Here is a 60,948-nt window from a genome sequence, read left to right on the forward strand (position 1 = left end):
GCACTGTCTGTAGCACTGTCATCAAGTTGCTCATCGATTTCCTCGAGCGGGCACCAGTAACGTCTCCATTGTGAGACTTGTTGTTACTGTTTTTGGCATATTGAATACGCCACGGGTAGCTTGCCAGGCTCTGACGTGTGGGCGGGATACTCTCGGTAGCTTGCCGGGCTCTTCGAGAGGGGCGGAGGAATCGAACCTGGGTAGGCCTCATGCAAGGCAAATGCCCTACCCACTGTGCTATCTCTTTTTTCTTGTAATCTCTTTCTTAAGTAAAGCTGTGAACATGATTCACTTTTATTATTATTACCATTCTGTGTTTACACCCTGAAAACTACCATCTTCACTTTACAAGCCGATCATTAAGTGGATATATCTGATTTATGTGTGTAAATGGTCACATAATCCGCTATTGTTAGGCATTCTTCCAAATCCTTCTAAAACTATGGCAATAATTCTTATGCATTAATTTGTGTATTTGGATTAGCATTCCCTAGAATATGTGTTTACCTTTTTCTTTATGTTTGTATTATATGTATTATGTTTGAGATTCCTTGAAGCAGAGTTACTGAGCCAAAGGAGATAAATATTTTGAAAATTCATTGCCAAATTTCCCTTGTGAAGGAAGGTCTTCCAGATCCTCATGTAATCTTACTAGGGAGAGTATAAGAATTTACCTGCTTGCCCCCCACCCTCACCCTCGCCACACACACCGCCATCCATGACACATTCTAGGTTTAGTTTGTTGTTGTTTATTTTGTTGCTTGAGGGGAGGGTTGGTTTTGATTTGGGGTTCCTTATCCAGAAGTGTTCAGGGACTACTCCAAACTTGGTACTAAGAGGACCATGTAGCATCACATAACAAACCTAGGCTTCTGCAGTCAAAGCATACGCTTGCTTAGCCTATTGAGCTCGTTCAGGCCCAATCCAGTTATTTTCAATTTTTACATTTTTGACAGTCTGTAGGTGGCAATGGGACTCATTTAGAAAGATTTGTATTCTCTCAGTATTTGGTAAGACTGACCAAGTTATTTTAATTTAATGTTAATCACTTTCATTTCTTCTGCAGTGAGTTCCCTTTTCACACTTTTGTCTGGTTTTTTTTTTATTATTATTATTATTTATTGATCTTTTTAACATGGATTCGGAGAAATATCCATAAAATTAAAACTTGATTAATATTTTATCTCATTTTCCTCCAGGTTTGTTATTTGTTTTTTAACTGCTTCTCTTTGTCCTTTTTTTCTTGACTGACTCAGGCTTTTCCACTGACTGCTAAAGACCTTCGATCTTGATATCTATCATAGATCTTACAGATATTTATCTGTTTACCTTTTTGTTTTGGACCTTGTCAATTTAGGAGCAATTTCATGCTCAGACAGATACATGTGCCTTTGTAGATCCGAAGCCTTCAGAAAGATTACTCTCAGCCTTCCATGAGCTATTCCCCAATAGCTCCTTCATGTTTTCTAGCTGTGATTCTTTAATGCATCTGGAGTTTATTTTGTTGGGTGGTATGCCGTAGGAATGTTGTTTTTTTTTTTCCAAAAAAAAGAAAAAGTTGTTGGCTAAATTTCCCAATATCTTTCATCAAATTAGTCATCCTTTCCTCTCTGGTTTGTAATCCCAACTTACTCAAATACTTTTTATTTGGACTTAAAAGAGGTAGAAATGATTATTATCAACAATCTTGACTTCGTTTACAAAGGAGAGATGAATCGCTGTTTGTTTTGGATGGGAAAGGAGAGTGGTGTGGGTAAAATCAGGAGAAGGCCGTCAAGATAGTCATGGAATTTGTGGCAAAAAAGGAAAGTTTGAGAAAGAAATGGCAAAAGAGAAAACTACTGAGTCATAAAAGGAGCATGTTATCACCAAAAATGACGGCCACTGGGAAACAATACTTGGGAGTCTTAAAAAGAAGATGACGCAAACGGAATTGAGTGGGTTATTCTGGGCACCCAGCTGAAGGAAAGGGGTACCCAGTCAATGCCCCTTGCCACAGTGGGCGGCACAGAGCCTGGTAGTGCAGGTTAAACTAAGGCTTGAGAATTCATCAACAAATGCAAAGAACTGGACCCTTGCTCATTTAAAACCTTTGACATGCACCCATTGTTTAAAAGAAAGAAACTGGAGAAGACTAGAATAACATACATTACCTTTTACTGAGCGCCTACTATGGTCCAGAACTGTACTGTTTTACATGTTTTACATCTATTTTATTTTACAAAGACAATAAATGCACCTTTAATCCTACCCCTGACACGAGCTCCATTCTCACTCCCTGTATTTCCTTTCAGTCTTGTTCTGCTGATACATGTTTCATGACAGAAGACAACATTTTTGAGTTTTTACTCCCATATATACAACTTCATTTAAAAAAACAATTAGATACCTCCAGCCATCCTGATACAGGCACCATTATTTTTCATCTTCAGTTAAGAAAATTGAGACTTGAGAGTTTAGGTAGTATGTTTTATCTATACCTGCCTTTTATTTTGGTTTGGGGGCGACATTCTGCAGTGCTCAGGAGCTGTATCTGGTGGCTCTGGGATGTAAATCAGTGTTGTGGCCATGCCATAGGCTAGGTAAGTACCTTAGCATTTGTGCTATCTCACATTCAAAAGAACAAGAGCAACCAGTGCTGGCATGGATGTGGGGAAAAAGGGACACTCTTTCACTGTTGGTGGGAATGCCGACTGGTCCAGCCTTTCTGGAAAACAATATGGACAGTCCTTCAAAAATTAGAAATTGAGCTTCCATATGACCCCACAATACCACTTCTGGGAATATATCCCGAGGATGCAAAAAAGCACAGTAGAAATGACATCTGTACCTACGTATTCATTGCAGCACTGTTCACAATAGCCAAAATCTGGAAACAACCCAAGTGCCCTAAAACAGATGACTGGTTAAAGAAACTTTGGTACATCTACACAATGGAATACTATGCAGCTGTTAGGAGAGATGAAATCATGAAATTTGCTTATAAATGGATAGACATCAAGAGTACCATGCTAAGTGAAATGAGTCAGAAAGAGAGGGACAGACATAGAAGGACTGCACTCATTTGTGGAGTATAGAATAACATCACATGAGGCTGACACCCAAGGACAATAGATACAAGGGTCAGGAGGATTGCCCCATACCTGGAAGACTGCTTCACGAGCAAAGGGGCAGATGGAATAGAGAAGGGATCACTAAGAAAATGATGGATGGAGGAACCAGTTGGGATGGGAGATGTGTGCCGGAAGTAGATAATGGACCAAACATGATGACCTCTCAGTGTCTGTGTTGTAAGCCATAATGCCCAAAAGTAGAGAAAGAGTATGGGGAATATTGTCTGCCATGGAGGCAGGGGGAGGGTGGGAAAGGGGGGGTAAACCTGGGATATAGGTGGTGGGGAATGTGCACTGGTGGAGGGATGGGTGTTTGATCATTGTGAGATTGCAACCCAAACATGAAAGCTTGTAACTATCTCACTGTGATTCAATAAAATTAAAAAAAGAAAAAACATTTGTGCTATCTCTTACTCCCTATATCCAGATTTGTAGATTATTTTTGATCACTTAAAAGTTTATCAGCAATGCTTCACACTTCATTAACTATGCCTCAGAAGAAAGTACCATGGTTGTATGATATTTTATTACACGGATATGTCATTTATTTAACTATTTCAATATCAAATTCATGCATTGATTTTTATTGAATATATGAGTAATGTTCTAATGACCCTCATACTTAAAGCTTTGTGTATAATTTAGTACTCTTTTTCAAAAATAATCATGAAATTAACTGAGTCAGCTATTTCTTCATAATACTGTCAAATTATCTTCCACAAAAGCTTTCCATTTTATACTTTATGTGTTACAAACAAAAGCTCCCATTTATATTTCCCCAAACCAACACTAAATACTGGCCAATTTATTTGAGGGTGAGGATGATGTTCCTCAGTTGTACTCATGTGGAGGATAATATGGGTTTGTCCTTTCCACCTTGCCACAGGAAGTTTAGGATTATTGGGTTACTCCCATCACAGTGCTCCCATTCCTCTGTGTTTATTTGTTAACTTCTTTCTTTATGCTCTGTTAACTTATAAATATTGTCTTTCTCTTCTCCTTAAGTCCTTTGCAGTGTTAATTCAGAGCAATGTCCTTTTTGTATGGGCACAAGAAGATAGTTAATGCTATGCTTTTGTAACTTGGGAGTTAGTGGACTCTCAGTGATATTTATCTTCTGGACATCTGTTCTCTCGACTTAAGTCTCAGTTGCCCTAACTTCCTAGCACTCCCAAAATCAGGGTCCAGTCAAGGGACTGGATGGACCCAGGGCAAGCGGTGAGCTATGTGCTACCCTGGCATCGAGATGGGCCTGGCCAAAGTGCCATAATGCTTAAGTATAAGTTAAGAGCATGGTCATGGACAAATTCTATCATGATCCAAAAAGTAATAACTAGATTCGGACCCTGCTAGGGTTAGGAATGATTAATCTGGCCTGAGCACTGTAGTCTGAGTCTGTGGCAAGATGTTCCCAGAAGAGCTGCCCTACAAACCTCAATGTATCTCTTACTGTGTCCATACAAAAATAACTGATATCAGGTGGCACCGGCCCCTCCCGCCGCCAAGATGTGATCTCTCTGCAGCTGCACGAGCGTGACTCCAGATGCCAGCTAAATTTTTCGGCATGGGCAGCTCCTCGAAGAATGTCTCCAGACTGAGAACTAAGCCGAGGCCCCATGCCCGCCCAGGAGGGGAAAGGTATTTCTCTCTCTCGCCTCTTCCTTGCCGGAGGTGAAGGGCGTGGTGACTGCCATATTATGACGACCACAGATGGGGTTTACAAGCTTGCAATGATCCAATATCTGGGAGAAATGTCCCTGGACTTAGTTGCTAAAGTACAGAAATCCAAAACCGCGTGGCCGTGGTATCTCTTCACAACAGGTCTGACAATAATAGTGAGGTTTGTGTTGAAATATTGAATGTAAACCATAGTATATAGACAGTAAAGTGAAATGTATCAGTTACATGGCGGGGGGAGGTGCTTGGGGGCGGGATGGGAGGTGTGCTTTTTTTTTTTTCGGTGATGGTATATGGGCACTGGTGAAGGGATGGTTTTTTTCAGCATTGTATAACTGAGACTTAAGCCTGAAAGCATTGTAATTTTCCCCACGGTGATTCAATAAAATAAAATTCTAAAAAAAAACTGATATTAAGATGTTAATTAAAGTATTGGGCTGAGGAGCAGAGGAACACCCCTAGGTGGTGGTTCTGCCCTTGAGCCTGATGGGCTGTCAGGAAGGGCTTCCTTATGTTGATTTTGCTGCCAACTGGGTGTAGCATCCACCCAGAGTGAGAGAGTAGGAGGAGAGGAGAGAGAGAGCAGGGAGCAAGATGGAGTTCGAGAGATGGGCAGGAAAGACAAGAGATGAGAATGAGGGGCAGTGTGAGACTAGAATGGGGGGCTCAGAGAGACTGGAACAGGCACATGGGGAGAATGGAATAAATGGCAACTGATCAATCAACAGCCTTGGCCCTCGTTTCCTCCTCTGTCTGCCCCATGGCCTGGGCTGTCCAGGCTGGGGGAGTGGCCTGAGACCACTCCAACCCGGGCAATAAGGGGGAAAACCGTCAGGGCCTCCCCTGGCAGTCCTAGGAGATTATGCACTCATGTACGCCTGATAGTTCAGTGCTCAAGCCCAGTGACATCATAATCTCGAAGGCCGCATTCTGGGGGGTCACCTAGGTCATGTGATGCTAGGGATCGAACTCTGGGCCTGTAAGACCTGGACTCCAATCTTTTGAACTACCTCCCTACTCCTAATCCTAACTCATTTTAGAGAAGTAAACAATTATATAATTTCAGCTCATTTCTACCATGAAGAAGAAAGAAAACAGATTTTGATCCTTCCAAAATTTTTAATTAAGCCTGTCTCATCTGCCATGTGCTCTTGGAGGGAAAGGGGACATCTGAGGATGTGGCCGTGAACAGTCACACCCAACCCCAGTCTTGGGTCTTACTCTAGCAGAAGTGGTTTGTCTAATACATGGCAATAAATTCCAGTTTAGGTCTTTAGTAAGCAATTCATCAGTATTGGCCCCTTTTAAAGTAAAGCACTAAGCAAACCATAATGCCCCCAAATAGAGAGAGAGTAGAGGGGAAGTTGTCTGCCATAGAGGCAGGGGGAGGATTGGGATAGGGGGTGGGGGAACTGGGGACATTGGTGATAGATAATGTGCACTGGTGGAGGGATGGGTGTTTGATCACTGAATGACTGAAACTCAAACATGAAAGCTTTGTAACTATCTCACAGTGATTCAATAAGAAAATTAATAAATAAATAAAGTACTAAGAACTCATTTAAACCTTACTATCCTTTGGTACTATGTCATGCCTATTTAGAAATAAGGAAACTGAGTCACCAAAAAGACAATTTTCCCATGGTGTAACTACAAGTAAATGGCAAAGGTCAAATTTAGACATACATTCTCTCCAGTTCTAGTCCTCTGACCCCTTCACCCAGGGCCTTCCCTCTGCAGGACAGTGGGGAGGCCCATGAGCTGAGATACTGATGCATTGAGAGAAGATCTAGAAAATGAGAGAAATGAAAACAATGAAAGAAAAGGGACAAGAAAGGTGTTCATTTAGGATGGAACTACTCCCACGAAAGGTCAGCTGGCTTCTCTTTCTCTTCATAGGAATCTTGGCGTGTGGCATGTGGCAAAACCAACAGGTCCTACCTAGGTTGGTCAAGAAACCTGAGATGGCCAAAGTCAGGGGATCTAAATTCTCCACCTATGAGGCTGCAGAAGTGTGCAGAAGGGAGAAAGCTCCAGAAACGAGAGCCGAGAAGATCCTCCTTAGCAACATTCCACATGGAACAGATGAGGAGGACATGGAAATGGGGACTAGTTCTGGACTTCTGACCAGCTGGTCTCTCACCTTGGCCTGTGGCTGCCCAGCCCCTCTCTCCTGGTTCCTGGCTGGCTGTTTCTGCAGCCCTAGGGCGACCTTGTTCTGGGCTACAGCGCCATCTAGCAGATGTATCTGGAAAATGGCACCCAAACAGTCTTGTCCTCTCTGGAATCTAGAAGACCAGCCAGCTCAGGCTGCCCTGGGGAATAAACGCGTCTTCATTGTGGAGAAGTTCCAAGAGAAACAATTTCTGCTTCTAGAGCAGAAACTTGAATCGTGGTCAGAAAACAGGCAGGAGGGGCTGGAGCGATAGCACAGCGGGTAGGGCGTTTGCCTTGCACATGGCAGACCCGGGTTCAATTCCCAGCATCCCAGATGGTCCCCTGAGCACCACCAGGGGTAATTCCTGAGTGCAGAGCGAGGAGTAACCCCTGTGCATTGCTGGGTCTGACCCAAAATGAAAAAAAAAAGAGAAAGAAAAAAGAAAACAATGAAAAACAAGAGAAAGAGAAAAGAAAACAGGCAGGAGAGAGGCCAACCTTCCCTGGTGTTCAAAAAAGACTATGGAGACCAAAAAAAATCTATACCAGATCTCAGAAGATAAGTAATAATCTGTCAGGCTGTAGAAGGTGATAACAACAACAACGTCTTGGGGCTGGAGTGACAGTAAAGCAGGTAGGGCGTTTGCCTTGCACATGGGGCCGACCTGGGTTCAATCCCCGGCATCCCATATGGTCCCTCAAGCACTGCCAGAAGTAATTCCTGAGTGCATGAGCCAGGAGTAACCCCTGAGCCCCTAAGTATCACTGGGTGTGACCCAAAAAGCAAAAAAAAAAAAAAATAAGAGACAGTTTGGGAGTTTAAATACTGGACTAATCCTGGCTCAATGCCCAGCACGTAGGGAATGAAGTAGGGAGCTTAGAGTGAACCCAAAGTACAGCCAGGTGTGGCCCCAAACAAAAACAAACAAAAGACCCAAAAGTGTGAAAAAGTTGAATGCTAAGAAGAGCAAGAGACAGAATGACTCCAAAGCCTAATTGCCACCTGGTCTTTACAGACAAACTTCACTGCCCTGTGTGGGATGCTGGAACTCTGAGGATGAGCACAGTAGACATGGATGCCCGATGCTTACAGACCAATACCCCCCACCTCCCACCAGGCCCTCCTCCTTTGCCCTTCCTCACATCCCCTTCCCCCCGGGGATCCTCTGGGAGAATTCTGGTCCCTGTTTTAAAAATGAAGATATTTTTAATACTAGAAGATTGGCAAATAATGGCTAGATGGGTGCATGTTTTAAGCCAAACTATCATCTATGTCACAATCCTTTCACAAAGAGAACACACTTTAACATTTGAAAGTAACAAGAGTTTCTCTATTTAAAAAAAGGACAAAGAACAGACCCTCCTGTGACCTTCATTTCTATTTTGGTCCCTTCTACTGGCTTTATTTTTCCCATTTTGCTGCAAATGATGAGCACTCGTTGGCCGTCATCACAGGGCTGTGGTCGCACGCACAGGAAACTTTGATCTAATCTAGGCAAGCTGGTTTACGTTGCATCACCCACACTCCCGCTGATTCCACCCAGGCAATTTTGCCTACAGAAAGCGCTTCCTCCTCCTCTCACTGCCCCCCCACCAACAACGCCCAGCTCAGAAGCAACAGAAGTGCAGGGTTCCCGCCAGCAGCCGCTCTAACCAGCATCCAGGCTGTGGGCAGCACCCACGAGGGCTCTGGCTGCGGCATCTGTCAGCCACACAGCAGGCAGGGGGACAGCACGGTCCCAAGAGCTGACTGGAGTGTGGCCTTCCCTCTGGCAGCTCGGGTGAATGCATGTGACCAGACATGCTGACAGCCCCTGGCAGAGACTCGCAGCCCGAGGTGGGGGGCAGATTCTGGACAGGTCCTCAGGCCAGCGGGAGGGCCGGGCAGCCAGGACACTCCTGCTCAGTGGGTGACGCAGCAGACACTGAGAGGTGGCCTTGCTGGCAGCTGTCCGGGGATACCAGGCACTCACGGCTCACATGAAGCTCCTGGAATCCCCTGGTACAATCCTGAGGTCTGTGGAAAAAAAAAACCTGATTATGGCTCTACCAAGAAGATGATCACAGCAAGGCCTGGAGCCAATGGCACTTTTCTGCCTGACTTTCTCTCAGGGACATACTTTCTCTCAGGGACATTCTCTTTGGAGTCCATGTTTACTCAGCACCTCCTTCCTCCCTCCATGGTGTGTGTGTGTGTGTGTGTGTGTGTGTGTGTGTGTGTGTGTGTGTGTGTGTCCCTAGTGTATGTGTTTGTGTCGGGGGATAGAGAGGGTACATAAGTGTATGTATCAGTATGTGTGCATTTATGCATGTGTGAATGTGTTTATGTGTATGTGTGCATGTACTTGTGTTGAGTGCGTGTATGTGTGGGAATATAAACATGTGAGTGTGTACAGGTGTGAGTGTGTCTGTGGTTGTGTGTGAAGGCATAGCGCATGTTTATATGTGAGTGTTTTGGGGGCGGTGAGCATGTGTATACATGTATTTATGTGTGGGGGTTATGTAAGTGTGTATGTGTGAGTATATGTGTGTAAATATGTGAGTGTATGCATGTGTATATATGTTCATATGTGATTATATGAGAAAGTGTATGCATGAGTGTATGTGTAGTGTGTGATAGTGTGTAATATGTGTGTTTGTGGAGGGGGTATGTACATATGCATGTGTGTGTGTGTCTGTGTATGTGCATATGCACATGGCCACACATGAAACTCCTCTGCCTGGGCAGTATGAACATTTGGCATTAGATTTTATTTTTAAGAGTATTTTTCTCTTTTTCTCTTGGAGGCTAGAGGCCTGGTCCCTGAACTGGGTGTGTGGTTCACAGTTTGTTTTTGCTTCCCAGTTACTCCCACTGAGTCCATTTGGGAGACACAGGGAGCCGGGGAGGCCACCTCCCCTGGGGAGGCGAGAGCTCCTGAGGTGAAACCAGAAGTTTTAGCTCCCCTGCCACAATCATTTCACTCCATAAAGAGAAAAACTGAGGCCGGGAAGAGAAAGAGACTTGCTTTGAGGCTGTTTGGAAGGAAGACTTAGAATAAACCATCCCGGGTCAGGGCAAAGCTCTATGAGTTAGCTGCTGAAATATGTACATTACCGTTCCCTATAACCAGGAAGGAAGGTTGAATTCCTCCCAGAAAACAGGGTCTCCTGGATTCCCGCTCAGACAAAGGACATGGTGAGGAAAAGGGAGGCCAAAGGTACGGGAGAGCGGCGGATGGCACCACAGAGTGCCATCGTCCACTCACCCCTTCTAGAAACATCTCCAGGAAACACCAAAGGAATAGCACCCTCTTTTTCTGCCTTTACGTTCAGTGCTAAGGATGACACCCAGGGTCTCACCTGTTCAAGATAACGACTCTTCCTCTAAGCCCCACTCCCTGGCACCCTAACTCATGAGCAACACAAAACTGATTTCTTGAGCCCCAACAGGACAGTTGGAGGGTTGGAAACAGAGGCAAGAAAGCCCTGAAGGTGACCTGCCATCAGGCAGAGAGTGAGACTAGGGACCTGGCTCAGGGGGTCTGCTCTGGCACTCTCCCTGGCACCAGACCAGACCCTCAGGCAGCCGTGACCCGAGGCGACCAGCCAGTTTTGAACTTGGGACTCCGGCTCAGCTTTCTCTGTGGACAGTCAGCTGTCTGTCACCAAGTCAGCCCGGAGCCAGGGACACGCTTCCCCTGGATGGCATGCCCCATGGCATGGTTTTGGCAGAATGGCCCCGGGAACAGATGGTCCAGGGACCGGCCGGCCGTGGCTCTGAGTCAGGCCTGGCGAGCAGAGAGGGGATCACCTGCCCGCTGGATGGTCTGGATTTATTGCCTCTGTCATGTGTCACTGCAGGACACCCGGGGTTCTCTTTGTGACATGAGGCTGCCCCGGAAAGGTGCAAGAGGACCCTGAAAGTGATCCTGGCAGCTCCTTTTCTCAAGGGCATCTTCAGAGCACGGAGTGGGGCAGCGAAGGCCTCCCTACTCCCACCCTCACCCTCAGGGAACAGACAGGCGAGACCTCCAAGGGCCTGGCTCTCACCCTTGGACAACTCCCAGGAGAAAAGAGGCCAGATAAGTCCCTCTCAGCCTCCCTGCCCCCCCTGAGCCTGCGGGTCCAGCCAGGTAGCCACAGAGAAGGGGGTCTTCTGGGGCTGGGAACAAAAAGAGTCACCGTCGTCAGGAAGGAGACAGGCCTGTGTGCCCGCACGACCCTACTTCTCCCAGTCTTAGGTCCCTCGCCTGTGAGGGGAGTTATAAGCCCTGCCCTTCCCGCAGGAAGGAGTAAATGTGGTCGGATCAAAGGGCCTGTGGCCAGAGTACCTCAGAGGCTGTCAGGCTAGATGTATGTGTACAAAAAGCAACACTGTGTTGAAAATTCTGGGCATAACTCTTTTAATCCCAGGTAAAGAACACGGGTGATACATTCAACCACAAACAGGCTTCACTTAGTCACCAAGAGCCAGAAACCTATGCCGTGGGCAGGGAGTGGGGGTGCTGGAGAAATAGTATAACGGGTAAGGTAGTTGTTTGCTATTCCAGGAGTGATCCCTGAGTGCAGAGCCAGGAGTAAGCCCTGAGCATCTCTGGGTATGATCCAAAAGAACAAAAACCAGAAAAGGTAAGATTTATTTTTTTAAAAGGAAACTGGCAGATTCTAGAAGGAAAACATCAATAGGACACTTTTCTATGTCCTCCAAGACAGATTTATGGGGAAGACAGATGAGTAAAGCATTTGCTAACATAGCCCTCAGAGATGCTACTATATAAGGGGAGTAACTTTGGGGATAGGAAAGGCAAGGGTGAGAGAATGGAGAAGCAATCTTTGCAAATGAGGAAGACATGTACGTACCTAATAACTGTCACTGTATCACTGTCATCCCATTGTTCATCGATTTGCTTGAGCGGGCACCAGTAACATCTCCATTGTGAGACTTGTTACTGGTTTTGGCATATCAAATACTCCACGGGTAGCTTACCAGGCTCTGCCTCGCCGGCGGGATACTCTCCATAGCTTGCCAGGCTCTCCAAGAGGGACGGAGGAATCAAACCGGGTCGGCCACGTGCAAGGCAAATGCCCTATCCGCTGTGCTATTGCTCCAGACCTAATAACAGACCGCCAAAATTGTCATTGTCATTGTCATCCCATTGCTCGTTGATTTGCTCGAGCGGGCACCAGTAGCATCTCCATTGTGAGACTTGTTTGTTACTGTTTTTGGCATGTCAAATACACCACAGGGAGCTGCCAGGCTCTGCTGTGCAGGCGAGATACTTTTGGTAGCTGCTGGGCTCTCCGAGAGGGGCAGAGGAATCGAACCCCAGTCAGCCACGTGCAAGGCAAACGCCCTACTGCTGTGCTATCGCTCCAGCCCCCACCAAAATATATAAAATAATTTTATAAAGAAAAGAGAAAGGGGGAAATTTTACAGTAACAGATTTACATACTCCACTTTCAATAAGGACATCCAGATGAAAGGCAACAGATAAGGAACTAGAGGACTTGAACAACGGAATAAGCCCACAAGATCTAAGGGACAAAACTGAACACTCTCCAACAACACCCACCCTGCCTTGTCACAGGCATGCAGACTATTCTCTGAGACAATAGTACAACAGTCAAAAGGTGGCCAAGTGCCCATCACTGATGAATTGCTCCCAACACAATGTGATGCTTCCATACCTTGGAATAATATTGAACCTTATAAGGGAAGGAACTTCTGACTCAGGCAACAACTGGATGGCACCTGAAGATGTTATCTCAGTGCCATGCTGTCTGGTTCCACCCCTACGAGGTGCCTCAACTAGTCAAAGTCTCACAGACAGGAAGAACAAGGGTGGATGGGGCCTGAGGGGTTATTGAAGGGATGAACAGTTTTCATTTTAGTGGTGCAGAGTTTCAGTTTTGCTAAATTAAGAATTCTGGAGGTGGAGGGGAATGAGGGTGTGCCCAACAATGCGAATCGCCTTCAAATCACAATCTGTACCCTAAAAAGTGGTGGGAATGTTCCCGTTTATGTTACATACATTTTAGTACTTAAAAAAAAAAAGTAAATCAGGGAATGAGGAGATGTGTGCTTGAAGCCATCCAGTGGAGAAGAGACTAGACACAAGAAACAGCTTGTGTAAGAGCACGGAGTCACTAAGGCAGGAATCGTGGTTCCCTGGAAATGGCAAAGGTCTGTGAGACACCGGGAGCGAACGAGTTCCAGAAAGCTGGAGAGATCCCCTGAATGCCAGTCGCAGCCCGGCTTGGAACCAACATCCTGGGGGATGTGAGGCACACAGCATTACCGGGAGACGTGTGGGAGCAGTACTATCTCAAGACAGACCTTAGAAGGGAAAGTCCATTCCAGAAAGCCCCAGCTCTGCAGCCCGTGGTCACCCTCTGTGGTCACCTCTGATGAGGGTACCTCGAGCCATTAGCCCCCGGGAGCCACCTACCGAGGGCACACAGTCTGCCCCTGCACAGGAAACCAGAAGCAGACATGTGGGTGGGGACCTGGCCAGAGTCTTTCTGTAACAAGCAGGTTACTGGGGGGACACCCCAACAACGAGCAGGATACGTCTTTGTGCAGCTCCAGCCTATGGTTTTCATCAACTAACACAGAGGCGAGTGGAGCTTTGAGGCCCTCGGACATGTCTGAGTGTGAAGATTGGGAGGGGAACGGGAAATCTGTGAATTAAATGCATGTGAGAAATCCCAACTCTGTAACCTATCAACGGGTGCCAGCAGTCAGCCCCACATCTCTGTGCCTGTCTTAAAATAAAGGCATGAGATCCAAATATCCTGGCCCCTATGCGAAGGCCAGACGCTACAGGAATACAGGACGTGGTTTGGTAACAGCCAGTGTGGTTCACACACATGTGAATGCATCACGCACATACCCATGGCACAGAGAAAGGGGCAAGTATCCTTTACATCTGGAAATGTAAAATTTCCCATTGGTCTAAATTTAGTCTGCCTTTAGTCTTGAAAGGATGTGTCTCTTCTCCTGCTTTCTCTTGCTCTATCTATTACTTGGTGTCTTCTTGCAAATAGGACGAGCCTTAAGGGGGACTTAGCATCCTAATGAAGGGAAGAAAAGCATGAAGGCAAGTGTTTTGCCTTTGCATGCAGGAGGCCCCAGAACTAATCCACAGCAAAGCATGGCCTGTGGAGATGAGACCCAAGAGCATTAATCTGGGAGTAGCCCAAGAACACTGCCCCACACCAAACAAGCACTGTAGCACTGTTGTCCCATTGTTCATCTATTTGCTTGAGTGGGCACCAGTAATGTCTCCATTGTGAGACTTGTTGTTACTGGTTTTGGCATATCGAATATGCCACGGGTACCTTACCAGGCTCTGCCATGTGGGCGGGATACTCTCGGTAGCTTGCCGGGCTCTCCAAGAGGGACGGAGGAATCAACCCGTGTCGGCCACATGCAAGGTAAATGCCCTACCCGCTGTGCTATCGCTCCAGTCCAAACAAAATTGTACTAAATAAATCTGGAAATGAAATCTGCCATCATCTTTAGTTAAAACTGATATGCCCTAAGTGATCAAGTAGCCAATTACTGAGCATGTTCTGAACATGGTTGCCGTCTCACCAGTAAGATAATAAAATTATTCCTTCCCTAATTAGAGTCAGGATAAGATCATGTGAACTCCACCCTCATCACACATTAACTTCAAGAACTGCCAGAGGTTGAGAGGTCACCTTCATTCCGTTCAAGCAAAAGGGAAAGGCATTGGAAGGAGGCAGGCATCCTTCCTTCCACTCACGTGCCTGATTGCGTCAAAGGGGTGTTGTCCCTGGGCAGATGTCCCAGTGACACTCAGGGATTGGGAGTCCCACAGAGGAAACTCTTATCTTCAGGGGGAAGCCAGGCAGGTCTACCTCGTATGTGATTCTAACACCAAGTGCTTCCCATGCTCATCCTCCCACATGCACCTGCATGGGCCTTCCGCACACAGCTCTCGCCTGTTTGGGCATGCTTACCTGCGCCTCCCTTTTGGTGAGCCTGCTTCACCTCTGTTCAGGCACGCTTACCTCCTCTGCCTGCCCTGCCCCAGAGGAGGACTCCAAGTGGGCTTTCCCTTAAACATGGCTCTTCTGCAGTCGTATGTGTGGATTCAGTTTTGGCTTCTTCATCTTCCTAACCTCGGCCACTGCCTCCAGCCCCAACTCTCTGGTTTAGCATCTCCCTCACCCCTGCTAGTTGTCCATGAACGGGGCTCCCTTTAAATGCAGTCTACCTGTATTCCCTGGAAGAAAAGGCCAATGGAGCACTGGAAATCATGATTGGCAGAAAACTTAGCTCAGAGAAGCAGAGAGCAGGTCACCCCTGGAGTGCAGTAACAAAGGGAGAGAAAGCTCTGAAATTCTGAAACTGGGAAAGTTGTCTTCCTCCATCTTTGCCTCCCTACAGATCTGGAAAAAAGCTCAAGCTTTATAAAAATATAAAATAATCAACAACTGCATGGTATAAAATTCACAGCATCTAATACTAAGCAAAGATGACCACATATGCAAAAATCTGTAAATATGACCCCTAATTGAGGCAAATTCATCATTCCATCAAAGACAACTCACAGTCAGGGAAAGAGATCAAAGAGCTGGAGCACAAGATTAGGATAGGTACTCCCAGTTAAATCTCTGGCATCAGGAATAGCCCCTTGGCACTACCAAATATGATCCCATCCCTCACCACCCCCCTAACGCCACACACACACACACACACACACACACACACACACACACACACACAGCAGACTTAGCAGAGAAGGCCCTTACACAGTTCTTAAATTGAATTTGGTGGTTAAAAAATTAAGCAGACATAAGGTGTTGGATTATAGTTCTAAGCATTTTAAGAAGTGGCATTGGTTTGTCCTTCCTCCCCAAGCCAAACCCCCACCATAACATCCCCTCTCCCCATGCAGGGTATTTAGGTTTATTGATTTACACTCATCACAGTTCTCTGGAGGCATATCCAACTCCATCAGGCATTCCCAATCTTCTATGCTTATTTTTAACCTCTCCTTTGTTTTCTTCTTCCCCTATCTGTTAATCGTTAATATCCCCAGACTCTGTAACCTACAGGTTACAGAAGACTCTGGGTTTTGTACATGTAAGTGAAATATTGCTTTTCTCTTTCCTTTATGTATTTTGCATAGTTTATTTTAGTTCAATGTCCTTTTTATATAGACACAGAAGACAGTTAATGCTGTTTGTAACATGGGAGTTAGTTGACTCCAAATAATACATACTCCTGGGCATATGTCATATTTACTTGACTTAAGCTTCAGTTACCCTTAGTTCCTAACTCTCTAATAAAAGGGGGTCTTGGTGAGGTACAATAATGGACCCAGGGCAAGTCCAAGCTACTCTGGCATGAAAAGGGACTAAGTAAGTGTCATAAGAAGTATAATAAGTAAGGAGCACGGTTATGGAACAAATTGACATGACCCAAAAATGAAGTGACTAAATAAGGATTTTGCTGGGGTTAGGAAAGACTAACCTGGCCTGAGGACTATGGTCTGGGACATATAGCAAGATGTCCCAAACGAGAGCTACTCTTTATATTAATATAGCTCTTATTATGTTCATACAAAATGACTAGAAATATTATTAAAAAGTAAATTTAATATGAATGTTTAAATGGATTACTAAATTTCACCCTTGGGCAGATCTCCTAGTAGGGATCTAGAGTGCTGAGCCCCTAGAGATTTTGTCCTTGGGTTCATCTCCTAGAACTTCCTCTGAAGGAACGGCTTTACATCTGTTCATTATTTATGATAATTTTCAACCACGACTATATGTATTTGCTACCCCCAACCCTTCATGATTTCTGTATAACTAACACTGTGAGACTTGAATTAACAGCCACTGATTACCAACCAGTCTGTGTCCGGTTGATAATGCCCGGTTGTGGCCATTCCTTCATTCACCCACCTACGTGGGGGACAGTGATTGGCCACAAATGCACCAGGAGACCCTTGGGTCACCAGAGGTGGGCCAGTGACTTCAAAGAACAGCAACAATAAGGAAAACACAAAATATATACAAACGAGACTTCCAGTGATAAAGATTACAACTGAGTTTTTTTAATATGTAGATTGGATTACAAATAGGTCGGATCATGGAGAACAAAAGATAAATGAACTTTAAGATACAGCAATAAAACCTATGGAAATGAAATACCAGGAAATACCAGGAAACCAAAACAAAACAAAAAAGCCTTTGGAAATGAAGAAGAGTATCAGTGATGCATGTGTGTGGCAATTTCAAGTAACGCTGAATCATCTTCCCCTGGTTCACTTTCCAACCCTCACAGAATGTGGGCTACGGAGGAGGGACTACAAATGTGGAAGCTCCAACTTAAAGGGCTTTGCGATAGAGATCATTTTACATTATTAAAATGACTCAAACGAGCAAAATAAAACTTAATATAAAATATCCAATGGAAAGCAAGAAAAAAGAGCAAAAGTAAAGGAAGTAAAAATTTTAAGTGAAAGAAGGTATACAGTTAGAAAAATATTTTTAAAGTTGTTGGCCAATTAAGATCAAGTATGAAATAACTACAAACAGGATTGTGTTTAATACACTTTTTTTCTTATTTGTCTATTGTCTGAGTTTCTACCCTTAAATGTAAACCTCATGAGGGCATGGACTCATTTGTTCATTACTGTACCTAGAAGGACATCTTATAGCATAGTTCTCCCTCTGGGAGAATCTGGCAAACTACTGAGAGTTTCCTGCCCACATGGGAGAGCCTTGCAAACTCCCCACGGTGTATTTATATGTCAAAACCAGTAACAATGCTGGGTCTCATTCCCCTGACCCTGAAAGAGCCTCCAATGCCGCATCGTTGGAAAGGACGAGTAGAGAGGCTTCTAAAATCTCAGGGCTGGGATGAATGGAGACATTACTAAGACCACTCGAGAAATTTGACAATCAACGGGACATCATCATGATGATGATGTACCTAGAAGATAATTGGAGGGGGCTGGAGCAATAGCACAGCGGGTAGGGCATTTACCTTGCACGTGGCCAACCCGGGTTTGATTCCCAGCATCCCATATGGTCCCCTGAGCACCACTAGGAGTAATTCCTGAGTTCAGAGCCAGGAGTAACCCCTGTGCATTGCCGGGTATGACCCAAAAAGCAAAAAAAAATAGATTGAACTTGAGCAAAATTTTAAAAAAAGAAAAGAAGGAGAAGAAGGAGGAGGAAGAGGAGGAGGAAGAGGAAGATGAGGAGAAAGAGGAATATGAGGAGGAGGAGGAGGAAGAAGAAGAAGAAGAAGAAGAAGAAGAAGAAGAAGAAGAAGAAGAAGAAGAAGAAGAAGAAGAAGAAGAAGAAGAAGAAGAAGAAGAAGAAGAAGAAGAAGAAGAAGGAGAAGGAGAAGGAGAAGGAGAAGGAGAAGAAGAAGAAGAAGAAGAAGAAGAAGAAGAAGAAGAAGAAGAAGAAGAAGAAGAAGAAGAAGAAGAAGAAGAAGGAGAAGGAGAAGGAGAAGGAGAAGGAGAAGAAGAAGAAGAAGAAGAAGAAGAAGAAGAAGAAGAAGAAGAAGAAGAAGAAGAAGAAGAAGAAGAAGAAGAAGAAGAAGAAGAAGAAGGAGGAGGAGGAGGAGGAGGAGAAGAAGAAGAAGAAGAAGGAGGAGGAGGAGAAGGAGAAGAAGGAGAAGAAGAAGAAGAAGAAGAAGAAGAAGAAGAAGAAGAAGAAGAAGAAGAAGAAGAAGAAGAAGAAGAAGAAGAAGAAGAAGAAGAAGAAGAAGAAGAAGAAGAAGGAAGAGGAGGAGGAGGAGGAGGAGGAGGAGGAGGAGGAGGAGGAGGAGGAGGAGGAGAAGAAGGAGAAAGAGAAGGATATGAAAAGTGTTTATTTGAGAGTAAATATGAACCATGCATGAGATAGAAGTCACATAGATTTATCCTGTATCATGTCAAGAGGTATTACCTGGAGTAGTGAAGGAACTACAGAAGAAGAAATGAAAAGAAAAGAGTCATAATACTTCTGGAGATCAGGACCAGAGATATAAAAAAGCAGGCAGGGCACTTGCCTTGCACCTGACCAACTCAGGTTGTACTCGGGTTGTACTCAGGGCCAGAGTACAGAACCAGGAGTAATCCCTGAACACCCCCAGGTGTAGCCCCCAGACAAGCAAACTAACAAAGTATTTCCAGAGATCTAGAAACTGAAGAAGCTGATACCCACCCACCAATAGCAATCTAATCAGACATAAGACTTGACCATTTCAAAAGAAAAACAAGTAAAAATCTCATTGAGAGGTGGAAAACCACAGTATTCGGAGACAGTCGAAACATCCACCAAGCCTAAGAAACACCAACACAGGATTGCCACAATACTATCAGACAATAGTCTCCTGCCCCCTCACCTCTTCCTTTCCACGTCAATACTATCACCAAAATTCAATCAGGCTGCCACATAATCAGGAAAGAGTTTGTTCCTGGAAAGGAATCATAATTCAGGCCCACAACCAAGGGGTAGTCCTAACGTATGTTCCCCCTGAGTCAGGACAGAGGAAGTGGTCCAAATTATGCATCATTTGTTAGAAACTTTTGGATTGGTTGGCAGTCTTCAGATAGAAAGCTAGAGTGGGGACTCTTTTGTAACAATCAGCAGATGGCCTCTCTGGTCTTTGTGCAATAATTTGTAAGGAGAGACTCAGAGGGTGGTAATTTTTTATAGTCACTGATAAGGAGAAATCAATGGATGAGTGTTGTAGTCACTGAGAAGGGGTTGAGTAAGGTTGCTGAGTCACACTGCACACTTTTTACTAAAAGCTTTAACATGGCAGTTAAGAGAAAATGGGGCCTGTCTGAATCAGAATAGGTTCCATGATACGAACACTGAAAGAATGAAAAATTAAAGTTTGTATGATGGGGAAGGAGTGAATAACCTACAAAAGAAAAGAGAGAAAGACCTATCACTTCCCTTTCCAGCTATGAGTTTTCAATGCATTCAAGGAAAACAAGCTTCCATTTTAAGATAGAAGTTCTGTACATTATGTGGGCAAGGATATTGTAACTATTAAAGAGTTTTGGAGTTCTATGTCACTGAAGTCACTGGGAATTTTCTTATATTTTACAGAGTAACCAAGGCAATTCTGGGCCTGTCTAAATTTTCAAAGATAAAAGATAACCTACCCCACAAAGTGAATGAGAGGGGCAACAGGAGATGTCTTTCAAATTAAACCCTTTGAGTCTTGTCAGGTCAACATAACTTTCATATGGTCTACTACATTGGTTGAAATAGTCTAGTTCAGCATTTCTCAGCTGGGGTTTGTATGTTCCCTATGAGTCCCTAGAATATTCCAAAGGGACCACTAGTAAAAATTTCATAAATAAAGGTCCTGGCAAGAGACAAAGGGGCCAACCTTTGTGAGACAGGGAGCTACAGAAAAAGAAACAAGTTGGACGGGGACCACATTTGGATAAAGGTTGAGAAATACTCATCTACATAATGTGGCCAAAATAAATAACAGCAAATTCTTTGTGACCTTTATTAACAAATATATATTTCTCATTATCATGACATATCCATCAAAAATTTGCTGCAAATCCATTTTCGTCCAAACCCAAGCTAATGGAATAGCTTGTATCTAAAGCATTGTCAGTCCTCCAGTAAGAGATCTGTAGCACTGTTGTCTCATTGTTCATTAATTTGCTCTAGCAGGCACCAGTAACGTCTCCATTGTGAAACTTGTTGTTACTGTTTTTGGCATATCAAATATGCCATGGGTAGCTTGCCAGGCTCTGCTGTGTGGGCAGGATACTCTCAGTAGCTTGCCAGGCTCTCTGAGATGGACAAAGGAATTGAACCCGGGTTGGCCGCGTGCAAGGCAAACGCCCTACTCACTGTGCTATCGCTCCAGTCCTGCAGTAAGAGATCAAAAATTAAAAATACGACAAATTAAATGCTGGCTCTTAAAAGATTACCCCTGGAGTTGATATCTGTCACTTTCATTAATTACCAAAAGAAAGTCCCATGACCAGTTCTCAAGTCAGTGGTGAGGTGGGGAGTGTAACCTTTCTCCATGGAGTGGCAGGTAGTATTACGGAATAGTTTAGGATTAGTAAACTTGTTTTATAAAGGGTCAGAAAGTGGGCCAGAGCAATAGGACAGTGGAGAGCCCTGAACACTGCCAGGTATGGCCCCCAAAATAAATAATCAGAAAGTAACTATTTTAAGTTTTTAGACCACAGGGACACAAGTACTGAACTCTGTAGGAAAGCAGTAATAGACAAAATAGAAATTAATAATGAGCCTGAGTTTTAATAAAACTTTATTTACAAGAACTGGTAATGTTTGCATTTTGCTGACAAGTAATACCAATGATTGTTTACCAATGTCTGATCTAATTAAAGTAACAATCATATAACATGGTCATGTAACAGAATAAACTCCATATTCTGTTATGGAATTTGGAGCTTATTCTGTTACATGACTAAATGACTAAAATATAATTCAAAATCAATAACATTATGAGTTCAAGATATTTCTCGCATTGCTCTCCCAGTTGCCATTCTTAGTTAAGAAAGGGTCACAGTAGAATATGCTCCAGACCATGCTTTCCATTATTAACTCAAGAAGAAATGGAAAACCCAACAAACAAAATTAAAACTTGAAATAATAGTGTTTTTTTTCATTTCCCACAAAGAAATTAGAGGCTCCAGATGGTTTTCCAGGTGGATCCTCTAAACTTTCATGGAACAGATAATTCTAATTATATATAAATTCTTCCAGATAGTGAATAAAGACTTCAAACTTGTTTTGTGAAGCTAATATAGTCTCTAGAAGAAAACCAGACAAGCGTAATATTAAGCAAAGATGTACAGAACCCCCACTTCAAAGATCCGCATGAAAAGGCTTTCCAAAATAGAAAAATGAACAGAAAGTAGGCAGACATGTATCAAACTCAGTTGAGCAATAGATAAAACAAATGAGACATATCATACCTTAATAGAGGGTGGTCCCCTATGTTGTTTGCTTTTACAGCGTGGGAGATCAAACCCAAGTCCTCATACATTTAGGGCAAAGTTTTACCACTAAGCTACAGCCCAGCGGTCTCCTATCTCATCTTATCATAAAAAGATAGAATACATTTTAATACTTATCATAAAAAGATAGAATATGAAGAAATATGTTGATGTAGCTAAAGGACTTGAAGAAGAGAATCGTATAATCATATCAACAGATGCATGAAGATAATTTTAGTTATGAAATCAATCATTGGGGGTATTGGGAAAAACAACTTTTAGCAGAGTGGTAGGTTATAAGTCCCTTAAATTGATAAAAAGCCAACTTATCATAAATATATCTATCACTTGTATCACTTGTCATCCCATTGATCTTCAATTTGCTCGAGCGGGCACCAGTATTGTCTCCATTTGTCCCTGTCATGTGCTAGTGCAGTCCAATGATATCTGCTTGCTCCAGGCACACGAAGAGCCTCAAATCGTTCATTCAGGGATTTGACAAAGAAATCTGACCATCTAGTTGGTGGGCGGCCACAAGGTCTTCTGACGTCCTGTGGAATCCAGTCGGTAACAGCTCTAGTCCAGCGGTGGTCTCTGAATCACATTACATGACCGACCCATCTGATTTTTTAATGCCTTGGCAAACGAGACAGCGTCCCTGATTCTTGACCATCGACGGAGGTCCTAACTCCGGATTCCTTCTCTCACTTGAGTGAGACGTGATACTCCAAGCATAGCTATTTCGATTCCTCTTTGGGATACCCTAATAGCATTCTCATCCTGTTTGCGTAGGGCCCAGGTCTCTGAGGCATACGTTAGTGCAGGAAGAATGGTGGAATCGAAAAGATGTGCCCAGAGTCGGAGTTTCTTCATTCTCTTAACCACATCTTCGACGCTCTTGAATGCATTCCACGCTGCTCTCTTCCTCCTGTGCAGTTCTGGCACCAAGTAATTCTCATGTTGATTTCTCGACCCAGGTACACATAGCTGCTGCATTCGGAGATGTTCATTCCACTGAGAGCAAATGGAGCTTCAGGGACCAGTTCATTTTTCATGAACATCGTCTTGTTGAGATTCAGCTGCAATCCGACCTTTCCACACTTGTGGTCGAAGTCGGCCAGCATTTGTGCCACTTGGCTAATGTTTGGTGCTATGAGAACGATGATCAGCGAAGCGGAGGTGTTGTAATTGCCGACCGTCTATCTTCACTCCCATTCCTTCCCATTCCAGTCTTCGCATGATGTTCTCGAGGGTAGCACTGAAGAGTTTCGATGAAATAGTATCACCTTGCCGCACCCCTCTCTTTACATCAATGATCACTTCCTTGTAGAATGGTGAGATCCTGGTGGTGAATCCACAATACAGTAGGATTTTGATATACAGAGTTTGAACGCCCTATTTGGCCAGGGCTTCGATGACCACCTCAGTCTCAACAGAATCGAAGGCCTTCTTTAAGTCGATGAACGTTAGACAGAGCGGCATCTTGAACTCTCGCAAAACTTCAATAAATTTGGTCACTGTGTGGATATGGTCTATCATGCTGACTCCCCTTCGGGACCCAGCTTGCTCGCATGGTTGTCCTTCATCTAGTGTTCTGCCTATTCTATTCAGGATGACACAAGTGAACAACTTGTAGACGACAGACAGCAGGCAGATTGGGCGATAGTTGCCGATGTCATGGATGTCTCCCTTCTTGTACAACAGAACAGTCTTACTGGTTTTTCACTGAGACAGAACCTTGCATTCAGACAGGTAGCCTGTGAAGAGTCGAGCCAGTGTATTGACGAGTACTGGCGGCAGATTTTTCAGGTGTTCGGGTCTGACCTTGTCCAGACCAGGTGCTGTATGCGTCTTTACCAATGAAATGGCGTGTCAGATTTCAGAAGGGAGAACGTTGGGAACGACATATCCATCCTGTGGAATTTGGTACGTGGGCAGGTGGATATGACTGTCAAAGAGATCCGAGTAGAAGTCGTGAATAATCCTCTCCAGTGCCTTTCTGGAAGATATGATAGATCCATCAGGATGTCGGAGGGCAGTCATCTTGGTCTTGTAGTTGGTGAAGGACAGGCCAGCATTGCGAATACTTTTCCTGGCATCTGCTGCACTGGCCAATACTGCTGCTCTTCTCTCTTTGAGGTAAATTGATAAATACCTCACTGGCCGAACCCCACTACATCCACTACCCAGCCACCGCCACGCTCCAGGCTGCTCTCCAGACCGCATGGCCACTTTGTGGCCACGTGACACACCATAAGATACTTAATACCCATTATTCCCGCACTGTATTTGTTAGGTTCAAATTTGGTGTGAACCATGGTAATAACTCTAAGGGCGATTGGAGGCTGCCCTAAAAGCCTTCATCCCTCTCCGAGAGCCCGGCAAGCTACCGAGAGTATCCCACCCACACGGCAGAGCCTACCAAGCTACCCATGGCGTATTCAATATGCCAACAGCAGTAACAACAATTGGCCTCATTCACCTGTCACCAAAAGAGCCCCCAATATGGCAGTGTTAAGAAAGATGAACAAGAAGAGGCTGAAAAAAATCTCAGGGATGAACTAGACTGCCAAAATGAAGAAAGACTAAAATGATTGTCTGCACGTACGTTGGCATCAGAAGCATCCATCGAGGACCTGATGGTGCAAGCGCAGAAGATCAAGTACGACATCATTGGCCTGACCGGAACGAAGAGACATCAATCACATCACACCATTTTTGACATTGGAGAAGAATTGTTCCTTGAAACATGTGACAACAGAGGCGTTGGTGGCATTGGTGTCCTTATCAACACAAACTTGGCCATGAGCATCGATTCATTCTAGAGCCTAACAACCCAAATTGGACGATTACGCTTGAATAGATGTGGCTCACTGCCTGCAGTTTCTATCTTTGTCATCTACGCACCAACTTCCAACTATGATGAAGAAGAAATTGAGAGGTTCTACATGGAACTGGAGACGTTCTATAAAGAAGACCACACCTTCTACAAGATCATTGTTGGTGATTTTAATGCCAAGATAGATCCGAGAAGGTCGCCCAAAGAATTCCACATTGGGACCCATGGCCTAGAATGGAATGATCAGGTTGAGAGACTGTTTGAATTCATCATATCGACCAAGACCATCCATGGTAACTCACAGTTCCAGAAGGTTGAATCTAAATGCTGGACATGGGAGTCTCCTGGTGGACAGTTCCACAATGAAATTGACCACATCATATTCAATCGAAGGTTTTGCCTGACCGATGTCGCTGTTGTCCCAAAGTTCCAAACAGGATCGGACCACCGTCTCCTTCATGCAAAATTCTACTTCACAGAGCGGGGAGAAAAGTCTGCAAAATTTAAGTCTAAGAAGGCAACTCCCAGAATGACCACCAACTGGGAGCTCTTTGGCACTATTGCAGCAACATGGGAAGATGCCATCCTTGACAACATCGACGAGGAATACGATCGACTGGTTCAGCACCTCCATGACTGTGCGAAGAATGCTGAAAGTGAGAAAGCCACAAACAGACGCCTGTCTTCGGAAACTCTCGAGCTCATTTGTCAACGTGGTTTGGCGCGAGCCTCAGGCAACCACAAGCTAACATCCGAGCTCACAAAGCTGTGCAGAGATGCAATAAGTATATCTAATAACTAAATATTAAAATCCCTAAAATCATAAAAAGAGCAAGAAAATGATTTTCACTTTACTCCCATCCAACTTTATACTACAAATGCTTGGATATTAGTAATTCCGGAAACAGACATAAGAGGTAAATGAGAGATTAAGAAGTAAATGATAAAAAAAAAAGTTAACGTAAATGTCATTCAATGATGTCATTTGTTATAAAAATTAAAAAATATTTATCATAAAAATTCTCTTTTTAAGAAGAGAGAAAAAGTAATTGACTTTCAATGATGTCAAGCAAAGTGACAGCATTCCAAGAAAAACCCAAAAAGACTATACAAAGCATTGGCACTATCCTATCCTATCTCTATAACAGCATATAACAAAATATGATCTAGTCAATAAAATTAATGAATTAAATCTACATGACAAATATGGATATAGTTCAATGTTAATTAAAACAACAATAGCAAATCTATTTAAAACTAGGATATATATTTAAAACTAGGTATAAAACTAGGATATATAGGTATATACTGCTGCTTTTAAAATATTTAAAATAAGACAGAAGCCGGAAACATAGTACAGCAGGCAATGCTTTTACCGTGCATTTGGCCAACCAGCATTCAATCATTAGTACCCCATATGGTCCCCTGAGCACTGCCAGGTATGATCCCAGAGCAAAGAACCAAGAGTAAGCCCTAAACACTGTTAGTGTGTCTTCCACCCCTCCTCAAAAAAACTGGGGCATGAGCACGGTGGGGAGGGCACTTGCTTTTCACATGACTGACAGAGATTCTATTCCCGAAATCCTAGAGGGTCTCCCTAGTCCACAAGGAGTGATCCCTGACACAGTCAGGAGCAAGCCTTGAGCACCGCCAAGTGTGTGCCCATCCCCCCAACCAAAAAAAAAATAGTGGAGGGGCTAAGAGATAGATTTGAATCCCTCGCACCACATGGGCTCCTCTGAGTATCACCAGGAATAAGCCCTCAAGAGTAGCTCCAAAGTTGTTAAAAGCACATAAATTTGGGTTGGTACGATAGTACAGCAGGTAGGGCAAATCCGCTTTGCACACGGATTACCCAGGTTCTATCCCCAACATCCCATATAGTCCCCCAAGCACCACCAGGAGTAATTCCTGAGTGCAGAGCTGGAACTAAGTCCTGACCCCAAACAAAACCAAAAAAAAATTAAATTAAGTAAGGCAGTACTCTATATTGATGTTTACTTATGTGAGATCAAAGTAATATTGAAGGTCAAGAAGGTGCCCACTAACTTGAAAGTTATGTATGGGGAGAGAGATGAAGGAGGGGAGGGAAATTGGCTTTCAAAATTGAGGTAGTTTTACTCTCTTGCCAAAAGGAGCTAAGGCATTTCTTCTATCCAGAGGTGAATATACTTGTGTTCATGATCTTATTCTCTATAATCTCATTGTCATTGTCATCCCGTTGCACATCAATTTGTTCGAGCGGGCACTAGTAACGTCTCTCATTGAGGGACTTATTGTTACTGTTTTTGGCATATCCAATATGCCACAGGTAGCTTGCCAGGCTCTGCTGTAAGGGTTCAATACTCTAGGTAGCTCGCCGGGCTCTCCGAGAGGGGTGGAGGAATCAAACACGGGTCGGCCCTGTGAAAGGCGAACGCCCTACCGCTGTGCTATCGCTCCAGCCCTATAATCTCAGAATCTTTTCAAATTAAAATTACTTCAATAGGGGGCCGGAGTGATAGTACAGCAAGTAAGTACTGTCCTACTAATTGAAAGATACCTGAGCATCACCGAGTGTGGCCCCAAAACAAACAAAAACAAACAAAAATAATAATAAGATAAAATTAGTTCAATAGACGAGGAACCATGATCAAAACTGTCTTGTCTTGCCAGAAACTGAAGCAATCTATTCCATGTTGATCTCCCAGTGGCCCCATCCCACAAATGTGACCACCCACTTCCCATCTAGCAATGTCTTAAGCTCAGGAAAAGATGCAGTCTTCCATGAAACTGATTTCATAAGAATGTAACAGGTTTATTTGCCCTTGAGATAAATAATTAGCACACACTACCTCAGGGGAATTATCATATTAATCTCTTCTCTCAAAGGTCAAGAAAACTAGTTCTTTAAAAAAAATGTGTTCTTCTCTGGCTCACATCATCAAACTGTAACATTGTGTGGTGATTTGTAGAATGTGATGAGTTTAAAGCAAGAGCAGTGAAAGTATAAGATGAGCAGGAACCATCATTTTCTATTTAAAAAAAAAAAACGTGGGTAGGAGGCTGGGGAGATAGTATGATAGTATAGTGGTTAGGAGGCCTGCCTTGCACATGACTGTTCCAGGTTCAAGCCGCAGTACTACATATGAAGCCCAGAGTCCCTCCAGGAGTGAGCCCTGAGCTTGGAGCAAGGAATAAGCCCTGAGCACAGCCTTGATGTGACCCCAAATGCCCCCACACTCAAAAAAGTGGAGGGGGGTTGGAGAGATAGAGTAAGGAACTAGCATGAAGCTGATCCTGGTTTTTTTGTTGTTGTTTTTTTTTAATTTATTTATTTTTAATTAGTGAACCACCATGAGGGTACAGTTACAGATTTATAAACTTTTGTGCTTATGCTTTCCTCATACAAAGTTCGGGAACCCATCCCTTCACCAGTGCCCATTCTCCACCACCAGTAAACCCAGCATCCCTCCCACCCTCCCCAATCCCATCCATCTCGCCCCCCACCCCCCGCCACTGTGGCAGGGCATTCCCTTCTGTTCTCTCTCTCTAATTAGCTGTTGAGGTTTGCAATAAAGGCGTTGAGTGGCCACTGTGCTCAGTCTCTAGCCCTCATTCAGCCCGCAACTCCCTTCCCCCACATGGCCTTCGACTACATTATAGTTGGTGATCCCTTCTCTGAGTTGCCCTTTCCCCAGAATGTGAGGTCAGCCTCCAAGCCATGGAGACAACCTCCTGGTACTTATTTCTACAATTCTTGGGTGTTAGTCTCCCATTCTGTTATTCTATATGCCATAGATGAGTGCAATCTTTCTATGTCTGTCTCTCTCTTTCTGACTCATTTCACTCAGCATGAAACTTTTCATGCCGATCCACTTAAATACAAAATTCATGACCTCCTTTTTTCTAATAGCTGCATAGTATTTCATTGTATAGATGTACCAAAGTTTCCTCAACCAGTCATCTGTTCTAGGGCATTCGGGTTTTTTCCAGATTCTGGCTATTGTAAACAGTGCTGCGATGAACATACATGTGCAGATGTCGTTTTGATTATACTTTTTTGCCTCTCTGGGATATATTCCCAGCAGTGGTATTGCTGGGTCAAATGGGAGCTCAATATCTAATTTTTTGAGAATCGTCCATATTGTTTTCCAGAAGGGCTGAACCAGTCAGCATTCCCACCAGCAGTGTAGAAGGGTCCCTTTCTCCCCACATCCTCTCCAACAGCGGTTACTTTTGTTCTTTTGGATGTGCGCTAGTCTCTGTGGTGTGAGGTGGTATCTCGTGGTTGTTTTGATCTGCATCTGTCTGATGATTAGTGATGTAGAGCACTTTTTCATGTGCCTTTTGGCCATTCGTATTTCTTCCTTGGTAAAGTTTCTGTTCATTTCTTCGCCCCATTTTTTGATGGGGTTGGATGTTTTCTTCTTGTAGAGTTCAACCAGTGCTTTATATACCATTGATATCAACCCCTTATCTGATGGGTATTGTGTAAATATCCTTTCCCATTCTGTGGATAGTCTTTGTATTCTGGTCACTGGATCTTTTGCGGTGCAGAAGCTTTTTAGTTTAATGTAGTCCCATTTGTTGATGTCTGTTTTTACTAGATTGCTTAGTTCCGTGTCACCTTTGAAGATACCTTTATCTTCAATATCGTGGAGGGTTTTGCCGACCTTGTCTTCGATGTACCTTATGGATTGTGGTCTAATGTTGAGGTCTTTAATCCATTTTGATCTGACTTTTGTGCATGGTGTCAGGTCAAGGTCTAAGCCCATTTTTTTGCATGTGGTTGTCCAGTTGTGCCAGGACCATTTGTTAAAGAGGCTTTCCTTGCTCCACTTCACATCTCTTGCTCCCTTATCAAAGATTAGATGATCATACATTTGGGGTTGTGTGTAGGGATATTCCACCCTGTTCCATTGCTGACCCTGTTTTGATTCCTGGCACTACATCGGATCCCTCAAGCAGTATGAGGTGTGACCCTGAGTATAGAGCCAGGAGTGACCCCTGACCACAAGAGGATATGGCCCCAAAACTGTATCACTGTATCACTGTCATCCCATTGCTCATCGATTTGCTCGAGCGGGCACCAGTAACATCTCCATTGTGAGACTTGTTGTTACTGTTTTTGGCATATCAAATATGCCACGGGGAGCTTTCCAGGCTTTGCCGTGCAGGCAAAATACTCTTGGTAGCTTGCCAGGATCTCTGAGAGGGGCGGAGGAATCGAACCCAGGTAGGCCACATGCAAGGCAAATGCCCTATCCACTGTGCTATCACTCCAGTCCCCAAAACTAATAATAGTAATTTTTTTTAAAAAAATGAGGATGCGCTAAAAGGGGAAAAAAAAGAAATTGGGGAGATAGTTCAAAGGGCTCAATGCATGCTATGGCTAAGGCCTTTAGTTTGAGTACAAACACTGCATAGCAGCACGGTTGCTGTGGCCCTGGCTGTCCCCAACACCACATCACATCATCAGACCCACACATTGAATCACCCAGCCTGGTTGGCTCCGTATGACACAGAATAATCCCTGGATCTCCTGAGCATTGCTGGGAGGCACATCAAACATAATTACAGGGGTCAGAGAGATAGTGCAGAGGCTCAGGCACTAACCCTGTGTGCATCTGATCTGCATTGGATACCTATCACCACATAAGGTCCCCTGAGCCTTGCCAAGAGGACAGAGCCAAGAGTATCGCCTGAGCACCACTGGGTGTGGCCCAAACACACACACACACACACACACACACACACACACACACACCCGCCAAAATAATAATTATGGGAGCTTGCCAAAAGGATACTGAGCCAGAATAAAGGGGCTCCTACGGACCAAATCCATTACTGTTTGATCAACAAAACTCTTAGAATAAAACAAGAATTCACAGGACTACAGTGATGTAAATTAATGGGTGAATACAGACAAAACTGCAGGAGAGAGAAAAATCCCTCTTTGTGGCATAATGAAAACTACAGAGACTGAAATTACAGAGAGAGAAGGAGGAAATCAATGCCATGAGCCTGGAAAATGAAGGAGGAAGGCCTGCCAGCACACGAAGGGGAGAGCGAGACCCAGCAGGCACGCTGAACTCAACTGAACCCAAATTCTGCTCTCAGGGGGGAAGGAAGAGCTCCCCCAAGCTGCCCATCTTCCACCCGCTGAAGAGCCCATTGCCCTGATAACCACTGAGTATCATGCCACTTTTACTTCTTCCACCTCCCAAGGACTAGCTGCCACCAATCTCTATTGAAACATTAGATTGGTGCGGGGCCGGAGCGATAGCACAGCGGGTAAGGCGTTTGCCTTGCACACGGCTGACCCGGGTTCGATCCCCAGCATCCCATATGGTCACCCAAGCACTGCCAGGAGCAATTCCTGAGTGCAGAGCCAGAAGTAACCCCTAAGCATCGCTGGGTGTGACCCAAAAAGCAAAAAAAGAAAAAGAAAAAAGAAACATTATATTGGTGGACCTCCATTTCTGAGGAAGAAGGAAGCATGGAATTGTGGGGGTCATCTATACCGAGGCTGAGACCTGGAATCCATGACTTTCCTGTGGCCTGACCTTGAAAAGCCCCCGTTCTTTAGGCTCCAATTATCTCGTGTGTACAAGGATTAAAATGATTTCCCAACTTCCCTCCCTGGGTGGTGATTAGGATCTAATTATTCACCACTTGAGAATGTGCTTGTCAATCGCAATGCTGGCGGACACGGGTATTATGGAATTAATGAACTCCTCTACAAAGACCTGGGAAGAGGTGAGGGGGTCCCTCTGTGAGAGACAGACTAAGGACCGCAGGCATCATTTTAAAAACTTGCATCATGAACATAGTGAACGCTTAAAAAAAAAAAAGTTTCAAACAACAAGCACTGACTTTAAGAACTCTTATGCCAATGTTTTTTTTAACATGTGAATACATCTCAAAAAGCTAGATTTTATTTATTTATTGGGACTTAATTTATTTATATATTTATTTATTATGGAAGAAATAAAATTTATTTATATAACAGGGTGTTGAGCCACACCCAGGGGTGCTCAGGGATCACTCCTGACAGTGCTCAGCACCATATGCAGTACTGGGGATTCAACCACAGTCAGCTGCAGCACCTTCACCCCAGTACATCTCTCTGCCTACAAAACATCTATTAGAGAAGACTGCAAGACTGCAAGCCTCCAGCGCACTTGGGTCTGGGGGAACCCTGTGCATTTCTACAGTGCTTGAGAGAACATTATGAAATAGTTTGAGGCCTTGCACTACCCAATCCAGCGCGAGGTTACAGACATTTTAGACAACTGGGAAAAGAAAAAGAAGAAATGGCATTTAGGGAAATTCTGTTGGAAGGCGTTAGGGAGAGTGAAAGAGGAAGAAGAGAATTTTGTGGGGGAGAGGGTCTAGCCTAACCCTCTCTCCTCTTTGCACTGAGACTACAGGTGGCTCTATTGAGAGCCAGAGGACTGCCCAGGCTCTGTTGTGTCTTGCCAAGACTGATGTACTGGGAAATGCAATCATATTGGGAAACAGCCTTGGAGAGGGAAGGAATCTACATTCAATCCTTAGGGTAGACCCTGATCCAATTCCCTGGGCCATGAGAGAATAGATGAGGACACAGAACCAGAGGGGCCTGTGTGGCCTCCGTGTCCTGCCTCCAGCTCAGGATCTGAGAGGAAAACCATCTCTGCTGCCTACACCCACTGTTAGTAGGACTTGATTGTGGTTGCCCAAGCTAATAATATATAAATATATAAAACTCCTGTTTTTTTTTCTAAAAAACAACTCGTGCACCCCACAAATTAGCTAAAATTAAACAAGGTTTTTTAAATCTTTGAAGAAAAAAAAAAAGAGCTGGACTATAGTACAGCAGGTAGGGCGTTTGCCTTGCATATGGCCAACCTGGGTTCGAGTCCAGCATCCTGTATGGTCCCCCGAGCACCACCAGGAGTAATTCCTGAGTGCAAAGCCAGGAGTAACCCCTGTGCATCAATGGGTATGACCCAAAAAGCAAAATAAAACAAAACAAAACAAAAATATATAAAAACCTATGTCAGGTCTACAGTGTTGTTGTAAATGTTTATGATTTGCATATATAAATATCTGAGGTTAACTTCCTACAGACCCAGATTGGAGCCCATAGCCTGGCAGATTGAAAGGTGCTTTACCTGTTTCTATCCTGTGCAACTGTCCCGCTGTCCCAGCACTCCAGGCTTGAATGCAAACACGAGGTCAAACTGGGCCTGGGCCTCTTTCAGTGGTTTCTCTTTGCGGTAGGCCGTGATTGCAGACAGATTTCAGCCCTTGCTGGACTGAAGAACAGTGAAGGTGAGCTACAAATGAGGGTGCACAACAACTCAGTCATATAAAATTTACCACAGGTGGCGCTAGAGAGTTAGGAAAGCAGGTAAGACGCTTACACTTTTCTTTCCCCAACCTTCTGGTTTCCTGAGCCAAGCACCGCCCCATGTGACTGGGAAGGCCCCTGAGCGCCCACGGTGGCCGAGCAGGGCCCCGCAGCGCAATGTTCTCAAGCGCTTGCACTGAGCTGCTGGCCTGGCCCCCTGAATATCACTTGGGAGGCCCCCACATCTAATTAATTAAAAAACTAAACAGGTTTTTCTAAAGAAACACTTTCCTGTTCTTTCGTATTACAGCCTTGTATTACAGCCTTGTGATATTGCTTTGAAAATGACAACAGATCTATTTAAATTTGAAAACAGAAAAACCTGAGTGAAAAACTTGGCGTTGTTTTTTTTTTCATATGGGCCCAAATCGGTGGTGCTCAAGAGCTACACCAACAGATGTTCAGGGGTTGTTTTACATTGGGATCAAACCAGGGTTCCCTCATGCAAGGTCATCTTCTGGGCCCCTGAGAAAAATCACTTGAACATAATCTTCCAGAAAGTTGTGAGCAAGGGCTTTGTCACGGAATTCAATTCTGCCCATTCAGTTTATTTTGTTTTGGTGTGTGTGTGTGGGTGGGGGGAGCAGGGCAGTGGTACACACTACACATTCAGCAGTGTGGTGCTCAGGGAGCACTCCTGGCACAGCTCTGGGGATCCTATGGGGTGCTGGGGATCGAACCCAGTCCAGCCATGTGCAAGGCAAGTGCCCTACACTCTGTACTATTTCTTCAGCCCATCAATTCTGCCCATTCGTGTTGTACCAGAGAGATAGAGTCTCTATCTTCTTCCCTCCTCTTTCCTCCTCCCCTCCTCATCCCCCTTTTCTCTTTCACTCTACCCTCCATTTCCTTAGTCTTCTCCCCTCTCTGCAGGCCTTCCCACTCCTTCCCTCTCACCTTCTCTTCCTCTTCCTCACCTCCCCTTTTCTCTTGGCCTCTAGCTCTGGCCCTTAGAAAGCCCTTCTCTTCCACTGAGGGGACGTGAGCACACTCATAATAATGACAAACGATCACTTCTGTCACTGTATTGTCTCTTGTAGTTTATCACATGCTTTCCCTTATCTGTCTTTTGATTCTCACCACACTTCTTGGGTGTAGTAACAGGAAAATAAAAGGCAGCTGTGGTCATCATTTCTGCCTTCTAAGGAGGACAGTAAATTTCACATCCAGGAGAAAATAAATCACTGCACTGCCCCTTCCACTTTCACGGTCTGTTTAGTGAAGACAGTGGAGGAGAGATTCAGTCATTTCTTTGGCTCCAGTGCCCACCACTCAGCAGTCTCACGACCTCCTTGAGGAAGTAGAATATGGGTCCACAGACCATGCCAAGAGAGGTCTAGAGTTGAGCTAACACTGCCATTGCCTACCCCCAGTTTTATGCTCCCTTCTTACACACACACAGCCCTCATTCCATCAGAGGTGACAATGCACCTCATTGAAAAAATTAGATTTCCTGGCCTCCCTTCCAGGACAGAGTGCTCTTGTAACTAACTTCTCACGCATTTAATGAAGGAATGAAGGACTGTGTGAGTCTTCTGGAAATGTTTCCTGAAAAGAGGGTAAACTCAGTCAATCAACGTATCAATGGGCCCTTCTTGGCCTTCCCTCTTCCTTTGATTGAAACTTGGGTGTAATGGCTGGTACACAGCAGTCATTTTTGCTGTCCTGAGGTGATTGTAAGTTAAGGACCTGAAGTTTGAGCTCAACAGAGCAAAACAGAGAGACAAAAGAGAGAGAAGGACATTGATAAAAACTATAGAGTATTACCATACCAGCAACAGAATGCCTACTGTATGATTCCTTTTGCATTAGAAAAAAATAAAATGCTATTTGAGGTGCTGTTTTATAAGCCTCTGTTGAAGCAATACATCGTTCCTGAAGACCAGAGAACTGGTGAGCTACTGTATGCTATGTTTTAAAGGGGGGGACAGGGAAATGCTGGGATGAAGGCCCTTCTGTGGGGTTCATCCCCCCAATTCCCTTCCAGTCTCGTTCTTTTCCTGCCTGAGACACCCCAGCCATCCTCCCAGGGGTATGAGGAAGGCAGGAAAAAGAGTTAACGCCCTCTCTTAGGTGGCATTCAGCAGCATCAGAGATTAAATTGAGGCTTTCTGAGTCCACTCCAATAGGAGCCGGAAGGGAAGGACAAAGGCCTAAAGGACTTCAGTTTCTTCTTTAGCCCCCAACATTGGAATTCTATGACATAAAACACCCAATGCTTGTCCACGTAACGAACACTGGCTATTGATGGCTCCTTGTGTCCCTAGCAGAGCCACAGACATGGATGACTTTGCTAGATCCTAACAGTTCTGTACTCCCATCACATGGCATATATCCTGATGTATCCCACGAGGCTCGAGTATACGCAGAGAACTGAGACTCGGGCACAGCTGAGACAGAGACTCTCAGCATCTAGGTGCCAGGCAGGCTGCTGTTTGGGCCCTGCTCCAAAGTGCCCCAGAATTTGTATTTTGTATTTCGTTTGTATTTTTAGTTCTCTTTGGTGCTTGCCACACACAAAGGAAGGGAATTCAGCCCCTGGGTGATGCATGAAGCTGACTGGAGGGCTGGACCCCTGCCCAAAAGTAGGCTTCCTCTCTAGCCACAGTTTTCATGGTTTTAATATAAAAGTAGAGGAGATGAAGGCGGGGCGGCGGGTGGACAAGGGAAAATGGGAGCTTGAAGAAATAAAAGTCAAAAGGCTGCTGGATCAAGGAAGATGGTCAGAAGGCGGAATTCCATGGTGTTGATTTCCTTCCACAAGACAGTTCAGGGGGCAGGAAGTCTACACAAAAACTTTTCTGTTTCTGTTTCCCCAATTCACAGTTCCAGGACTCTCTCCGTTTGCCCAAGGCCAAAGCTGACAAAGGTTTCCTCGACACTCTCACTATCATCAGAGAAAGGTAGAAGAAATATTTAAGATATTTAGCTTTCTCTCCCACCTCCCTGTCTTTCTCTGGTGTGTGTCTGTGTTTATGTATGTGTGTGTGTGTGTGTGTGTGTGTGTGTCACTCTCTGTGACTCCGTCTCTCTATCGCTCTGTGACTCTCTGTCTTTGTCTCTGTTTCTGTCTCTGTGTGTCTCTGTCTCTGTGTGTTTATGTGTGTGTCACTCTCTGTGACTCTGTCTCTGTCTCTGTCTCTGCCTTTGTCTCTGTTTCTGTCTCTATGTATCTCTCTCTGTCTATCTCTGTCTCTGTCTATCTCTCTCTTTCTCTCTTTCTCTGTTCTCTATTTTCCTCTCTCAAAAGCAGCCCCCAGCAGTGTTTGTTCTCAGAAAGGCTGAGAAGAAGGATGGTCACTTCCCCTCTCCCAGAGATAATTGAAGAGAAGTAAGAAACTACCTGTTTCGAGGCAAAATGACACCAATTAATCTCTAGCACAGTGTGGGGAGTAGGGGGCAGTGGCCTGGCCATTAAATTCTTTGGTAAAACAACTTTAGGAGTTTAACGACAATCAAGAGAACAAAATTGAATTAAGACAAATAGTAATTAAATCAGGAAAGAAGTTTTTGCAAAGGGGATGGTAAAGGAAATTAAAACCAGTAATGCTGAAAAATGTGGTGAGCAGACCTGGGGAGGAGGATGAGCAGGCAGGGAAAGTAGGTGGGAGAGACTCTGCCCTTGGAAGCCGGGAAGAGGATGGAAATTGTTCCCCTGAAGGAATCAGGTAACTGGCACTTGCAATTTGGGGCCAAATATGCCCAACATCTAATAGGGACTCATTCTCCTTTAAAAAAGTAGAAGTGCCCAGTGGGATAAAGTTTTTTTCTTAAGGGTCATGGAGTTGATGTAAGTCAACCAGATGTCCCAATTGTCTCAGGATTATCACAATATTAATGCTTAAGGCATTATGTACCACCCCCCTTCGCCAGTCAAGGGCAAAGTAGGATAGGGGTCTGGAGCCTCATTGTGATTTATTTATTGTTTTGCTTTTTGGGTCACACCTGGTGATGCTCAGGGGTTCCTCTTGACTTTGTACCTAGGAATTACTCCTGGCAGTGCTTGAGGAACCATATAGAATGCTGGGAATCGAACCCGGGTCGGCCGCGTGCAGGGCAAACGCCCTAGCCCTTGTGCTATCTCTCCAGCCCATCATCATGATTTTTTTAGAAAAATTTTATTAGTGAATCACCGTGAAGTACAGTTACAGACTTACAAACTTTCATGCTTGCATTTCAGAGCCTCATCGTGATTTTGGATGATTCATGCCACCTCTATGGACTTTAGTTTTCTCACCTATAAAATTAGTTGTCATGGGTATATCAGAACATTAAAGGCAGTGTGTGTCAAGATGTCTAGGATGGTGTAAAAGAAGCGTGATAAGTTAAACTTAAGAAAATTAAATTATGAAGCTGGAAAGATAGAACAACGGAGAAGGTGCTTGCCTTGAATGCAACCAACCCAAGTTTGGTCCCTGGAACTTCATGGTACCCTAAGCCCCATCAAGAGTGAATCCTGAATGCAGAGTCAGGAGTAAGCCCCAAGTACCACGAGACCAAAGAAACAAAGTAGAAAAGACAATTGATTTTAAAAGTGAAAGTAAAAAAGTCACTGTCATCCCGTTGTTCATCGATTTGTTCCAGCAGGTACCACTAACGTCTCTCATTGTGAGACTTATTGTTACTGTTTTTGGCATATCCAATACACCACGGGTAGCTTGCCAGGCTCTGCCGTGCGGGCTTGATACTCTCAGTAGCTTGCTGGGCTCTCCGAGATGGGCGGAGGAATCGAACACGGGTCGGCTGCATGAAAGGCGACCACCCTACCACTGTGCTATCGCTCCAGCCCAAGTAAAAAAGTAACCTACATAATCATGAGTGTCAGGGATCCCCAGGAAAACTCATATCCTTAATGCATTTTCAAGGATCATGAAATCAAAGGACTTAGCTTGTAGTTCATTCACAGCTAAATTTCATGACAGTGAAAGGAATTACAACAGGATGTCAAAGGAAGGAGACATGAATATAATATGAGAAATCCAAATACTCCCTCCTGTGAGGGACACATCAAGTGAGTTCCTTCTTGGATTACAGTGAAAGGACTGTAATAAACGCAGTATTTCTGTCCAGCAACCTGTAGGATAACATTGGGTTTGTCCTTTTAGCCTTGCCGCAGGGAACTTCGTTTACCTTAGAGCAATGGCCTTTCTGTATGGACACAGGAAGACAGTTAATATTATGCTTTGTAACTTGGGAGCTGATTGACTCCAATAATGTTTACTCCTGAGCATCTGCTTTCTCGACTCAGTTGCCCTTAGTTCTTAGTATCCCAAAAGTAGGGTCCTGACGAGGGATGGAATGGACCCAGGGCAAGCTGTGAGCTACCCTGGCATCAAAATGGGCCAGGTCAAAGTGCCATAATACTCAACTATAAGTTGAGAACATGGTCATAGACAAATGGTGTCATGATCCAAAAGTAACGACAAGACTAGGACCCTGATGGGGTTAGGAAGACTAACCTGGCCTGAGGACTGTGGTCTGGAATATATAGTGAGATGTCCTCAGGAAGAACCAAACTTTAAGTTTATATATCTTACTGTGCTCATACAGAATAACATTGCTTGAAATATTAGAAGTAAATTTACTATAACTATTTAAGTGGATTACTAGCTGAGAAAAGAAGAAAGTGACACACCCTGGATGGGATCCCGCCCTTGAGCAGGTCTCCTAGTAATCTGGAGTAATCTCCTTAGATGAGATTTTGTTAATTTCCTAGAGGAGTGGTTTTATCCCTCTTTGTTGATTTGTTAATGTTCAACCCACTTTTGTGTGACCACCCTATGTAATTGCGATATAAACTAAGACTGTAAGAGAAATAGAGGGAGAAGACACAGAAGACACAGGAGAACACAGAAGCAGAGAGGGTAGATCCAGAAGCAAGAGAGAAGACCTAGAAGCAGGGAAGGAGACACAGAAGGGAGAAGACACAGAAGCAGAACACAGAGCGAAAGAGAATCATCGGAGCCAGAAGCAGGGGAAAGAAGAGCACAAAGCGACTGAGAATCAGAGTCAGAGTCAGAGAGAGAAGCAGAAGGACTCTAGAGACTGAAGCAGAAGGGCTCTGGAGAGAGAGAGAGATCAGAAGAAGAGAGATTGGAAGAGACCAGAAGAGAGACTACAGAGACAGAGTCAGAGATAGAGAGACAGACAGAAGAGAGCACAGCTGCACACACAGAAGCAGAGCACAAAGGAGGAGCCAACCTGATACGGTCCATACACAGCGGCTTGAGGGCACCGAACAGGAGCGGCGAGAGAGAGCACCGCCCCGAGAGCCCGCAAACAGCATACATCACATCATCCTTCCATGCACATGCTTGTGCACTTATTCAGTGCACCAGGATTTTGTTAGAAATGGTCACAGAGACATCATCAGCCTGGCAACTACCCAAAGTCCAGACTCTCAGAATTGCAGCAGGTGTGCAGAATAAATCATGCTGTCAACCAGCCAAATGAGTTAGGAAACAATTCAAGTGCCAAGTTTCTAGAACACCAAGCCAAGGGTCAGGCATCCAAGCAGACCTTGGTAAACTCAGCAGAGTCAGACCTGCTCTCTTCTCTTCACAGTGAAGTGGAGTGCATCTTAGGTGAATCTGGGCGCCTACGCTGCTGTGTATACCATTCAATCCCAGCAGGCTGTCAGACCTTCCTAGGTTCAGGCCTAAATGCAGTGGTGGTATAAGCACTTAGCGACACTCTGATCGCGATCAAACCCCCTGCCAAGGATTTACCACCAACCAAGCTCTTCTAGATCTCTTGAGTCAGAACACTGGAGGTTTCTCACTTCACTATGTAATGAATGTTGCTAGGTTAAAGAGTCTAAATAGAAATAGTGCTGGCCTCATGAATAAACAAAAGCCAGGTTTTGGGAATGTGTGTGTGTGTGTGTGTGTGTGTTGGGTTTTTTTGGTTGTCTTTTTTTTTTTTTTTTCATTTAAAATGGGGGAAAGACATTTCTAGGGTCAAATGCTTATGTTTCTGACTTAGGGTATCACCTTTCTCAAACCGAGATACTTAGAAAGCAAAATGAGTCATCAAAAACTTGCTTGGGAAGCAATGAATCAGAGCCTGTAATTACTTACTCCCTGGGGAAAGAAGGGGAGAAGAATCAAAGCCATTCAGGCTAATAACGGAACAGGGTTTGGGGATTTAGAAATCAAGAAGTTCCAAAGCTGCTGCAGATGAGAAGGAACTAGGAAGACAGGGTTTGGCATTTTTTTCCTCGGTGCTCAGAGTTAGGAACTGGTTTCCCCTAGGACATATTGTTGTTTTTTGGCTTGCTAGGAATGCCCTGACAGAACATCACAAATGGGGTGGCCTGAGTACAATGCACAGTGATGAAAGCTAATGGCTGCATCCAGGTGCTGGAGGTTTGGTTCCTTGGGTGGAGATAGATAGTTTCTGTCATGGCTGGGGAGGGGGGGCGATTTTGGGCCTAAGTTTCCAGGGTCACCTCATTCTCCCCATGTAACTGCCTGTGTCCAAAACTCCCTTCTCACCAGGCTGCCAGTACAGTCAGGGCTGGCTGTGCTAATGAACTTGAGTATGTCTGCAAAAACCTTATTTCAAATGCAATTACGAACTTATTTTCAAATACAACACTAGGACTTCCACATATCAACTCTGGGGGCCTGATTCAACCCCTACTAACTTGGTAAAAGATGAGAATCACTTGTTTTGTTTTGTTTTGTTTTGTTTTGTTAATAGCCACTTCCCTGGACTGTGGACTGGGGGGACAGGAGAGTGGGTAAGGTGTTTGCCTTGCACGAGGCTGACCCGGGTTCGATTCCTCCATCTCTCTCGGAGAGCTCGGCAAGCTACATAGAGTATCCCGCCCACATGGCAGAGCCTGGCAAGCTCCCCCTGGTGTATTTGATATGCCAAAAACAGTAACAACAAATCTCACAATGGACATGTTATCGTTGCCCACTCGAGCAAATCGATGAACAGAAAATCAATGAACACTGGACGACAGTGCTACAGTGCTACAATAGCCACTCCCCGTGATATCTGGGGGCCTGGGTTACTCCAGGCAGAGGCGATGCTATGCCAAGCCAAATGGACCTGCCAATTGGGTGCTCGGGCCTGGCACTGTGGTACTCAGGGTGACCATGACCACACCAGGGAACAGTACTGGAAGGGGGCATGCAGTGCCAGGAACTGAACTTAGGGCCTAGTGTCTGCTAAGCATGAGTTCTCCAACTTGAGATCTCAAGTTATTAATTCAGGAGGCTAGGGTGGCAGAATTAATTTTTTATAACATTTATCCCTTTGTGTCCCTTTGCATGCTTTAGTGTTTCTGTACACACACTAGCCCAGGAAGAATTGAATTCAAGAGTCAATGAAGCAAGAAGGGAGCAATGTGAAGGCAGAAGGGGAGGAAGGGAGGAGGGAGAGGAGACTAAGGAGTATGGAAAGAAAGAGGAAGAGCAGAGAGCATCTTCAGAGCACCAGGTCTGCAGCAGGCCCAAAGGTTGCCAAGAAGGACCACTCCCTACTCGTTTCAGTTTGCTTGGGCTTTTTTTCTTCTTTTGGGGTCACATCTGGTGATGCACAGGGGTTATTCCTGGTTCTGCACTCTGGAATTACTCCTGGCGGTGCTCGGGGGACCATATGGAATGCTGTGAATTGAACCCGGGTCAGCTGCATGCAAGGCAGATGCCCTACCCACTGTACTAATGCTCCAGCCCCCTTATTTGGGCTTTTGATTACTACTAAATGCAGCATCAAACAGCAAAAGGAGGCAGACAGCATGAACACACTTCTCTGGACTCCCTGGCACCTGTTTTCTTGTTTGCATAGAGGTGTACCTCCTCTAGATCCAGCCATCTCTTATAATGAAGTCTCTGCCAGGTGGACAACATAGAGCCAGAGCTCAGACCTTGCACACTGTCAAGAGGGCCAGAGGAGATGCCACACTGGCATTAAATGGTTCACCCACAAGGGATCCTGACCCAGCACCATCATTACATACTAGCACCTTTCACTTTTTTTTTTTTTTTTTTGCATGTGAGGGAAGCCACCCCCCAGAGGTGCTCAGAGAACCCTGTGGAGCCAGGGATCAAAACTGGCCTTCCCGCAGACAAAGCATGTGATCCTGGGGCTGAAGCGATAGCACAGTGGGTAGGGCGTTTGCCTTGCACGCGGCCGACCCGGGTTTGATTCCCAGCATCACTTATGGTCCCCCGAACACCGCCAGGAGTAATTCCTGAGTGCAGAGCCAGGAGTAACCCCTGAGCATCGCTGGGTGTGACCCAAAAAGCAAAAAAAAAAAAAAAAAAAAGCATGTGATCCTGCTCCTTAAGCTATCTCTCCAGCCCCAACTTTCACCTCTTACTTTCTTTTCTCCCTGGCATCGGTTGAAGGTTTTGTGCAGCTGCAGTGAAAGGGAAGTCTGAGTTGGCCGCATTCTCCACTAGGGCACAGAGTCTATACAAAGGGTGCCTCTGAGAGCCACAGGGAGGGAGCAGGGGGGAAAGGGGGCTCTCCCATCTCTCCTGCTCTCCAGGTGCCACCGCTAGCTGACGCTGCAAACCACCAGGCAACAGTCTTCAAATGCGAACTCACAGAGGGCAGGGTGAGATCCTCAGGCACCGTGGGGCACTGTGCCAATGAGCAGAGCATCGCTGATGGCCACAGGCAACAGGAAGAAAGTGTTTCAGGACGCACGAGCCCTTTGTGGGGGCAGGGGTGCAGAGAGACCCTTCTCAGGGTGCTGAAGGTGGGAGCAATCTCTGATGAGATTTGGTCCCGCAGTGACGGTCTGATGTCCAGTGCCCATTCCTGCTCAGGGATTTTCAGAGCTACACCCAATACTGCCAGGGGCTCCAGGGGTCAAAGTAAGGGCCCCTCAAGCTTGCCAAGTATGCCAGGATCCCTTTGCTCCATCCATCTCCACAGCCTCCAGCAAACCTTTCAGGTGTGACTCCAACTCCTTCTCATATGTCTTCTTCTGCTTTCTGAAATATAAACATTTTCTTCGGGGGAGTGATCTAGACCGGTGGTCTTCAATCCTGAGTTCATGGGCCCGCAACCCTGCGTGTAACTGCCAGTCAGTAAATGGGTCTGCAGATGTAGCAAGGCTGAAGAACATTGATCTAGAACACAGATGACCCCTTTGAGTCCTAGTTACTTCATCTGTATGTTTTAAACACTTCTATATTTTTGGCATGGGAAAGGGACCTCATGGCCAGAGCACCTAGGAATAATAACCTTTAAATTCTTTAGCCTTAGGGCTTGAGAGATAGTACAGCAAGATAGGCGCTTGCTTGCCTTGCATTCCACTGACCTGGGTTCAATCCCCAGCACCCCACATGGCCCTCAAAGCCCCAGTAGGAGTGATCCCTATGAGCACAGAGCCAGGAATAAACCCAGCCCGAGTACCAAAAAATACATGAAAAAATAAACAGTCTAATCTTAGCTCAAACCTCAACCCAGCTCACCTGGTATCTCTGGGCACAAGAATGAAAAGATTGCTTTCTCCTGGTCCTTCCCAATTACTCTCTTCACCATCTCCCATGAACATGCTGACTTCTTCCACCGTTTACTAAAATGATCCCTTTTCCTAGCTCATCTGAATGCCTTCACCCTGCCTCTCTGATGACCACTCCTCAGGGCCCACCCTCCTCCGAGAACCGAGTTCTAGTATATCTCCCTGGATGCTAGTTTCAAAAGGAACATCATCTGGTTTTAAACACAGACTCACAATCAGGTTCCTGGTGTAGTTCTGGGAAGACGCCCCACTCTGGAAACAGGAAGTCTTTCTGCCATGTCTTTGATGTATGATCTTGGCAAATCCTTGGTCTCGGGGGTCTCTGTCTCTACTGTGTCAGAGAAGATAGAGCAACTCTCAACCATAAGCAGGGCGTCTAAGAGCCACTGGCTTTCCTGGTTGGAACAAGTGGCCACACAATATGGATTTCCTGGAGTCAGTGACCAGTTTGAAAGTATTGTCACCACTGTCCAAACACCACAGGCAAACTCTGTCCCAGCAATTGGTTCACCAATGGTTGAAGGGGCCAGTTTCCTGTCTAGTTTCTCCATCATCATCTAATCTACCTTAGAGTCCCCACGAGATGAGGGTTGGAGCGTCTCAACTGCCCAGCCCTTTGTAGCTATGATGAGCTACCTTCATATCAGGCCCTTCCACAAACCCCAATAGGACAAAGCATCAGCAAGTTTACTGTCGGAGTAAACACTCTGCTTGTTCTACAATCAACTGCAAAAGTTCCACCGAATCCATAAAGCCTGGGAGTGGGATGGAGAAAGGAATTTAGTCTGCGCAACTGGAAACTTCAGATTGAAGTCCCATACTCTAAAGTTATAGTATGGCACTTTTGCTGGATTGCTTTCAAAAGCTCTGTTGTAGAATCTCTACTGTTAGGGCACCCTTTCCTCATTCTCACCCCAAATACTTAATAACCCCCTGTGGGTGGACCTGGGGCTGACATCAGACAGAGAGAGGGTGGATTTAAAACAAAGTGATTTAAATTTCAGTTTCCTCTTAAAATGGAGGCAAATACCACATTTCTCATGAGATTGTTAAACAAGAAGTTTACATTTCTAAAATTATTAAAAATAACCTCTTTGTTAGCTAATTGACAAAGCATTCCTGGATCTCTCCTCCTGTTTAATCCTACCTGGTGGGAATGAGTTATCATACCCATAACTCATTTACATGTTTTTTAAAAAGAACTAGAGAAAGGAAGTGAATCTCCCAGGATCTCGCAACTGGCAACAGGCAGAGCTAGTGGTGAGAATTTTACTGGTGAGAATACTGCCACGCCAGGAAGCTGAAACAGGACATGCCCTAAGTTTGAAAGAGTTAGCAGTGAGACCAAATTATCAGGCAAATCTGATCCTGGCCTGCAGAGCTCCTGGGGAGAGGCAATGCGACTGTCCACTCAGAACAGGCAGCTCTGGGCCACTGAAGCACAGGGTACCCGGACTAGGAATTCTAAATTGTTTTGTTGTTTTGTTTTTGGGTCACACCCAAAAGGGGTTACTCCTAGCTCTGCATTCAAGAATTACTCCTGGCGGTGTGCAAGGAATCATATGGAATGCTAGGAATCGAACCCAGGCCAGCCGCATGCAAGGCAAACGCCCTACCCGCTGCGCTATAGCTCCAGTCCCTAGATACAGTATTTTGTGCTACTGAATGAATCCAGTCTGGTAGGCATTTTCATTCAATTTAACATGCTAGCAACAGCGGCACATTTTCAGAATTCCTTTTCATTTCTTTCTTTGTAAACAATGGCACCTGGGAAAAAAAATCGTAGCCAACACTAGTATAGGTGTAAAGACCTATGCGGTATTTTACTTCTCCCAGAACAGATCTTCCCTTATTTACTGTTCTGGGACATAAACAGGGAGTACTGGGCACAGAGATTCCTGCGTTTTCATGTCCCCACTAGTCCCAGCAACTCTGGATGTCTTTCTCAAACATGATTTTCCCCAATGACTTAACTAACACTCAGCCCCAATGTAATCCATCTTTAGTCCAAATTTTAATCACTTAGCGTTGCTCGGTATATGTTGGCTTATAGTCACTCCTGAGTGTAAGAGCTAGAGCCCAGAGTCAAGGGAGCTTAAAATTCTTTGCGCCAAAGTAGCTCTAACTCGGGTAAAGATCCGATTCATCAGGCATTCAGAATCAGTATGATAAATGCCTGATAGGGCTCTAGAGCTTAGGAAACAGACCAGGGTTCCTACTCTAGAAGTGAAGGAAGACATCATTCAGCTTTCAAGAGGAAATTCTGATACATGCTACAAAACACAAGATGAATCTGAAGAACCTTGTGCTAAGTGGGCTCGGTCACCAAAAAGTAAAAATAATGCTCGATTCTATTCATATGGCAAGCTGCAGGGACTGAGGGGAGGAGTTATTACTGTGTTTGGCAATAATAAAGCTTCCATTTGGCAAGACATGCTCCAGGTGGAGTGTGTCAAGGGGACAGGACAACATTATGAGTGTACTTAATGCCAAAGGCCTCCAACAGACCTGGTTAAGATGGCACATTTTTTATCATGTGCATTTTACCACCATTTTTAAAAATTGAAACAAAAGAAAGAGAACAGCTTGAACATTCTCAGCTATGGGATTAGCAATGTGTAACCAGAGCCAAAAGTAGCTACATAATAAACGTTTGTACATCTTTATGCCCAACCACCAGTGTTCCTTCTGCTGAATGAAATGCCTGCAGCGGCCAACGAGTGTTTTTTTGTGTTAAACTCCCTATACTGGAAACGCAGTCCACTAGAGACTGCTGCCAGACAGATGGGCTAAGAGGGAGCATTGTACAGTGAAAAAAGCACCCCTCAAAACCAAATAGCTCCCCCAAGTGGCTGCAGCATCCCCCACTGAGAAAAACAATTCCCTGAGGTTTGCTTTTACAAATTAAAACACCATTTGTACCTGCTACATCAACCCGAACATCACAACAAACAACAACTCCATTGAAGATCTATCTTTAGGGAAAAAAAAATGTTGGGGGGGGTACTGGTTTGGGGGGCACACCTAGCAGTGGTCCGGATCACTCCTGGAGGGCGGGAGAACCACAGGGATGCCGGGTCAGTGATCTGCAACACAAGCACCTGCCCCGCTGTACTCTCCAGCCCCACATCTTCAATTTCTTCCACGTAAAATCCAGACTTCTGTACCAAATTTCAAAACAAAAATACCAATTCATGTGATTAAGTCCCTGGATCTGAAGGAACCAGTTTTTCCCATTTAATTCTCAATAATTTGTCATTTATGAGGAATTAGAAAGACCTCACCCATCCAGTGTCCTAGGAAACCATTTTTAAAGATACAAGCCATCATTATTTAGATTTAACTGGGTTTTTTGTTTTTTTTAATGTATGGAACTGCTCAATCTGTTTTATAACTGTTTTAAAGATTTACTTTTGGGAAAAGATGCTTTTAAAACTGCTTTCTAGGGGGCTAGAGTGATAGCACAGTGGGTAGGGTGTTTGCCTTGCATGCCGTGGACTCGGGTTCAATTCCCAGCATCCCATATGGTCCCCTGAGCACCGCCAGAAGTAATTCCTGAGTGCAGAGCCAGGAGTAACACCTGTGCATCCCCGGGTGTGACCCAAAAAGCAAAAAAAAAAAAAAAAAAACTGCTTCTAACGCACTTCATTATCTTGTGATTCTGCTAAATACTTCATAGATCTCTTTAGAAATATGGCTTAAGGTACTAGATTTCTGACGATGGATCTTTCAGTTTATGTCACCTTAGTATTTCTGAGATTCTACCAAAAGCTGAATGCCTATGCCCAGGAAGATAAACTAAGTGAAACTCCAAAAGCTTTTATTTTTGTTTGAAATTATACCAACTCTGTTTAGAAATGCTGGTAACTGACTTAGAAAAGATCTCTAAAATTAAAATAGGTACATAAAATTGCACTTCATGAACCGTTAAGCAAATGAATTACTCCAAAAGTCAGTGTACCAAATGAATTATTCCAAAACTCAGTTTCAGGATTTGAATCAAAATATCATTTTGAAATTATCTTCAGATTTAGGGAGCAGAGACACATATAAAAGTCTGCTCTACATTTAGAGAATTAAGAACTCAGAGAGAAAAGAGGGAACAGATTATCTGTGGTTTTAGAGACAAAGAACAGAATGAGCAAATATCCCATCCAAGGTTTCTGGCTGACTTCTCTGACTGTCCCCTGCGTACCTTTGAACACAGATCTGCCTAACGGTGTCATGAGCACCCTGTTTGAAAAGTGCAGAACACCCAAAATGACAATCACCAGCACAGAAATACCTAGAAGAAAACCAATCAAGGCCAACTTCGGTAGCATGAATTTGAATAACTACATGGATAATAGGAACTGTCAATCCAACAAAGAAAGCTGTCCCACAAAACATATTTTCTATGTATTTACTTGTAAATCTAAAGCAAAGGGACTAAGGTCAGTCACACATCAACATCACACTTGGTATAAATGAATTATAAAGTTTATTACCCATAGAAAAAAATTGATTTCTTAAACTCAATTCTTAAGTTGCCTGTGAAACAGTAAGCTTACAGAAAATTTATTTTCTCATGAACAGAAAATCTCTATGCTTTTGGTCCAAGATATGTTGAATTTTTTTCCTTCTTCTTCAGATGACAGACAGATGGATGTAGCCGAATCTATGAACGCGTGTACTTGCCCCAAATGTGCAACATAAATACAGAAGCAATGAACAGAAGACTCATAACCAATACTGGAACAGGGCCACTGGAAATAAGAAGAGAAGGCAAGCTTACTTTTAGCAATAATACGTTATTGTATTTGTAATACAAGAATGCCAAGGGGCGGGGTGGGGGGGAACTGGGGACAATGGTGGTGGGAAACTTACACTGGTGAAAGGATGGATGATGGAACATCGTATGACTGAAACCTGATCCTGAACAGCTCTGAAACTGTGTATCTCACGGTGATTTAATTAAAAAAAAAAAATCAGTGCCTAAGGGGACAGGGGTGGGAGGGTGAGGAATGCGGTTGGGGAACACCTACCATTAACCCAGGAATATTATTTACATCATTTAAAAATATCCCCAAAACTAATACTGTAGACATTTTGCAAGTCACATGGCATTGTGGTCATTTATGAAAGAAGAATGTTCATGCGAGTGAAACACACTAAAAATTATATAAATAATTTGATGTCCTGGAAACATTAATCTAATTACACATAATTGATTACTTTGCATAAAAAAAAAACCCTCCAAACACTTAAGTGCAATCAATCCGATTACCATCTGTTTTATGAATCTAAGATTTAAAGACAACCTTCAGGGTCTGACAATACACCAGGCAGACAAAGGAGAGTCTCACCCTGTAGCCGCAGAGCACTGTCAAATGTCTGATCAATTAGACACCGGATACAGTTGAAAACAAACACTGATCCCATTTTCTCCGAAGGGAAACTGAGGCTGAAGAGACTGTTCCTTGCCAAAGAACACACCGCCAGAGTGGAAGAGAGAGGTCTGAGCTCACACCTCATCGCTTTCCAACGTTCGTGTTCCCATCTTCAAGGAGCCGACTTGCGAGGCAAGAGGCTAAGTGTATTTATGAGCTTACTGCAGGAGCAAATAGATTCTAAAACAGACTCTCAATAAAACCCTCTTGCAGTGCGGGCGAAAGGACCTGAGACAACTCGCTCGTTCCCCCGCCGTTAAGGCAAGGTTAACAGCCACAGGCATGAAGCAGCGAGTGCAGAGGGATGTGGCAAAGAGCTAGAATTTGGAAACCTGCACTGTCCTTCCCTCCACAAGGTTCAGTTTCCTCATCTGCAGCACGACGCTAACCACCAGGCTCTCTCAAAGGTTTGCTGAGATACTAAATACATACATACACTGAGAATGGTGCTGAGACTCTCGGGAAACGCTATTCTTACCAACTGAAAAATATGCTAAGCAACTAGGAGAAGCCAATACGCTCCACAATAAGGATCTCTCGCCAAGAATTCCCAACCGTGCTGTCCTCTCACCAAAAACCTCTCTGAGATACAAACATGGTTTACAGCCTCTGGAGCTCGGGGCAAAAGCCCACACGACAAAACCACCTCTAACGAAGGCCCAAACAAAGGTCTACAGAAGGCTGCCAACTCACATCACCCACCTCCAAGGGTGGCTTCCTAAAGCACTTCTCTCATCACAGATGTCTCCCGAGGGGGCGAGCCTAATCCACACGACCAACCCAATCTCGAGAATCTCAGGTACTTCGCAAACCAAATGTAGGATCCGGGCCCAGCTGCTGGCCCAGCGAACAAAGCCCTTCACGCCAACCTAATTCTGCCTCTTCACTACCAGCTACCATGAAGCTCCTGTCAGACTACCAGAGTCTAAGTCTCGCTGTCTCTACTTAACCCTTCACTGCCTCTCTCTCAACCTCAGCTCTGCACCTAAGACACTCCACAAATTACAGCGACTGTCATGAGTTCGATTTCTCCCCCACTCACTCACAGAAACAGGTGGAAATCATGGTGACCTGGCGTTCGCGGATCACCTGATCACAGGGGCCGCACCCTGGACATCCTTTTACGGGACTCAGGCATTAGATCTACCTCAGAGTAACTGAAACTCCAGAATGGAGGTAAATAAGGCATGAGGACAAGGGTCGTCAGAGGCCCACTTCCTATCCCCAAGGAGCACTCCCCAAAACTTGGACAGTGACCTTCTTGGCCTCCAGGTTCTACTCACCAGCTAGCACAACTAGGGAACCGGCAACACTGGAAACGGCTAAATGGAGAAACTATCATTGCGCTATAATACCAGCTACTGCCTCCAGGAGGGCATGAAAAAAAAATTTCCCAGTTCTCAGCCAATGAAGTGGCAAGTCCTATTTCTCAGTGTGGAACGAGAACAACAAACAGCCTCCTCTCACTCCGCCTTTTCCCTTCCAGCTCTCTGTCCTCCTCATTCACTCTGACCAGGCTACAAAATCTTCCCTTGCAAACCGAGAAGAGCCAAAACACAGGCCCCAAGCGAATCAGCGGGCACACAGGCAAACCCAACCGGGGCCACCCGAGGCTGCTGTGTGTCGGAATTCTCATCAGAGCCAACGCCAGCAGTGGCGCCAAGGAGAGGACTGCCACGTGCTACCGTACCACAGGACAGTCACCGGGGTCTGCTTCACCCGCGACTTACACTTTGAGCCCTGGGGAGTCCTCAGTGTAGAATCGCCACATCCCCCCAGTGCCCGTGGAGGTGGTCCGGCCCGCGCTCCTGGTTCCACAGCTGGCATTTTTCCTGTAAGAGGAAAACATTACAAATGAAATTTTCCTGGAAATCCCTTGCTAAGATTGCCTGACTGAAAAAAGGAAAGGAAAAAAAATGTTAACTTTCTTTGGAACTTCTTGCCCTTCGCTCATCATGAAAACTACTGGGAAGAAGACAGAGTACCAGAGGCAGATGTGAACCAGGATCACATACCCCAGCAGGCAGCAGGCGAGGAGGACTCACTTCTCACTCTGAACACGAGTTCTCCGTGTTCCCAAGTCCTGCATCTCATTAAACCATGCACTTCATTGCTTTGGGGCCACACTCTGCAGTGCTCGGTGGTTACTCCCAGTACAGTGCTCAGGGCATGTTCCTCAGTAGCACAAGGGGGACCAGGTGGTGCTGAGGAGCAAAGCCAACCAACCCCCACAGCGACCTCCTCAGGGCCTCTTGAATAGTACACTTAAATTACTTTTATTCAATCACCATGAGATACACGGTTACATAGTTGTTTATAAATGAGCTTCAGTCATACAAATGTTTCAACACTCATCTCGGTCACTGTCACTGGTGTACATTTCCCACCACCAATGTTCCGGGTTTCCCTCACCACATCCCACCCTCCCCCCAAGCCTGTCTCTATGGCAGACACTTTTCTTCTCTCCTTTTTTCTTTTCCTTTCAGGCACTTGAACAGCACATTTTAGATTCTCTCTGCAGTTTCATTAAGTCGAGGGATAAAACCGCAGTCTTCTGCGCTTAGTCCTAGCTCCGGATTCAGGAATTAAAACTCAGGTCAGTTGCTTGCGCTTCCCACTGGACCATCCTTCTCTCCAGCTGAACTTTTCACAGGAGATCACGATGCAGCAACAGAGTTTTTGATGACATATATCTATGTCAGTCACTAACACTTAGAGACTGCCCGAATCAGAAGCAAGCAGACTGCAGGGTCCCCGAGTCCCTACAACGGGAGCCTTGTCGGTGACCCTGGCACAGCACCCAGTGTGTTAAGAGGAAACGGCCACCTCGCCGCTAGCAAAGTCGTAGCAGACCTCTCCACCCACTTGTGCATTCGGGACTTCATCTTCAGTATACAAAGAGGCGTTTTTCTTTTAATTTTCTTCAAAATTTCTAATAGGCAGGGGTCACAGCTCATGTAGCAGAGCGGAAGGCCAGCAGGTATGCAGCCCTTCTGTTCAGGCCATGGCACCACTGGAGTAGCCCAGATGCCCGCAAGCACCACAACTCCAGGTCAAGTATCATCGGGAGTGGCCCCTCTAAGTAATAGTAGCAATAATAATAAATAAGTAAAAGTAAACTTTCTGACGGCCACTGGTCTCAGCACACAGTGCTACCAGGCCTCAGGAAAGAGCTCTCCTCCCCAGTTTCCAGTTCTCTGTCCCCCTCGTTCACTCTGACCAGGCTACAAAATCTTCCCTTGCAAACCGAGAAGAGCTGAAACTCAGGCCCCAAGCGAATCAGTGGACACACAGGCCAACCAAACCCTAGTTTCAGGACACGCTTTCCATCCTAGCACAAAATTCTCTGAAGGATAAACCCAGGAAAGAGACAATACCCTAGGGTCAAATAACCTAAATCATAGCTTGACACACTTTTCTGCTGGTACCTGGCAGCCTTCTCTCGAAGGCCTGCGAGAGGAAAATCATAATCCTTCCTGATAATGGCCCCACGTGACAGATCCTTTAGAATTTCTGTGCTAAGCTGAAATGTCTTACATAAGTTCAAATACATCACACTTAGATTTAACTACTGCTGTCAACAAGAAACACTTTATCCTCAAGGATGGTTTTTAATGTGTCCCTAAAGAAAGGCTTCTCTGGATTTAAAGCCCTACTAGGTGCTTCAAAAATCCCACCAAGGTAGCACCATCTGTTTCCTTCCTTCGACCTCATCAGGTCTATGGGAACATTCGGATGCCACGTGTGCCGTTACAGTCAGTCTATGAAGGAGATAAACACCGAAAGATAAATGCTGCCACGACCACAAGAAAAATGATGCTTTGGAGTGAGAGCGGAGACGGCCACTGAGGAAGTAGGTCTGAAGCTGAATCTAGGAGAATTAAAAGACACTGGGGAAGGTAGAATGAAGGGGGTTGTAGGGAACTGAGAAAACTATGCTAAGTTCACTGTTGCTGTGACACAGCTGTGCAGGAGGGGAACAGACACGGCAGCTCGATCCGGGGCTCAGCTGGGCCTGATGGAAGAAAGCGGAGAGCCAGGACCCCTGACAAAGTCGTCGTACGGGAAACTCAGAAATGGGAGTGCAGAGTCGCTCCAGCTCATCCACCGAGTCCTTCAAGTTGTTCTGCGCCCCCGTCCCTGTGTGTTGACTTTGCTCTTTGCAGAGCGCGGCCTGCAACTGCAAACGTCTCGACCTCCTCCCACACCCCAAAAGTCTGAGCTCTCCGACGGCCACGTCATCGAGGCTCAAATGGCCTTCACACGTCTTAATATGCCGGGGTCTTCTCCTCGGGCCCCTCCGATCCCTGCGCTGGGTCAGGCCCAGGTTCCCCTGTCCCTGGAGGGTCGCAGGGTAGACCCCCTTACCTCTGCCGGACTGTGGATCCCGCCGCGCGCGCGGCCACGGCTTTGCTGGGAGAGCGTCCCGAGGAGCCCACGTTTGTGCCACTGGGGGTTGGTCCCGGCTGTAGAGGGTAAGAAGGAGACAGAGGTGAGCGACACCAGCGACACCGGTCGGCCTGGGACCACCCCAGGCCCGGGCGGCCTCCAGCCGCAACCAACACGGGGGGCTGGGGACGCGAGGAAGCCACGAAAGGAAGAAAGAAAAGCGAGTTGCAAGGCAGAGCGCGGCGCTCCCGGGGCAGAAGACAAAGAGAAAGCCGGGGTCGCCTTACCATGCTGGAGACAGGTGAGGGGCGCTGGGCGGATGCCGACGGCCGGGAAGCGCTGGAGATTCTTTCCCAAGGCTCCGCAGCCCGAGTTGTGCAGACCCCGCCCCCAGGCCGGCTGGCAGGGGTCCTCGCCGACACCATGGACGCCTGAGCTGCCCTAGATAATGCCTGTACATAATTTGCGAAAAGAGACGCCTTCCGCTCCTTCATGGGAACTAAAACACTTCCGTCTCTTCTAGAATGGGTCATTGAATCCTCCCCAGATGCCAGTTTCTACCAAGGAAGGCACTAGCCATGGAGAGACAAGAACTTTTCTCTCCGGCAATCTCCAGGCCACTCTAGATTTGCGCTGATGTGGCCTAAGCGACAACCGCGTCCGGGAAGGGGGCGTGGTCTGTGGCCTCTGTGGACACGCCCCCCCGCCTCCGTCGCCTCGAGGCCCAGCGAGCCGGGCCAAGGGGCATGCGCGGAAAGCCCCGCAGGCCGCGGGGGGACCGGGACGGCCGCGAGGGTCATGGCGCAGGAGCGGGGCCCGTCCGTGCTGTTCCTGCACCCGGACCTCGGCGTGGGTGGCGCCGAGCGGCTGGTGCTGGACGCGGCGCTGGCGCTGCAGGCGCGCGGCTGCAGCGTGCGGATCTGGACGGCGCACTACGACCCGGGCCACTGCTTCTCCGAGAGCCGCGCCGTGCCGGTGCGCTGCGCCGGGGACTGGCTGCCGCGGAGCCTGGGCTGGGGGCGCCGCGGCGCCGCGCTCTGCGCCTACGTGCGCATGATCTTCCTGGCCCTCTACGTGCTCTTCCTCGGCGACGAGGAGTTCGACGTGGTGGTGTGTGACCAGGTGAGGCGGCCACGCCCGGGGCCCTGGACTCGCCTCCTTTCCTCTCTCTCTCTCTCTCTCGCTCTTTTTTTTTTTTTTTTAATTTTTCCTACGAGATTCTCACACTCTAGTGTGGACGCATCCAAAGTATGCAGGACCTCCAAAGTTTCCCCACACACACACCCCCAACCCCCGCCTGGAGCCCTCAATTGGCCTTTTAGACAGCTGCATCTTTCCCGGATCATCGGGTTCTAAGTCACTTGGATTCAGAAGTAGAGTGGACCCCTGAGAAGGGCCAGCAAGCCCTGCCCCTTTTTTCTTTCTGTGCGTGATGTGTTTTGACTCCGCGTCCAAGTCACATGTACGTTGTCCCCTTGGGCCTTTGCTGCGAGATCCGCCTCCCCCTTACCTAGATGCGAAAGCACCAAGCTAAACCACTACTCAAAAGTTTCAGAGGGCTCTCTACTGGGTTTTGAAGGAAAACTCAAATTCTTTGATAAAATAATGACACCCCCCCCCCCCAGGATCTAGGATCTACTTCTCTTTATTCCCTCCCACCCAACACCACCACCATATCTAAAGTTTAGGGCCGGAAAGATAGAATAGGAGATAAGACCCAGGATGCGGTCAACCCCAGTTCCATCCCCAGCTCTGACTGCATGCATCACAGGGTGCAATCCTGGAGGGCCTTCAGGCACTGCCAGGAGGGCACAGCTCATCTGGGCATCACCACGGGGCATGAGCAGCACAGCATCCTCAAGCCTTGGGCTTGAATAGCTTCCTAGCCTGACCTCCCAGCAGCACTGGGTAACTGCCCGCCCCTCTTCCCTCTCTTGTCCTGCCCCCCCCCCAAAAAAAAAGCATCAACTCAAGCCTTTATTCTTTTTTGATTGGAGTGGGAGGGATAGTAGGGATCAAACTCCATGTCAGCCACAACCCTGGTTAAACCAGAAGCCTCTAGGATTTCTTTCTTTTTTTTTTCAATCTAATTGTATTTTCACAAAGTTGTTCACAATAATTTATTACACTCAGTATTCCAACACCTCTGTTCGGGATTTCTAACATTTTAGTGTTAGAAATTCATTCTTTGTAGTCACTGGAAAATTGTCTTTTATTTATATGTACCATAGTGTCTCCATGGCCACTGTCACTGAGTAGTTCTAGTGGATCAGTGTTGTAGTTGACATCCTTGTAGTTTGTTGTTTTCTCTTAATTGTGTCAGTGTCCCTTAGTAAATTTCTAGACATGAAGCAGTGGGTCAGAGTTGTGGGTTTTCTGAGGAGTGGGGCCATATCTAGTGATTCTTGGGGGCTGCGCCTGCCAGGGCTGGGGGACTCCTGTAGTGCTGCAGATCAAAGCCAGGCCAGCTGCGTGCAGCCTTCATCCCTGTACTATTCCCTGAGCCCCAGAGTTCTTCATTTTAAATGTCATCAGCCTTTGCCTTACCTCTGTAAGTGACACGGTCACTTGTCATTCTCCATGTGTGCTGCGCCTGGAGTTATTCCATGCTTTTGCCACACTGGCAGACATGATTTGCCATTGTGCGTTGGCAGACGTGAGCATATGTCACACTGATGGAAATACGTGATGTCACATTCATGTTTGTGTTTAGTTCTTGCTCCTGATTTACTTTCCATCTTTTTCAATGTCTGTAAGAAATGTGGACATTCACAAAACATCCTGTATATGCAGTCTGAACCTGAGACAGCAAAGGTCGGTGTGGATCCAGGAACAATCAGATTGAAAGTGGGATCCTGGATTCAAGTTCTGTTTCAGCAACTGTTCAAACAAGTGGCTTTGGATAAGTCCCTTAAGTGTCCCCAAAGTTCACCTCCTTCAAGGGTTTAGCTAAGTGGGCTGGAATTAAATTAGTACTAAATTCATCCCCAAAGGAAAGTCTCTAGTAAGGCCTGAATGTAGCCCATGCTCAGTAATGACTGACTGCCAATTAGTGAGCACATACTATACTAAATGCTTAAACATTTCTTTCTCTTTTTTTGCTTTCTGGGTCACACCCAGCAATGCACAAGGGTCACTCCTGGCTCTGCACTCAGGAGTTACCCCTGGCGGTGCTCAGGGGACCATATGGGTTGCTGGGAATTGAACCTGGGTCGGCCGCATGCAAGGCAAACACGCTACCCACTGTGCTATCGTTCCAGCCCCTAAATGCTTAAGCATTTCACATATACCAGTGTGGGTAATAGTCACAACAAACAGGGGGTTTTCGTTAGTGTTTGTTTATTCTAATTGTCACCATGTTACAGAAGAAGAAATTGAGGCCCAGAGAAGATTAGGGTACTCGGTAAGGTCTCACAGGTACCTGGTAAAACTAGGATCACATTATTGGCATCTGGAGCCCAGAGCCTTTGCTGTAAACCAGGAATGGGCAGTGTCCAGCCTGCTACCTGCTCAACGCCCACAAAATCATGTGGTCTGCCCCGGTACATGACAAGTCAGATACATATGATTCTTACCAGCTGCCAACAGCTGAGCTGACTGTATTGTATGGCCTTCAAATAATGTTAAAAATATCCAGATGGCCCCTGGCACCAAAAAAAAAAAAAAAATAGAAAAGAAAAGGAATTCCCTACTCCTGGCTAAAACCTTCTTAAACTGTAGAAGGTTTAAGGCCGAGGGGAGGGGGGAGGGGGGGCGTGCAGCATGGAATCATGAAAATTTTGGCAACAGTGAAAGTTTCTAAACATGAACCAAAAATCAACTTCAGATCAAACCTTTTATGACTCCCAGGCATGTCTGATAGCACTCACCCATGTTGTATTTCTAGAATAAAAAGGTATCAGAAGCCTTTGGGAAGCCTAAATGGAAAAAAGTCTGAAAAGCCCCACTCAGAAACCACTCAGACTAATTCATTCTGTTTTGGAGGAGCCGCTCTGTGTGGCCACAAGCCTTCAGTGGTTTCACCCAGCTCTGAAACTCATGCAGAAGTGAGAGAAACATAAAGCATGGCATTCTCTGTGTGATAGTGACTCCCCTTTGAGATGGTCATAGTTTAGGTAGACTGTCACTGTATCACTGTCCTCTTGTTGTTCATCGATTTGCTTGAGCAGGCGCCAGTAACGTCTCCATTCGTCCCTGTTGCATGCTAGTGTAGCTCAGTGGCATATTGGGGGCTCTTTCAGGATCAGGGGAATGAAGACCGTTGTTCCTTTTTTTGGCATATTGAGTACACCACGGGTGGTTTGCCAGGCTCTGCCGTGAGCCTGGTAGACAGCAAGTTCAAATTAATTTTGCCCTTGAAAAAAACATAATGTTAATGTGGCCAATAGACCATTCTTTCCATTTGTCAGTGGAGTACTAGAGGAAACCACTGGATTGTTCTTTAATCAGCACATAGCCAGTTGGTGCCTCCAAGACCTTGGTCAAAGGCTGGACACTAGGGGAGCCCCTGGGGGAAGACCAGAATGACATCCCCGTGAGGGGTCCAGAGACCGGCCAGTGGGGACAGGGTCTTCTGGTCTGGCCGACGGTGAGTTGACCGTCACTGTTAACCTGTTCTTAACTTCTGCCCTGGCCAGGTGTCTGCGTGTATCCCGGTGTTCAAATTGGCCAGACGGCGCAAGAAGATCCTGTTCTACTGTCACTTTCCGGATCTGCTTCTCACGAGGCGAGATTCCTTTCTGAAGCGGCTGTACAGGGCCCCCCTCGACTGGCTCGAGGAGCACACCACGGGCATGGCTGACTGCATCCTGGTCAACAGCCGCTTCACAGCTACCATATTTAAGGAGACGTTCAAGTCCCTGTCTCACAGAGACCCCGATGTCCTCTACCCGTCCCTGAATGTCACCAGCTTCGACTCAGCCGTTCCTGAGAAACTGGATGACCTCGTCCCCCAGGGAAGGCAATTCCTGTTCCTCTCCATCAACAGGTACGAACGGAAGAAGAACCTGGCGTTGGCTCTGGAAGCCCTGGTGACGCTGCGTGGAAAACTGGCGGCCCAGGACTGGGAAAAGGTCCACCTGATCATGGCGGGCGGTTACGACGAGAGAGTCCAGGAGAACGTGGAACACTATCAGGAGCTGAAGGCCATGGTCCAGCAGGCAGAACTGGACCCGCACGTGACCTTCCTGCGCTCTTTCTCGGACCAACAGAAAATCTCTCTCCTGCACGGCTGCACATGCGTGCTCTACACCCCCAGCAATGAGCACTTTGGCATCGTGCCATTGGAGGCCATGTACATGCGCTGCCCGGTCATCGCTGTCAATTCAGGGGGCCCCCTGGAGTCCATTGTGCACAGCGTGACGGGGTTCCTGTGTGAGCCTGACCCCGTGCACTTCTCGGAAGCCATCGAGAAGTTCATCCAGGAACCTTCGTTGAAAGTCACAATGGGACTGGCTGGGAGGGCCAGGGTGAAGGAAAAGTTCTCCTCAGAAGCCTTCACCGAACAGCTCTACCAGTATGTCACCAAGCTACTGGTCTAGATTGTTCTAAGGTCTGGGTGCCATATTCATCGAGGCCATTTTTATTCCTGGTAGCTACAGTTTTGAAACCATTAAAGAAACTCAGAATCTATCGCCTGTATGAATGTAGGACCAGCTGGGGGCTACAAGGGCAGGACGTTGGGTGGGGCACCTGCCTTGCACACGGCCAACCCGGGATCAGTTCCCAGCACCCAAAACCCAGCATCTGGTTCCCCCACTTTTCAGCAGTGATCACTGAGCTCCAGGCCAGGAATAGGCCCTGAGCACTGCTGGGAGTGGCTGAGAAACCCAAAAATGAATAGAATAGGAGAGAGAGAGCTCAACAGACTGAGCACGGGCTTTGCCAGCAGGAGGTCAGGGTTCCAGTCGCAGTGTCTCATGGTCTCTCTTCCCCACCCTTGTCCCCCGGCACTGCCCAAAGCAGTCCCCGGGCACTGAGCTGGGATTCGCCCCTGAGTATCATTGTGAATAGCCCTAAAACCAAAATATAAATAAATACTTGAATCTTCAATCTGAGCCCTCTTCCGTTACATCAGACCTCCTTGTCTACTTTGTCGGGAAAAGTCCTAGGCCGTCAGCACTGCAAGCCTTAGCTCTGGTGATTAATATAGAAAAGTGGTACAACTCACGTGTAGGATGTTTTCATTTCATTTTCAATAGGTTATCAGTGTTCTCCCTATCTGTTTGGGGCCCATACTGTGTTTTCATTGGTTTTTAGTGCATTGTCATTAAAGTCGATTAATTTGGCTTGATAGCATAAGGTCATTCTAAGAGTGCCCAGAACCAATCCACCTAAATTCCTGCTGTTTTCCATTAGGAAAACTTTTGTGGTCCTTCCTTTGCCTGGATTCATATAGCAAAAATGCTGTGTGTGTGTGTGTGTGTGTGTGTGTGTGTGTGTGTATTAGCGAAGTTTATTTTTACACAGAGACCCGACCATAAAAAATATCTGTCCCAAGAAAAGAGAATAAAGTGCTTGATTTGAGGCCTTCGCGATCTCTTTTTGGTTACTCAGGACCACCATACCTATGTCAGAAACCAGTATCAACTGGATGTTGACATGAAAGGTGGGGTCTGAGGGGGGGATTCTTATGTGCGCAAAGGGTGTTTTGTTGAGGGTCTATTTCTTGATCTCAGCTGAGTTGTCAGCCTGGCAGATATTTGGGCCCTGTGAAGGAAGCCCTGACTTAGTGAAGAGAAGTGCTTTGCGTTGTCGCAGCCCCTTCTGAGGCTTTCCCGAATCAACACCCACCTTCCCAACAGGAAGTACCAGTCCCCCTCCAGAAACTCAACCTCCCCCAGCACTGGCCAGTTTCAGAGCTCAGTCTTTGTCCACTGGGCTAAGCACAAGTCAAATAGAAAACACTTTCAACATAACACTAAAAGTAAATTCAACATTTTTGATCTTCCAAAACTCTACCAGAAATGACCCCGAAGTACAGAGCCAGGAGTAAGCCGAGAGCACAGCTATGTGTGCCCCCAGCCAAAGATAAAGAACTGGCAAAGATTCTTCTTTGGGGGTCGCACCCTGGGTGGTGCTCAGGGTTACTCCTGGCTCTACACTCAGGAATCACACCTGGCAGTGCCGCGTATGGGATGTGCAGGGTAAGCACCTTACCCACTGTGCTATCTCTCTGGCCCTGCATATAAGACTTTCCTGTAATGGAAAATTGAGTGCCATTTTCTGTGGCACTATGAAAGTTTACCACCCTTGAAAGAAAGTCGTCCTGATTTTGTGTCTCATTACATGTATTTCTCAGAGAGCTGCAGCTTTATTAGAAAGGGCTGGTTTTTCCTCACTTTGGTTTAGGACAAAGAGAGACACAGTCACATGCTGATCCCCAGCTGAGATTTAACACAATCTGAGCGCTAAAACCTCCACTTGTGCATGCTACAGAAATGAACTCCACGGGGTGCCCACCACCACCCACCGACGTACCTTCCCTTCATCGTCTTAGACCCCAGA

General features: G+C 45.7%; 2 protein-coding genes and 1 non-coding gene across 3 annotated transcripts; 2 read left to right on the forward strand and 1 right to left on the reverse strand.

Moving 5' to 3' along the window:
- The first annotated feature begins 31,902 nt into the window (after positions 1-31,902).
- On the forward strand, positions 31,903-32,034 carry LOC129400954 (small nucleolar RNA SNORA9). The gene has a single exon (XR_008628000.1). It is a non-coding gene; the product is annotated as a small nucleolar RNA SNORA9 (small nucleolar RNA).
- Positions 32,035-48,085: 16,051 nt separating this feature from the next.
- SEC61B (SEC61 translocon subunit beta) lies at positions 48,086-53,836 on the reverse strand. Its single transcript, XM_004600433.2, has 4 exons — positions 53,730-53,836; positions 53,422-53,519; positions 50,784-50,885; positions 48,086-48,369 (listed from the first exon to the last, which is right to left on the reverse strand). Exons 1-4 carry the CDS (start codon positions 53,730-53,732, stop codon positions 48,282-48,284), a joined length of 291 nt encoding a protein of 96 aa, XP_004600490.2. The 5' UTR covers positions 53,733-53,836; the 3' UTR covers positions 48,086-48,281.
- A 327-nt stretch (positions 53,837-54,163) lies between these two features.
- On the forward strand, positions 54,164-59,493 carry ALG2 (ALG2 alpha-1,3/1,6-mannosyltransferase). Its single transcript, XM_004600432.2, has 2 exons — positions 54,164-54,564; positions 58,080-59,493. The coding sequence occupies exons 1-2, from the start codon at positions 54,241-54,243 to the stop codon at positions 58,980-58,982; spliced, it is 1,227 nt and encodes a 408-aa protein (XP_004600489.1). The 5' UTR covers positions 54,164-54,240; the 3' UTR covers positions 58,983-59,493.
- Positions 59,494-60,948: the final 1,455 nt, after the last annotated feature.

This window comes from Sorex araneus, chromosome 1, assembly GCF_027595985.1.
Source record: "Sorex araneus isolate mSorAra2 chromosome 1, mSorAra2.pri, whole genome shotgun sequence".
In the NCBI taxonomy this organism is placed as follows: Eukaryota; Metazoa; Chordata; class Mammalia; order Eulipotyphla; family Soricidae; genus Sorex; species Sorex araneus.

Coding starts and splice junctions, on each gene's coding strand:
- SEC61B (XM_004600433.2), bottom strand. Junction 50,886..53,421: donor GGATCCACAGTCCGGCAGAG/GTAAGGGGGTCT, acceptor TTCCTCTTACAG/GAAAAATGCCAGCTGTGGAA. Junction 48,370..50,783: donor GACTCCCCAGGGCTCAAAGT/GTAAGTCGCGGG, acceptor TCTTATTTCCAG/TGGCCCTGTTCCAGTATTGG.
- ALG2 (XM_004600432.2), top strand. CDS start 54,241: ATGGCGCAGGAGCGGGGCCCGTCCGTGCTGTTCCTGCACCCGGACCTC. Junction 54,565..58,079: donor ACGTGGTGGTGTGTGACCAG/GTGAGGCGGCCA, acceptor TGCCCTGGCCAG/GTGTCTGCGTGTATCCCGGT.